The 69,086-nt window shown below is 45.0% G+C and overlaps 2 protein-coding genes, 1 non-coding gene and 1 pseudogene across 3 annotated transcripts; all 4 read left to right on the top strand.

Annotated features, from left to right (window-relative positions):
- The first annotated feature begins 2,619 nt into the window (after positions 1 to 2,619).
- TRNAG-UCC lies at positions 2,620 to 2,691 on the top strand. Its single transcript has one exon. It is a non-coding gene; the product is annotated as a tRNA-Gly (tRNA).
- Positions 2,692 to 6,461: 3,770 nt separating this feature from the next.
- On the top strand, positions 6,462 to 7,615 carry LOC119283551 (annotated as a pseudogene).
- Positions 7,616 to 17,303: 9,688 nt separating this feature from the next.
- LOC119310739 lies at positions 17,304 to 19,809 on the top strand. Its single transcript, XM_037586402.1, has 2 exons — positions 17,304 to 17,700; positions 19,720 to 19,809. Exons 1-2 carry the CDS (start codon positions 17,379 to 17,381, stop codon positions 19,800 to 19,802), a joined length of 405 nt encoding a protein of 134 aa, XP_037442299.1. The 5' UTR covers positions 17,304 to 17,378; the 3' UTR covers positions 19,803 to 19,809.
- Positions 19,810 to 20,508: 699 nt separating this feature from the next.
- On the top strand, positions 20,509 to 22,107 carry LOC119310632. The gene is made up of 2 exons (XM_037586332.1): positions 20,509 to 20,622; positions 21,291 to 22,107. Exon 2 carries the CDS (start codon positions 21,348 to 21,350, stop codon positions 21,948 to 21,950), a length of 603 nt encoding a protein of 200 aa, XP_037442229.1. The 5' UTR covers positions 20,509 to 20,622; positions 21,291 to 21,347; the 3' UTR covers positions 21,951 to 22,107.
- The last annotated feature ends 46,979 nt before the right edge of the window (positions 22,108 to 69,086 follow it).

Genomic DNA, 69,086 nt, shown 5'->3' with positions numbered 1-69,086 from the left:
AGATGTGGGTCATGACACTACACATAGGTTTGATTGATGCGGCCAGAGCACTTTGACGTCTACTCTGGCTACATTGGATCATGTCGACAAATCCAAACATGGTAAAACATTATCACGTTAGACCGCATAGTCCATTACTTCGGGGCCCATATTACGCCGAGGGGCAGCCAATCAATCGGCAACAGCTCGTGCTAAGACGAGGTCAGTCTCAACAGAAACACAGCAGTAGACATGCATTGCACAGGCACATTTCTTTGGTACTCCACACCACACTAGACACGTTGAGCCTAGCGCTAGGACTTCCGATTTACCTCTACATGCATGCATGTCAGATAGCTAGTTACGCGCGTGCCTGTGCCATTGGCCGGAGCGCATGCACGCTGTACGTGATGGGTCATGCATGCCTCCTGGCTCCTTGGTCCTTTGGAGAGCAAGCAGATCATTGCATTCCTGGCTCAGCCAGCGTCGTCGGCCCGCCCGACCAAGTTTCAGCGGCGTTCCACGATCAACAGGCATGCATGCATGCACTGCCTGTGCCTGCAAAATGTTTGAACGTACGTGAACCATGCACGCGGTCCATGGGTGTACGTACTAGGGTCCAGTTTCTCTCTCCTTGATGTCTACGCGCGTACGTACCAGTTCCATGTCCAGTTCTCCACCAATCGATCATCCATGGCTGTATCCTGCCGTCATTATGGATTTATGGGCCACAAGCACGCCGGCCTGAATGATTAATTGGAAGTACTGGTAATCATGATCAACACAGTGCACTTCATGAGTCTATGTACGTTCGTGCCGTGCCGTGCCGGCAATGCTTGTTCCATCATACTGATGTACTGATAGGTACTAGTACTGCACAGTAATATTGCTAGCTAGCTTAGCTAATGAGAGCCCCAATCATTAATCAACCCGTTCCGCCCGGAGCTTTTGCTCTGTCGATCGGGGGCATCATGGATGATGCGTACGTACGTACGCGCATGCATGCCGGACACGCGCGCGCGCCGACGGGTCGAGACTCGAGCGCACGTCGGCGAAGCGAGCACCCGCACGGAACCGGCCGTCCGGCCGGCCGGCGGAAAGCAGGCGAGCCGGCCGAGGTGGATGTACGTACGCGACAGTGCCATCAGGTGATCTGACTTCGTGGCTCTCACATCACAGGCAATTGCCGCGCATGCGTCCCGGCCGTCGTACACTCTTGGACGTGGAGCTTTGTGCGCGGTGGTGTCTGTACTCTCGGAAGCATATGGCAGATTAGTTCGTAGTTACAAACGTTGCTCAAATTAGTCCCGTAAAGATTAATCACCACTTCACCACACACTGACACACCACCCTTTTAGACGACTGGTGTGGCTTGGCGTGTGGGTTTCTCCCAAGTCACATCACTCAACATGATAACAACCCCTAGGAGGAACAAGATATGATGTGTCGATCTGTTGATGGGATATCCTTTGGCACTCACAGTCTGCTAAAACCAAAGCCTGTTTCAAACTTTCAATCCTCTAGATAGCTGCTGATCCATCCAGCTTCCAGTCAAAACGCCTTTAATAACCATTGTAAAATAAACAACTAATTAAACTCCACTCGTAATCCTCCTGTCGATTACAATTGCACCACCCGTGCCGCTCAGTGCTCGTGTGCAAGTAACTAACTAAAGATATTGGAGGCAACAAAATCTTCATATGGATCCTCTCTTTAAAAACCTTGACTGGATCTGTACATATCGATCGAGGTTCGAGGTATATATTCAGAGTCGTAGACAGCCCATATATATTGATTATTGGGGTATATATATTCAGTGTTCTACTTCTACACCGCCCATGGTTTTAGCTTCTAATGGAAACTTTCTGGTGATTTGTCGTCTCAGCTCTCACTCAACTTCTTGACAGAGGCAGGCACTGTTGCCAGGTGATGCTAGTGGAGTGGACTATATAATTGGCGTATCTCACGGACTCACACTACAGTAGCCTGGCTCCTGACCCGGAGAGGGGGCGCGTATATACGCTACAGTATAATATCAGGCGGCCAGGCCCCATTGGCTGATGATTCGGAGGCAGATCAAAGATGGCGATGGCGTAAACGGCAACAGTGATCGAGTACGTGCGTGCGGTATCAGTTTGCATCCACTCGATCTATATCCTATCGGGTAGTAGAAGCTGAAGGGAAAGTTGGAGGAGAGCAGGGGGAGGGACGGGGAATTTTAGGGGTTTCTTTCAGAACAGTGAAAGGCTACATATTCCAAAGCTGCGCGCTTTGGCTCTGTTGCTGCCCCCGCTTTTGGCATCTGGGGGAAAGGAAAGGAAGGGAGAGATCGTAACGGCGAGATGCTTCGCCGGATGGATGGATGGCAGGCAGGAGTAGCCCCGTTTCTACTGTGGGAGAGATCGATATGGCGATTCATGCTACCTTTTGCTGTACGTAGTTGCCTCTGCTGCATGCCCTCGCTCACTGCTTGCGGCCTTGCAGTCGCAGAAGGCGTGTCTGGAGACTCTGGACTCGAAGTCGTTGAAATGTCACTGTGGGAAAGCGTAGTTCATAGAGTTCAAAGGCATCGCAATTCGGCGTACGTTGTTACCGCATATTTAGAGGTGTAAAATGTTATTAACCAGTACTAACCAAATAGCGTCTGTAGTCCAACGGTTAGGATAATTGCCTTCCAAGCAATAGACCCGGGTTCGACTCCCGGCAGACGCATATTTTTTTTGGTTTATGTCTCGCTTCATTCGAGTGATCCAGTTCTCAGTTATTTTTTTTCCGGAACTGGCGAGCTCACTCCTGTTCTACCGTCTTTTTTTCTTTTCACATCACCTGTTCTACCGTCTTCCTTTTTTATGGACGATGACACATTGACCATGCAATGCCTAAACAGAAAACTGTTTGCCGCTCCTACTGCCAATCTGCAAAGAGAAAGCTCTAAATCCTTGTTAAAGGACGTATCTGTAAAGTAGCTCCCTGTAAAAGAAAAACACTGTAATCTACCTCCGCATGAATTCTACTACGAGTACTACTTGTAAAAGTATGAGTTCGATGAACTTAAATGAACCCAACCGTTTAACTGTCTATATTCAATGTTCCACGTCGCTCTAATGATGTGTCCACCGTTAATCTAGAACCATTATTGATTTCTACAAATATTCTTCATAATGAAATGGATTGCTCTCTCTCCCCCCTCAAACATATCAGCATAGTTTCAAAAACCGAACCGGAAATCGAACCGGAAAGGTTGTCGGTTCAGATTCGTACCGGTTGGACCGCCGGTTCATCGGTTCGATTGTCAGTTTTTAAGCAATAAAATAATATATGTTGAGTAATATATGTGCTAATATAGTGTGAAACAATGGTCACAGAAAACTATTTATATGTAGTGGACCACAAAGTAGCACAACCGAATTGGTTATTGGGCTGTGGGCAGGCCCCCCGTACTGCTCAGACATCCCGGGATCGAATTCCACTTCTCCTAATTTTCTATTTAAAATTTTTCCTAGTTTTATCCGGTTCAATGGCGTGGTTTTCCAAAAAATCGGCCGGTTCGACTGGTTTTCTCTGGTCTGATTGCAGAACGGTTTTATTATCTTAAAAAGCCGCTGAGGTCGCCGGTTTCGGGTTTCTCCGGTTCAAGCGGCGGTCCAGTCTGGTTTTTGAAACTATGCATATCAAGCCACGGCAAATTGTTTGAATAAGAAAGCTGGGTAAAAACGTGCTCCTGCACCGATGAGGACGCAGTCTATGTTATGGACTGCATGATTGTGAAGCCTCCCCCGATCAAGCCGCAGCGTCCGGCCGAGCCACCCAATTAATGGCGCATGTGGATGAAAAATACTTAGAGCATCTCCAACCGGCGCATAAAAGTTCCGCGTGCTAAAATAGTTTTAGCGTATCACTGTAGCACTTTTAGTGCGCTGGACCCAATGTTGGTTTAATAGATGCCCAAAAACGCGCGCCAAAAAAAACACGCAGTGCAAATTGTAAAGCACGCGCAATCCGGCGCCCGAAAATTGCAGCTTCTGATAGCGTTTTTAGCGTGTGCCCAATTCTTTTTTACGCGTGCACTATTTTACAGATTCTGCTGGAGCTGTCCGACGTCCAAAAAACTCAAATTTTAGCGCGCAGAGTAGTTTTTGTGCACCTGTTGAAGATGTTTTAGAGCTCGATCAAAGTACTGTAGTTGGGATGCAACCTCGCCCTAAACGGCGACCCCTATGTGTGAACCAGGACCAAGCCGTGCTAAGAAGCTGAGGTCCTTTGAATGGAATAGGAAATGCGCATATGCAACCTATATTAATATTTAGGTAATATATTAATTGTACGTGGATATTAGGTATGCTATTATTTTTGTTTCTATGCTTAGTGCAATATTTGGTATGATATTAATTACATGTTAAACATGTTTAACATTCGCCATTGGAGTAGTCTAGATCGTTAGATTGGCTTAGTTTGATGGTCAAGATTAGTTGAATCTACTCCTTTGAGCTTTTTTATATTGATATATGGATAAATGATGATGCTACTACAGGTATACGTGCATCCGATGCAAAGTGATCATGATGGTATCGGCGCACAACACAACTTAGATTCCCGAACGGCAAAATCTTACGCGACATTTCTGTAATAACAGGGAAGAGTCATGTGGTTCGAGAAGATGAGGTAAAACTCTTCAAGATAGGTTCAGAATGATATTTTGTAATAGCAACACGAGATGACCCGTCCATGCCGCCGCTCGTGCGGCAGCCCCAGCCCCGTCCCAGTAGTCCACCGGCCCTTCCCGGCGGTCGCCACTCCGGCACCTCTGGCCACCCACCCTAGCTCTCCCCGGCGCCACCTTGTTGGCCTCGCCGCGCCCTCTTTGCTTTGGGCTTTCCCGTCTCCTGCGCCTGTGGGGAACAACGGTTGTTCTCCAACGGATCTGGATCTGGATCAGGCGTTTGCCACGCCACCTCCGCCGCCGGGCGGGCCGGCGCATGACCCGCGGGACATCTCCTGTGTGCCTGAGATCCCCCTGAGCCGCTCCTCACCGCGCCTCGCCAGGCTGCTTCTGGCCACGCGCTCGCCTTCAATGTTGTCGCGGCTGGGCAGGAGAGGCGCATTAACTTCGACAGCTGGGCTGACCGCGTCTGCGGCAACGGCGCTCGCGCCCTGGGTGCGCATTCATCGCGGGAGGCAACCGCGGGGCTCGAGGCGATGGACGGCTGGGTCACCGTCGCATCCCGTCGTCCGCGCCGGCCAGCTTTTCCTGCTGCTCCATTGAAGCCGCGCCAACCTGTCCCGGACTGGATTAAAGGGCTCTGCTTCCGCTGCCTCTTTCCTCGCCATCGGCAAGCCGACTGCCGCAACCCAATCACCCATCGCCGTTGCTTCCAACCCGGGCACAAAGCAAAGCACTGCTTCAACAAGCCTGCTCCACAGCTCCGCCCGGGCGCCTCTGTCGCGTGCCCCAGTCGCCCCTTCCTCGTGTGTGCGACGCCTGTGCTGACACCTCTAGCGGCTCCGCCTTGTCCCCAAGCCCTCCCCCGCGCCATGGCTTGGTCCGACGACCACTCGCAGAGGCCGGCCGAGGTGTTTACGGTGATCCACGCCACGCCGGCCATGCACCAGGAGGCGGCGCTCCTCGGCTCGAACGCCGTCGTCACTTGGCTCGACCGCGACCTCAGGGCCTCCACGCAAGACATCGCCAACGCCATCGTCCAGGAGATGGGCATGTTGTCGGACGACGTGTGCGTAGTCAAGCACTTCCCAGAGGCCTTTCTGATGCGGTTCTTCCACCAGCACCACTCCGCAGATGCAGCCGGGCGCCGCGACCTGAAGTTCAGAGACACCAGGTTGCAGATGTGTCCTTGGAGGTTTGAGGCCCATTCCGAGAACGTGGACCTCGTCCACCACGTCCGTCTCTGCTTGGACGGGCTCCCGCTACAGGCGTGGGACGACTACGCCGTCGCGCAGGCCATCGGGCCGGGATGCTCCATCGACTACATCGAGACCGCCTCCAAGCTCAAGACAGACACTGAGGTGTTGGGGGTGTGGGCGTGGACGGCGTCGCCGGCGAACGTGCCGCGCGTGAACTGGGTGACCCTGCCGGCGCGTGCGAGGGGGAGGGGGGCAGCCTATCATCGGGCATCGTGGCTTGGAGCGGCGGGTGATCATTCACCTGTCCATCCATCAAGACCCCACACAGGGTCCCAAGATCGTCTCCAAGGGGTTCACCTTCCAGAAGGGTGTCATCGATGGCGAGAGACATGCGCGTGATCCCCGCGAGCACATCTCTCGCCCTGTCGACCACCACAGGAGGGACCGTGACAACGACCACGACCACGGTCGAGATGACGACGGACGCCGCTGCCGCAACAGCTCACGGAGCCGCGAGGGGTGGGGTGACCGCATCAAGCATAGCCTCTCGCGCCAGCCGCGGGACGCCTCGCGTGACAGCCGTCGTGAAGAGGGGCGGGACGGCTGTCGGGATGGTGGTGGCCGTCGTCGCTCTGCTGAACCGAGCATGGGTTCGGGCAATGTTGCGGTGCTCCAAGGCTCTGGCTCCGCAAGTGGCAACGCAGCTCGCGTGCTGGAGTTGGTGCCTGTGCATGCCACTTCCCTGGCTGTGGCTGGACGAGGCCGAAGCCCGGCGCGCCAGCCCTCGCCGCGTGCGGCACGACGCCGCTCCCAGGAAGCGCTTACGCCGCCTGCCTCCCCACCTTTGTCGCCCACAACTATGCTTCCACCATCTCCGCGCTCCAGGAGAAGTGATGAGCGCCCCTCACCGCTCTCACAAGCTCGCCCTACCGCGGCGTTGCGCCTGCTCTGCTCGCCAGCCAGGCTCCAAGCACCGTTGCTCTCACCTGCGAGGCCACCAGGTTTCGAGGCCTCCCCAACGCCTCCTCTGATCACAAACGGTCCTTTGCAGCGCATGCCTTCGCCGGTGCGGCTGCGCAGGGGTGCTGTTGCTGTTGAGGGGGCGGTTGGGCTGCAATGCCTCGCGCCACTTTTCGAAGAACGTTAGGAGGCCATCCTGCCCCCCTGCTCTAACACCGGCTCGGGCGCCGTCAACTCGCCGGAAGACCATGGCTGGGCTTGTCATCTCCAAGGCTGGTGGAGGCTTCTCCATCACCAAGTCATGTGCGTCTGGACGTCCCAAGGCTGCTACAGCTGGACGTCCCAAGGCGACTCCGGCGGCCAGAGCGGCTGAACTGCTTGTGTGCCGCACCCTAGGCATCGTCAAAGATGGGCAAGATGTCACAGCTGCTGCCCTGGACGCTTTTGCTGAGCGCTTCAAGGAGCAGCTGCCGCCAGATGTGATCATTGCCATGAGAGGGTTGTTCAAGCTTGGCTGCAACAGCGCTACGGGCGTGGAGGAGGCCCTCATTGCGCATGGGGGAGATGGTGCTCTCGACCTGGACGGCGGCACCGCGGCTCAGCTAGCTGATGCTTGAGCGCTTGTTGTTGCTATCTACCTGGGGCCATAGTTTCTTAATGTTAGCACAAAAACATGTCATGTGGTGTGTTTGGCCCGTGTGTGGGGTGCCAAACGAGTTTCGAGCTAGAGTTGTGTTGGCCTTTGGCCATGTATCCATGCTGGGTTATGTTCCTATGACCATTAGAATGCAATGTGTTGTTGTGTCCGTTTGCGCTGCTTCTTGGAAGACAATCCTCAAGGCGCTCCCTGTCTTACATGATAGAACAACTGATTAACTTCCTCAGTTGGAACATAAGGGGTCTCAACTGCCTGGACCGACGATCTACGATGAATGCAACGATTGCCTCCTCGTCGTGCCATATTGTGTGCCTGCAAGAGACTAAGCTCGGCAACGTCGACCAATTCACAACATTTTTTTTGGGCGGGCACAGGCTGCGTAGCTTCGCGCAAAGACCTGCTTCGGGCACTAGGGGTGGCATCTTGATGCTCTGGGATGATCTCCTTGTGGATGTTTCTTGCATCAGCTTCACGACGTACTGCCTCTCCGCCATGGTCCGGGTGCGAGGGACTGACGTGCTTTTCAAAATCACGACCGTCTATGGCCCCACGGACTACTCTTGCAAAGATGCTTTCTTTGCCGAGTTGCTGGCGGAGAAGCCACCGCTAGGGATGGCCTGGCTTGCCACCGGTGATTTTAACCAAATCTACCGAGCGCGAGATAAAAACAAGAGAAATGTCAACCGAAGCAGGATAAACCGTTTCAGAGCAACACTCCAGAGCTGTGAGCTCAAAGAAATCCACCTCCAGAACCGGCGTTTCACTTGGAGCAATGAGAGGATGAACCCAACCTTGTGCAAGCTAGACACCTTTTTTTGCAACGCCGATTGGGACTCAACCTTCAACACCCATGTTCTCAATGCACTTTCTTCCTCCCTCTCTGATCACTGTCCGCTTTCTGCTTGCCGATGACAAGGGGCCAAGAAGACCTCGGGTCTTTAAGTTTGAAAACTTTTGGGCATCCATGCCCAGGTTTGAGGAGGTGGTCCAAAAGGCGTGGAACGAGAGGATTGACCACACCGAGCCATACCAAGCGCTTTACCTCAAACTCAAAAAGACTGCACTTCGACTCTCCGAGTGGAGTAGGGGCCTTTTCTCCAAGGCTAAAATTCACCACCAGGCCGCGCTTTTGGTGATCCTTCGCCTTGACATCGCTCAAGAGAATAGACTCCTCTCCACCGACGAACTTGAGCTCCGGGCTAGGCTCAAGAGAAGGGTCATTGCCTTGGCCGTGCTCGAAAGATCGTGTAAGAGGCAATGTGCAAGAATTTACAATCTTAAAGAAGGCGATGCAAATACCAAATTCTTTCACCGCAGGGTTAATGCAAGGAGGAGGAAAAATCATATTCATAGGATCCAGAATGAGCATGGGTGGGTCACCGAGCACAACGCCAAAGAAAAGCTAGTCCACGAGCACTTCTCCAAGGTCATGAAGAGAGGCCCCCGAAGTCGCAAAGATTTCAATTGGGAGGAGCTTAATTTGGAACCACTTGATTTGCATGACCATGGCGCTCCAATGGCCGAGTGTGAGGTTCTTGAAGCGATCAACGACATGCCTAGCGACAAGGCGCCGGGGCCGGATGGTTTCACGGGCCTCTTCTTCAAGAAATGTTGGGGCATTATCAAAACCGACATCATGAGGGTCATTTCACATTTTGACTCCCCGCACACGTCAAACCTCCAGTGGCTCAACTCCGCAAATGTGGTCCTCTTGCCTAAAAAGGATGGGGCGGAGGGAATCACCGACTATAGACCCATTAGCTTCATCCATGCGATCGCGAAGATTATTGCGAAAGTACTCTCCTTGAGACTTGGCCCTCATATGAAAAATCTCGTCTCCAATGCCCAAAGCGCCTTCATCAAAACAAGAAGCATCCACGACAATTTTTTGTATGTTCGCAATCTTGCTCGACGCCTCCATGTGAGAAAGACCCCCTCCCTCCTTTTCAAGCTTGATATTCGGAAGGCCTTCGACTGTGTTAAGTGGGAATACTTGCTTGATCTCCTCCAAAGGCGAGGATTTCCAAGAAAATTCAGGGATTGGATCGCAACCCTCCTTAGCACCTCTTCCTCGAGGATCATCCTCAATGGCATTGCCGGCAGCCCCATCAAGAATGGACAGGGCCTTCGGCAGGGAGACCCCGTATCCCCGCTCCTCTTCGTCATCGCCATCGATCCACTACAAAAAAATTAGATGTGGCAACACGGAGGGGTCTCCTCCATAAAATCCGGGGGCGGGGAGCCATGTTGAGGACCTCCCTCTATGCGGACGATGCGGCCGTCTTCTTGGCTCCGATCAAAAAGGATGTTGACAACCTTGCAAGCATTTTGAAGGGGTTCGGGGAGGTCACGGGCCTTTGTACCAATTTCCAGAAGAGCTCGGTGGTGCCCATTCGTTGCAACCACCTTGATTTGAGTCGATTAACTCAAAGTTTGCCGGCTGCACGGACCTCTTTCCCACTGCGATACTTGGGGCTCCCCCTCTCCGTTTGGAAGCTAAAGTTGGTGGATCTCCAATTTCTCGTGGACAAAGTTGCAAGCAAGTTATCAACGTATGATGGCCAGAACATCACCACCATTGGACGTACGGCCCTTGTCAAGTCCGTGATCACTTCCCAACTGGTCTACCCCGCCACCCTGTTGGTCATCCCACCAACCATCCTTCACAGCGTCAACAAGCTCGAGAGAGCTTTCCTTTGGTCCGGTTCGGACAAGACAACGGGGGCCAAATGCAAGGTGAATTGGGAGAATGTTTGCCGGCCCCTTGAGTACGGAGGCCTCGGGGTCCTCAACACTGACAAGTTTACGAGGGCTCTCCATTTGCGATGGCCGTGGTATGAATGGAAGGAGCCCACTGTAACACCCCGGATGTAACTTTCCCAATTTATATTCCAACTCTTGCCGTCTCCGGTGTTAAGCTATATTTATTTTCTCGGGTTTGGGTTTTGTCTCCGTGTGTTGTTGTCGTTGTCATGCATCTCATATCTTGTCATCATGTGCATTGCATCTGCATACGTGTTCATCTCTTGCATTCGAGCTTTTTCCCCGTTGTCCGTTTTGCATTCCGGCGCTTCGTTCTCCTCCGGTGGTCATTTCTAGCTTTCTTTCATGTGTGGGGATTAAACATTTCCGGATTGGACCGAGACTTGCCAAGCGGCCTTGGTTTACTACCGATAGAACGCCTGTCAAGTTTTGTACCATTTGGACTTCGTTTGATACTCCAACGGTTAACCGAGGGACCGATAAGGCCTCGTGTGTGTTGCAGCCCAACACGCCTCCAATTTGGCCCAAAACCCACCTAACTCTGCTCCATCATCTAGAGCGTTAGATCACGATCGCGTGGCCAAAAACCGCACCTCTTTTGGACTCTCCTAGCTTCCTCTACGGCTATAAATAGACCCCCTCCGTTTTCGGATCTCCTTCCTCCTCGAAACCCTAAAAATCGCTCCCGCCGTCTTCGGAAATGTCTGCCGTCCGCCGGACGTCTTTGCGCCTCCTCCCGCAGCCAATGGGCGCGTGACACGTCACCACCGCCGCCGCCACTCCCGCCAGCCCGCCCAGGCCCGAGGCGGGCCCTCTCCCGCGCCATCCGGGCCGCCTTGCCCGCCCCGCTGCGCCGCCTCGCCCGCCCGGCCGCTCGCCCGCTCCGCCGCCACCGCGCCGCTCCGCCGCCGCCGCGCCGCCGCGGGCCCCTGCGCCGCCGCCCCCGGCCACCGGCGACCTCGCGCCGTTGCCGGCCGTCGTCCTCGTCCCCGCCGTGCTACAGTAATCCGCCGCCGCCTCGGGTTCCGTGAAACCCTAGATCTGAAAGAGGTTGAAATTTCGTCTAAGTCCCAGAATTCCAGATCCAAGTTGCCATGTTCGTGGCCTCATAACTTTGCAACCGTAGCTCCGATTCATGCATATAGCATATCAGAATGTTCATCTCAGAGAGTACATCATTTCATTCCATTGCTTCATTTTCATTTGAGTTCATCTTGATGCCCGAAATACTGTTAGAAGAGGGCTACTTGAGTTAATCGTCAGATCTGTTACTCCGTTTAGTACTTTTGTCATTTTTGCCATGATTATTGTGTGCATGATATGCCCGTGAGTTCTACATATGTTTTGTTAAGGGCTTTGTCATCTCTTCAGAGGTGCAACCCATGTATTTTTTAGGATGTGTGTGGTGACTTGTGCAAGCTTGCAAAGTGGTGCACTTGCTAAGTCTGTTTTCAGGGACTTAGTAATTTCACTAAGTCCTAGAACTGTTTATCTCATGATGCCATATGTTCATGTTGTTTCCTAGTGATCCGTGCGTCTTTTGAGGATGATCAGTAAGGGAATTTTGTTAATATTGTAGTGCTCTATTCATCCATGTCTTTGTTTGCAATTATGGAGCACCCTAGCTTGAGTCAATCGAGCTCTACTTTTGCTACTTTGCAAATCTGGGCAGATTGTCAACTTGTTTGCAATTTTGCCGGTGATGTTGTAGTTGATCCGTGCATGCTATGCTATTGTTCTTGCCATGTCTAGCTTACATTTTGTGCCTTCTTGATAGATGTATGATTGCCTTGCCATGACTTGCACCGTAGTGAGTGCATCAAGCTCGTAAACATGCCTACTTGAGCTATATTTCCGCTTGCTCCAGTTTTCACTAAGTCTGAAAACTGATTATGTTTTTGCTATGTTCACGTGCTTGCAATTGTATTTTCTGATCCCTTTTGGCTCAAGGTCAATAAGCGACTTTTGTTAAGCTCTTTGAGTATCTCCATGCCATGCTTTACTTTGACATGTTCAGATCCTGTAGCATGTAGTTTTGTGGCTCCGAAGAGGGCTACCTGATCTGAAATTCCAGACAAGTGTTAATTTCACTAAGTCTGAGATCTGTTTGTCATATGCATTTTTGCCATGCTTATTTGAACCTGTTAATGGATGAATTGGCCATAGCTCAGTGCTAGACTTTTGTTAAGCATCTTGTGTGCATCCCTGCCATGTATTTTGTTGTCATGTTTGGGTGCTGTAGCATGTTCATCTCATTGCATTTAGATGCCTACTTGCTGTAAATCGCAGATCGGTGTCATATTTGAATCGCTTGCCATTTCCAAACCGTAACTCTAATTCCGGTGTTCTTTATATTGTTTTCAAGCGATTTCATCTCATCTTTCCAGTGGCACACTTGGTTTTCCAAGTTGAGGCCAGATTCATGCATTTTCTGTTATATCTTGCATTTTGCATCCCGCATCGCATCCCGCATAGCATATCGTCTTTGCATCGTGTTGTTTGAGTTTGCACGTGGTTGATTGTATCCTTGTTGCTTGTTTGTCTTGTTTGGGTAGAGCCGGGAGACGAGTTTGCTAACGAGGAGCCCGTTGAGTTTGCTTTTGAGGATCCAGTCAACTCTGACAACTGTGCAGGCAAGATGATCATACCCTCGAAATCACTACTATCTTTGCTATGCTAGTTTGCTCGCTATTTTGCTATGCCATTGCTACGATGACTACCACTTGCTTGCAAGCCTCCCAAATTGCCATGTCAAACCTCTAACCCACCTTGTCCTAGCAAACCGTTAATTGGCTATGTTACCGCTTTGCTCAGCCCCTCTTATAGCGTTGCTAGTTGCAGGTGAAGATTGGAGGCCGTTCCTTGTTGGAACATCTTTTACTTACTTGTTGGGATATCATTATATTGCTATGTTATCTTAATGCATCTATATACTTGGTAAAGGGTGGAAGTCTCGGCATCTCGCCTAGTGTTTTGTTCCACTCTTGCCACCCTAGTTTCCGTCATATCGGTGTTATGTTCCCGGATTTTGCGTTCCTTACGCGGTTGGGTTATAATGGGAACCCCTTGATAGTTCGCCTTGATTAAAACTTTTCCAGCAATGCCCAACATTGGTCTTACCATTCGCCACCTAGCCTTTTCTTTTCCTTGGGTTCTGCAGACTCAAGGGTCATCTTATTTTACCCCTCTGGGCCAATGCTCCTCTGAGTGTTGGTCCAACCGAGCGATGTCCGGGGCTACCAGGGGCAACTCTGGGCTGGCCTACCCGACGTCTAGCTCATCTGAGTGTGCCCTGAGAACGAGATATGTGCAGCTCCTATCAGGATTTGTCGGCACATTCGGGCAGTGTTGCTGGTCTTGTTTTAACCTGTCGAAGTGTCTTGAATTACCGAGATACCGAGTCTGATCGGAACATCTTGGGAGAAGGTCTATTCCTTCGTTGACCGTGAGAGCTTGTCATGGGCTAAGTTGGGACTCCCCTGCAGGGATTTGAACTTTCGAAAGCCGTGCCCGCGGTTATGGGCAGATGGGAATTTGTTAATGTCCGGTTGTAGATAACTTGAACCTTAATTTAATTAAAATGAATCAACTGAGTGTGTTACCATGATGGCCTCTTCTCGGCGGAGTCCGGGAAGTGGACACGATGTTGGAGTAATGTTTGCGCATGTTGCTCTCTAGTTTCTCGCTCGCGCTTTGCCTCCTCTTCTCGCCCTCTTTTGCGAATAAGTTAGCCACCATACTTGCTAGTCGCTTGCTGCAGCTCCACTTATATTTACCTTGCCATACCTATAATCTTAAATAGTCTTGATCGCGAGGGTGCGAGATTGCTGAGTCCCTGTGGCTCACATATTACTATTACACCAGATGCAGGGCCTGATGATTCCGCTCCAGGAGACGCGTATGAGCTCAAGTGGGAGTTCGACGAAGACTCTCAATGTTACTATGTTTCCTTTCCCGATGATCAGTAGTGGTGCCCAGTTGGGGGTGAACGGGACCGTGTCGCATGTTGGGTTCTCTTTTATTTTGGCGCCGTAGTCGGGCCATGAGTGTTTGGATGATGTAATGTTATTTATGTACTTGATTGACGTGGCGAGTGTAAGCCAACTATGTTATCTCCCCTTTTATTATTATATTACATGGGATATTTGTGAAGATTGCCTAACTTGCGACATATGCCTTCAATGCGATTATGTCTCTAAGTCATGCCTCGACACGTAGGAGCTATAGTCGCATCGAGGGTGTTACACCCACCAAAATGTGGGTGGGAATGGGAAACCCATGTAATGAGGAGGACCTCAATTTTTTCTATGCTCCCACCACCATCACCGTTGGTAACGGTGAGAGGACCCCCTTTTGGGACTCTCCTTGGCTCCTTGGGAGAATGCCTAAAGATATTGCCCCGCTCATCTATGAAGCCTCCAAGACAAAGAATTGAAAGGTGAGGGAGGCCATGAAGCACAACACTTGGATTCTCAAGATCAACCCCCCACCAACGTCTCTGTTGAGCACATCACGCAATTCTTCGTTCTATGGATGATACTAAATGAGGTCCATCTTGACGAGCTCAACGAAGATGATATCCTTTGGAAACACACTACCTATGGGTAATACTCGGCGGCCTCCGCGTATAGGGCGCAGTTCCTAGGGACGGTCCTTTCTCCCATGGAAAAAATGGTTTGGGCACCCCCCAAAGTCAAATTTTTTGCTTGGTTGGCCCTTCAAGACAGAGTTTGGACGGCGGATAGATTGGTAAAGCGTGGGTGGCCAAATTGCGATCTCTGCCCTCTTTGCTGCACGGTGCAAGAGTGTGGACCTCACCTCTTCTACAAATGCCGCTACACCCAGCGTCTTTGGTCTTTGGTCACTGAGAAATTCCACATGCACGGGCTTGACACTTCCGCTTGGCCCCTGTTCGACTCGGTGGACGAGTGGTGGGATAGCACCTGCGCCGATGGTACGCCGAACCGCCAAGCCAAGGCCTCCCTCACTATGCTCGTCGCATGGACGATTTGGAACGAGCGTAACGCAAGAGTGTTTAAGCATAAGAGTGCTCCACCGCCATTCTTGCTCTCCTCCATCTGTACCGAGGCCAACCTTTGGGTCATCGCCGGCGCAAAGAAGCTAGGGTCCTTTATTTCACGTGAGTAATCCACATGCCGTGTTTGTTGGGTGTCTTGTAACAAACTCTTTTCTATCTTAATTAATGGATGAGGCAAAGCTTTTGCCTTCGTTTCAAAAAAAAAAGATACATTGTACGGGCGCACATGCCGGAAGTGCTCTTCTCAGCTTGAGCTCACATGAGCTCGGATAAATAGTAAAAGAAATTATTTAAAAAAAATCTGATATTTTTAGCAAACATTGACAAATGTTTTGATAGCTTGCAAAGTTTCATTAGGGGATGATACTCATGGAATACGTGACAAAAAAAACAAAATGAATGCATCAAAATGCTTTGAAAAAAACATTGTTGGAGCCTCAATTTTCTTTCGCCATGTTTTTCACAAATGTCAGATGATGAAACTTCGCAAGCAATCAGGGCCGGCCCTGGGCCAGGGCAGGAAGTGCGACGGCCTAGGGCCCAGACTGATAAGGGGCCCATACCCAGGTATGGCTTTTAGGTAAAACGTTCCACCGGCAAATAATCTACGAGTCTTCTTCTCAAAAAAAAAAATCTACGAGTCTTAAGGCCCAACTAGCCAGTCTAAGAAGCAATTAAAGGACCGACCAGCCAGCCATCCCTCGCACTGCTTCCCTCTTTTACCTTGGTAACAGCGCACACGGCGGCGGCTGCCGATTCCTCTTCAGCGATTACATCACCCAAAAACCAATGGATCTTTGCGAGAGGATGATTTCTTACATTTTCTCTCGATTTCTCCATCTCCCGGCGTGAAGCGGCAGTGACTCAGTTTGCAACAATCAAAACACAGCTACAGGCTGCTAGTTAAGGGATCAAATTCATGCAATTTCTTGAATCATTTACCTTTGAGGCTTTGATGTTAATCTTTCTAGTTTCTACGTTTTGTCCGTTTGTGGATTTATCATCTCTCTTCTGTACAGATTGCTGTTTTGAAGTAGATGAGGAACCGAGGACCGAGTGACTGAGTGAGAACCATAGCCAGATCGTAGATGGTCGGATAGTTGAATTTATGCCACTTCAGGTGCTCCCAATCCTTTCTCACAAAAATATTTCCTAAATGGCATTTGCCTAAATATCACCGTTGGAAATTTTGTTCATGCATTTCCATGGTGATTTCTTTAGAGAACCGTGGTGAAATTTTGTCATATGTATATATACAGGGTTTTTCTTTTACTCTACGGTAGTTTTGGGGGCCCGCTTTTTCAGTTCGCCCGGGGCCTCTCAAAAGTCAGGGCCGGCCCTGCAAGCAATCATAACATTTCTCAATGTTTGCAACAAAAAAATGAGTATATGTTCTCTTTTTTAAAATTTTACTGTTCACCCGAGCTCGCATGAGCTCGAGCTCAGATTTTTTCGCAACCCCATATCCTATTAAGTGAAAAATGGAAATACATCTGTGCACGACTACCTCGAGCTCATATTAACCGTGTCACGTACGTGCATGCTTTCTTCTTTTTAGTAGAGCATGCAGGATTACTTTTCTAAGCTACTCGTGCACGATTACTGTCTTTCTCTAGTGGAAATGCACGATTACCTTTCTTGTTAGATGCACGATTACCTTTTTTTAGGACATTGATGAACGATTACTTTTGTTTTTTAGGGCAGGATCCACGATTTACTGGCACGAGGAAATCAAGAGAGATCACCCTTTTTTTTGAGAATCTATTTTTTTTTGAGGATATTTTTTTTTAGAATCAAGAGAGATCACCTTGGCCGACCCGTTTTTCTGTTCTTTTTAGAATCATGTCGGCCCGTTTCATATTTATGGGCCGCTCATCAGGCTAAATGGACGAGCCTCTCAACTCCCAAATGCCCCTAAAAGAAGCTCCCAAATGCCGAACGTACCCAGAGTCTAGGTCAGGAGCATAGCGGCGACGGCGGCAGGACGATCAGCCGCGCCTGCTTGCCGAGATGGAGGCGGGTTCGGAGACGACGGGGGAAGCGGGAACCGAGAGGGCCGGGGGGAGTAGGAGAACGTTGAGGAAGACCACAAAGGCGGATTATCCATCGGTGCTGGACGTGATGGATGCCGCGATGAATCAGGTACTAGAGGAGCAAATGGAGTGGCTGGTGGCGAGGTGGAACGCCGAGAACCCCGACGCGACGCCGCTCGTGGTGGAAGCGCTCACGGAGGAGCAGCGAGAGTCGCTGGAGCGAGAGCATTTGGCCAGGGAGGTGTTGATTGGTCAGGCGTACGTGGATAAGATGGCGGCGGAAGACATGGCAAGACTGGAGTTGGAGAAAACAAATCCGAAGAAGGATCCCGACGAGCGGTCTTACCAATCTTACCGAGAGAACTGGGAGTGGAAATATGCTGAAGAGTTCGGCTCCTTCGAGGCCACGAGTAAGTCAATCTCCATTCCTTTCTCTTATTACTGTGTAGGAATTTCCCCAAAAGGGTCGTGACGGATCTCACTACCTTCAGTGTAACAGAGTTGTGATGCTTAGCATCATGTCAGATCTGTTTACGACGGTACATCCTGAGAAATCAAGCAAAAACAGCTGAAATTTAAAGAGGTTTAGCCAAGTATTGCAGGCAGTTATTTCTAGTATGAATGATAAAGCAGAAATATAGTTCTACTTATTACATGAAAATGCATGTGAATTAAGCTGCTGGCGTGGTCTTGACCTCCATTTTGTCTTCACTAAGCAGATGATATCTCCTCAATGAGCACGCCACTTGTGCCAGTGTATACTTGTATCTGCTGGTTGGTTTTCATCGCACTGAAACCTGTCAAATCCACATTGTTACTTATCACAGCTTTGAATTTCTCTTGTGTTGTTGTTGTTGTTGTGATGCTACTTTCTGTAAACCTTCAACACCCAGCATTGTAAATTCCCTGTCAGTTTGATTTTCAGCGGTAATTTTGCTTTCCAAATGTGATTAAACAGTCTGTTATTCTAGAACTGTGTTAGATAGTTATGCATTGATGGCGCTGATTGTTTTGCCTTACTCAAGCCCCAAATAGGTTTATCTTCATTTGATCCCACTGTTGTATGCCTCAGGCTCTTTACCCTGGTGGTTTGACAGTTTAAATGGTTGTGGAAGCTTTGCTCGATCAGTCCAAAAATCAGTATTTTTCCATCCCCTGTAGCTATTCTTCTATCATCTATATATATATAAGACCTCTCCTTTCCATTAGGCTTGCATATTTTAACCTTTCTAGTGTTTTGCATTTTTCAATTAAATCGCTCTAATGTTCAATCAGTAGCCCCGCCCTGGTACACCTAACTACATTATTGGCCATGAACCAACCTGACTGACTAAAAGTTAATTTGGAGGCCTTGTATTCCTTCAAACATAAATAGTAATAGTTTCATATTTTTGGCCACATATGAATCATCCTGCATAAGGTTGATAGTATATTCCGCGTATTGTAGGATAGATACCCCCTTCTTCAACCAAATATGGTACGAGTCCGATTATTGCATCACTCAATTGTGCCATATTTTGCCAAGCAATTTTGACATTCAAAGTACCCCCTGTTATAACACTTTTGAGCCATTTCAGCCACATTTCACTAAATCCTTGATTCTCCATGAAATGAAAAAGAAAATTCTGTCGTGCATTTTTTCAAAGTTCAATGTCTATAGTATTCCTTACTGTTTTTACAAAATGGATCAGTATAAAAGCATATGACTAAATTCAGCAAATTGGGCAAACCTTCAATCCACACATCATCCTTCGTCACTGAATAAATAGTATGTTTCCGTTGCCACTCATTTGCTACCCTGTAAAAGCACGCTGTTTTGTTATCGCCCTCCAATAGCCACTTCTTGCTACACCGTTGAAATCAATAGTATTCATTATCCTCATAAAGCTTAGACAATCCAGTTTGTATTTCCCCCTACGTGCAAGTTGCTCTCTGCAAATTACTCTCGTCTCCTCTAGATTTTATAATTTATTCTGCAACTTCTTGTTCAGAACTGTAGAATTTCTCCTCTTCTGTTTGTCCCCTATAAATGTAGACATTTTGGGGCTTCCTATAATTTGAAAATAAATCTATCAACGGGCTTACATTTCTGATAGTCTCATTACAAAGTGTTTCTACTATATCAGACACTCAGGCTTGCCTAAAAAAAAAATCAGAAACTCAGGCTGCTTTGTCGAACTTTTATCATGTCGAAATTCGTTTGATCTTTCGTTCTTTCATCAGCGACTAAACAGTATATTTCCAATCAATTGATGATTCCATTGCGTCTCTTCTTGCTGTATATTCAATCAATTGATGTTCCTATATTTAATTTCACCATTGATCTGGATAGATAGAGGTAGGACATTACTGAATCACAATTTACTGTCACCACATGCATAGGTTAATATCTCTTTAACTGAAGTGAAATTTCCTGCCACTACATGCAGCTCTGATCCCAGCCATGTGTTTCACGGACAAGCCGACGAAGCCTGGTGTTACTAACCCCAAGCGTAGTATGCAGATCTTTTGAGTTAGAGAGAAGTGCATATTACACCCCCCAACTCTAGCCCTAGTCTAATATACACCCCTTAACTCCAATACTGTCTAAAATACACCCCCCAACTCTCAAAACCGGCTAGAATTCAACCCTCCCCTCCCTGTTGACCGGTTTTGACCCAGTTTGACCGGTTTTGACACCTGAGTAAATTTGAGATGTCCGTAAATTCAAAAAAAAATCAAAATTTTCAGCATTGTGAACAGTATTCGGGAAAAAATCCAAAAAAAATCACCACGCGCTCAAACATCATCCATGCAAAAAAGGGGTTTTTTAAAAAAATCGATTTTACTGTTCACCAAGCTGAAATTTTGAAAAAAAAAGTCGAATTTACTGACATCTCGAATTTACTCAGGTGTCCAAACATGCTGAAAAGGTGATTTTTTTAATTTACTGTTCACGCGGTGCAAAAAACTTGGAACATTTTTGAATTTTTTCAAAAAAAAGTATTTATGGTTTTTAAAATTTTATTTTTACTGTTCACTCAGTCAAAACCGGTCAAACTGGATCAAAACCGGTCAACAGGGAGGGGAGGGTTGAATTATGGCCAGTTTTGAGAGTTGGGGGGGGTGTATATTAGACGGTATTGGAGTTGGGGGGTGTATATTAGACTAGGGCTAGAGTTGGGGGGTGTAATATGCACTTCTCTCTTTCAGTTAAAGTTGAGGAAATATATGGGGATTTACATTGGCCGCTGGATGTGTTTGGTATCGTTGCTGTGAGGGATGACCTGGATCACCATCGCAATATTATCTTTGAGCGCAAAAGGGATAACTGCCAAACTCTCAATGAGGAGGTTCTTATCTCTCACATTCATTATGTTTTTTTTGTTTCTAGCTCTGCAACAAAGCCTTTTTTGATTACTGTCCTTGAGTGTTTCCGTATTGTATGTACCATGTGTCTGTTATGGTTTTTTACTTCACAACCTCTAGTATGTGTTTGATACTAGTATTCTCTTTTACTGTACTTCATGAGAAATGGTTGCAAGATGTTTTAGAAACGTTTCAAGGTATTGGAAAGCAAATGTTGCAGACATGACTTTCATTAATATGCTTTGAGCTATATGTGCAGACCTCAACCACTATAGTTCCTTCTTTTTTATGTTACGCTAACGCATTTAGGCTAATGTTTTCTGCCATCATTTGTTTGCACCTCACATTGTATTATGCTCTATGCATGGTAACGTTCTCTTGATTGTGCTGCTCAAATTTTACCTCTTATCCAACTTCACTTGTTAGTTCATATTTGCTCTGTTGGTTTGAAGGCTTCAGAAATATTTGAACATCCATTTTATTGGCATTGTGTTCACTATCCGTTTTTTGTTGTTGTGCCCACAGATTTCTAGTTTAGGCCAATATATTATCACTATAAATTAAGTTACAGTTGATGATCAGCTGTCCCTTTTCTTTTACCAATATTGGAGATATTCTCATTGTTTACTCAAATTGATGGTGTTGCATGCAGGATCCATATTTAGTATTAACAGGTCCTACCCGTGCTCCCGTGACTCTGTTTGGGCCTATGCATTTCGATATCACGCTGAAAGTGAAGCGCATTAATGAGTTAGAGGACAAAGATCTAAGCCTGCTAGGCTTTCGCTACGAGTGCTGCAAGTCAATCAATTATCAAGTGAGTAAGGGAGAGTGCGCCCTCAGATCATGCGTGAGCAGCCAAAAACGTAGAAGCAAGATGAGCACATTGGAGCTGACATGTGGCATTGTAGCCTCATCCATTGAGGCCACAATCAGTGTGCGTATTGTTGGTGGGTCCTGGCCAGATGGATTCAGCGGGCGGTTCATTGCCTCGACTGCAAGCGTCAGTCACATGAGGGTGTTACTGCTTAATATTGGAGATAAGGATACGCCTGTTGTTGCTGCTGATGGCACCATTGAGCTGTCACGACGCGTGGTTTCTGTTGAAAGCTTTGGGGAGCTGAGAGTGCATGCAGCAGGTTGGCTAGGCAGCCAGCAGATTGACAGTGAGGTGTTCTTTAAACCATTAGAATCTGGTAGAAGCTCTCGTTCGCTTAAGGTTGGCTCGTGTGAAATGGAAGTTACCGTTGGCTGGTCCCTTTTTCCGTTATGTTATCCCATTGACCGTATTCCTTCACCCAAGAATGGGTGAGGCGGATAGTAGCTGCTGTCTAACTATAATAACTTGGCCACAGTTCTTTAATGAACTTTTGTGTGAGGCTGGTGCTAGCAGGAACTTGTCTGACCTATGCGATATGTTTTATGTAGTGCGATATATTATGTACTATATATGGTTGTTGCTTCTGAAATGGCATGTTATGAGTCGTGGTGGTTGCTTCTGAAATGGCATTTTATGAGTCATGTTTTGTGCTAATTAATGATGAAAATCGAATATCTTTGAATGTTGTTGCATGTGAGGATAAGTTAGATCTGCTGGTTTAATTAACTGTTTAGACATTATACTTGCACATTCTCAGGGCGGCATTTACAGGTTAGAAATACAAAATTTCCTGTACTATAAAATACAGTATGTGTTAATTGTGCTGGATTAATGTGAGGGCATGCAAATGAACCATAATTTTGCTGGTCATGCACTTCCTTATCTTGAAGACAATCAATGCTTGTAAATGGAAAAGGGAAAAAGAAATCAATGAAAGAAGATAAATGCCATGATAATCAAGGGGTCATGAGCTGGGTGGCAATTTTGTGAAGACAATCTTGAAAGTGGCACGAATTCAAAGTGGCAAATATCCAATTTTCTCACAACCACAACTACGGGAGGGCTATTATTGGTGGCGCAAAAAATACCCCTGCGTCACCTAGCTCTGGTGGCTCGGGGGAAACCTAACCTCCTGTAGCTGGCCCTCCCCATCGACTCTTGCTGTCATCGCTGTTGCTGGCTCCTGCCACCGTGGCAGCGGGCCCCACCCTCGAAAGAGGGTGGGAATCTTTGGTCGTCCGTGGGGGAAGGAGCGCGTGCGCTTGGGCGCAACTTGGTGCTGTGGGGCGGCGGCCTTGGCCCGGGCTCTCGGCGCGACCTGGGTGTGGACCTCATGTGCAGCGGCGCTCGACGCAGGATGCGCGCGCGGGGGGCGGATCGACAGCTGAGTGTGGTGGCGGCTCGTGCAGGTTGGGCGCGACGACTCGCAGGTGTGGCAGACGGCTTCTGAAAATAAAGTTTCTATGATCTGATCATGGAGGAGAATATTTGAGTTACGAGTTTGGTCTTCATTTGAAACAATGCGGAATAGTTTCGCAACTCATGCATAGACCCGATGCCACTGTTGGGAAACGTGGCATGTAATTTCAAAAAAATTCCTACGCTCACTCAAGATCTATATAGGATATGCATAGCAATGAGGGGGGAGTGTGTCTACATACCCTCGTAGACCGTAAGCAGAAGCGTTTGACAACGCGGTTGATGTAGTCGAACTTCTTCTAGCTCCGACCGATCAAGCACAAAACGTACGACACCTCTGAGTTCTGCACACTTCAGCTCGGTGACATCCCTCATCTTCTTGATCCAGCAAGGTATCGAGGTAGTAGATGAGTTCCATCATCATGATGGCATGGTGACGGTGATGGTGAAGTCATCTGTATAGGGCTTCGTCTAAGCACCGTGAGAATATGACTGAGGGTGCAATCTGTGGAGGGGGGCGCCGCACACAGCTAACAATTGATGTTGTGTGTTCTAGGCACCCCTCCTCATATATATAGGTGGGAGGGAGAGGGGAGAGGCCAAGGGGCGCCCCAAGTGGTGTTGTATGATCATAGACCCTTCGAGAAACTATGTGCGATGTCATAATCGCAAACGATGCTGTATGAAAACCGTCAGAAATGTGTAAAACATATGCGATGACGCATGCATCAATCACGGTTCAGGTTTTAGTTACGTGTGCGATGAAGGGCATACGGTTTAGTTTAATGAACTGTTTGTGATGAGGAGGAACAAAAGAAACAGGCAACCAGATGGAGGCGTGTGCGATACACAGCATACGGTTCACTCGGATGAACTGTTTGTGATTGGGCAACACAAAAGAAACGGTCAGCCAAATCAAAGGTGTGTGCGATATACGGCATGCGGTTCACTCGGATGAACTGTTTGCGTTGAGACATGAGAACAGAAATGGTTCAAATGAACAAGATGTGTGTGATACCAGGCAAACAGGTCTGTAATCGGAGACATGTGCGAAGACCGATAACAACACAGACGATTACTGCTAACAAGCCGTGTGTGTATGAGCAAACGATTGCTGGTATACAATTGTGAGTAATTGATGAAAACATCACCGACCGGTTCCATTGTTTAGTCCGTGTGCGATGTGATTTTCTTTGTCCGCAGAACATCTGCGCTCTGTCTACAACATCAACATATATACTTAAAAATACAACATTGCATAACCAAATTAGCATACAATTACACAAGTGACTACACACATAATATTTCCACACACCAAAGAAAGCAATTACATGCATACTAAAGTAGGAGAAGCGAGGATCTAATCATCTATTTATTGTTGCGACGATGCTAGTTGATACGCCCATTTTGCATCATGCTTTTATATCGATATTTATTGCATTATTGGCTGTTATTACACATTATGTCACAATACTTATGCTGGGATTCTAGGATGGAAAAGGAGCAAATATTAAAGACCTATTCTGCACAGCTCCAAAAGTCCTGAAATTCCACAGGAATTATTTCCAGAATATATAAAAAATTGGGTGAAAGAAGTACCAGAGGGGGGCCACCCACCATCCACGAGGGTGGGGGGCGCGCCCTACTGTTAGGAAACGTAGTAATTTCAAAAATTTCCTACGCACACGCAAGATCATGGTGATGCATAGCAACGAGAGAGGAGAGTGTGTCCACATACCCTCGTAGACCGAAAGCGGAAGCGTTAGCACAACGCGGTTGATGTAGTCGTACGTCTTCACGATCCGACCGATCAAGTACCGAACGCACGGCACCTCCGAGTTCTGCACACGTTCAACTCGATGACGTCCCTCGAACTCCGATCCAGCCGAGCTTTGAGGGAGAGTTCCATCAGCACGACGGCGTGGTGACGATGATGATGTTCTACCGACGCAGGGCTTTGCCTAAGCACCGCTACGATATGACCGAGGTGGATTATGGTGGAGGGGAGCACCACACACGGCTAAGAGATCCAAGGGATCAATTGTTGTGTCTATGGGGTGCCCCCTAGCCACGTATATAAAGGAGTGGAGGAGGGGAGGGGCCGGCCCTCTCTATGGCGCGCCCTAGGGGAGTCCTACTCCCACCTGAAGTAGGATCCCCCCTTTCCTACTAGAACTAGGAGCCCTTCCAAGTAGTAGGAGTAGGAGGGAAGGAAAGGGAAGGGAAAAGGAGAAGGAAGGAAGGGGGCGCCCCCCCTCCCTAGTCCAATTCGGACCAGCCCATGGGGAGGGGTGCGGCCACCCTTTGAGGCCTTTCTCTCCTTTCCCGTATGGCCCATTAAGGCCCAATACGAATTCCCGTAACTCTCCGGTACTCCCGAAAATACCTGAATCACTCGGAACCTTTCTGATGTCCGAATATAGTCGTCCAATATATCGATCTTTACGTCTCGACCATTTCGAGACTCCTCATCATGTCCCCGATATCATCTAGGACTCTGAACTCCTTCGGTACATCAAAACACATAAACTCATAATATAACCGTCATCGAACTTTAAGCGTGCGGACCCTACGGGTTCGAGAACTATGTAGACATGACCGAGACACGTCTCTGGTCAATAACCAATAGCGGAACCTGGATGCTCATATTGGCGCCTACATATTCTACGAAGATCTTTATCGGTCAAACCGCATAACGACATACGTTGTTCCCTTTGTCATCGGTATGTTACTTGCCCGAGATTCGATCGTCGGTATCTCAATACCTAGTTCAATCTCGTTACCGGAAAGTCTCTTTACTCATTCCGTAATACATCATCCCGCAACTAACTCATTAGTTGCAATGCTTGCAAGGCTTATAGTGATGTGCATTACCGAGTGGGCCCAAAGATACCTCTCCGACAATCGGAGTGACAAATCCTAATCTCGAAATACGCCAACCCAACAAGTACCTTTGGAGACACCTGTAGAGCACCTTTATAATCACCTAGTTACATTGTGACGTTTGGTAGCACACAAAGTGTTCCTCCGGTAAACGGGAGTTGCATAATCTCATAGTCATAGGAACATGTATAAGTCATGAAGAAAGCAATAGCAACAAACTAAACGATCAAGTGCTAAGCTAACGGAATGGGTCAAGTCAATCACATCATTTTCCTAATGATGTGATCCCATTAATCAAATGACAACTCATGTCTATGGTTAGGAAACATAACCATCTTTGATCAATGAGCTATTCAAGTAGAGGCATACTAGTGACACTATGTTTGTCTTTGTATTCACACATGTATTACGTTTCCGGTTAATACAATTCTAGCATGAATAATAAACATTTATCATGATATAAGGAAATAAATAATAACTTCATTATTGCCTCTAGGGCATATTTCCTTCACCTACCCCCCTGGGCGGCCCCCCTGCCTCGTGGGCCCCCTGGTGGCCCTCCGATGCCCATCTTTGGCTATATGGAGTCTTTCGTCGAGGAAAAAATCATAAGAAAGCTTTTGGGAAGAAACTCCGCCGCCACGAGGCGTAACCTTGGCGAAACCAATCTAGGGCTCCGGCAGAGCTGTTCTGCCAGGGAAACTTCCCTCCGGGAGGGGGAAATCATCACCATCGTCATCACCAATGATCCTCTCATCGGGAGGGGGGCAATCTCCATCAACATCTTCACCAGCACCATCTCATCTCGAACCCTAGTTCATCTCTTGTATCCAATCCTTGCATCGAAACCTCAGATTGGTACCTGTGGGTTGCTAGTTGTGTTGATTACTCCTTGTAGTTGATGCTAGTTGGTTTACTTGGTGGAAGATCATATGTTCAGATCCATTATGCATATTAATACCCCTCTGATTATGAACATGAATATGCTTTGTGAGTAGTTATGTTTGTTCCTGAGGACATGGGAGAAGTCTTGCTATAAGTAGTCATGTGAATTTGGTATTTGTTCAATATTTTGATGAGATGTATGTTGTCATCCATCTAGTGGTGTCATGTGAATGTCGACTACATGACACTTCACCATTGTTTGGGACTAGAGGGAGGCATTGAGAAGTAATAAGTAGATTATGGGTTGCTAGAGTGACAGAAGCTTAAACCCTAGTTTATGCGTTGCTTCGTAAGGGGATGATTTGGATCCATATGTTTCATGCTATGGTTAGGTTTACCTTAATACTTCTGTTGTAGTTGAGGATGCTTGCAATGGGGGTTAATCATAAGTGGGATGCTTCTCCAAGTAAGGACAGTACCCAAGCACCGGTCCACCCACATATCAAATTATCAAAGTACCGAACGCGAATCATATGAACGTGATAAAAATTAGCTTGACGATAATTCCCATGTGTCCTCGGGAGCGCTTTCCTTCATATAAGAGTTTGTCCAGGCTTGTCCTTTGCTACAAAAAGGATTGGGCCATCCTGCTGCACCTTATTTAATTTTATTACTTGCTACTCATTACAAATTACCTTATCACAAAACTATCTGTTACCGATAATTTCAGTGCTTGCAGAGAATACCTTACTGAAAACTGCTTATCATTTCCTTCTGCTCCTCGTTGGGTTCGACACTCTTACTTATCGAAAAGGCTAAGATAAATCCCCTACACTTGTGGGTCATCAAGACTCTTTTCTGGCGCCGTTGCCGGGGAGTGAAGCGCCTTTGGTAGGTGGAATTTAGTAAGGAAAAATTTATATAGTGTGCTGAAATTTACTGTCACTTGTTACTATGGAACATAATCCTTTGAGGGGCTTGTTCGGGGTATCTTCACCCCAACCAGTAGAGCAAAGAGTTGCTCCTCAACCTACTGAACCTACTGAAAATGTTTACTTTGAAATTCCTTCGGGCATGATAGAGAAACTGCTAGCTAATCCTTTTGCAGGAGATGGAACATTGCATCCCGATTTACACTTAATCTATGTGGATGAAGTTTGTGGATTATTTAAGCTTGCAGGTATGCCCGATGATGTTATCAAGAAGAAGGTCTTCCCTTTATCTTTGAAGGGAGAGGCATTGACATGGTATAGGCTATGTGATGATATTGGATCATGGAACTACCAACGATTGAAATTGGAATTTCATCAGAAGTTTTATCCTATGAATCTTGTTCATCGTGATCGTAATTATATATATAATTTTTGGCCTCGCGAAGGAGAAAGCATCGCTCAAGCTTGGGGGAGGCTTAAGTCAATGTTATATTCATGCCCCAATCATGAGCTCTTAAGAGAAATGATTATTCAAAAATTTTATGCTCGACTTTCTCTCAGTAATCGCTTCATGCTCGATACTTCTTGTACTGGATCTTTTATGATGAAGACTATTGAATTCAAATGGGATTTATTGGAAAGAATTAAACGCAACTCTGAAGATTGGGACCTCGACGAAGGTAAGGAGTCAGGTATAACACCTAAGTTTGATTGTGTTAAATCTTTTATGGATACCGATGATTTCCGTGAATTTAGCACTAAATATGGACTTGACTCTGAGATAGTAGCTTCTTTCTGTGAATCCTTTGCTACTCATGTTGATCTCCCTAAGGAGAAGTGGTTTAAATATAATCCTCCCATTGAAGTAAAAGTAGTTGCACCTATTATAGTTGAATAAAAGACTATCACTTATGATGATCCTGTTGTTCCCGCTGCTTATATTGAGAAGCCCCCTTTCCCTGTTAGAATAAAGGATCATGCTAAAGCTTCAACTGTAGTCAACAAAAGTAATATTCGGACACACAAACCCCCCGAGCAAGTTAAAGTTGAACCTAAATTTGCTATGGTTAAAGATCTCTTGGCCGATAATATTGATGGGCATGTTATTTACTTCTGCAATGAAGCTGCTAGAATTGCTAGACCTGATGCTAAAAAAAAAACATAGACCTATTGTAGGCATGCCTGTTATTTCTGTTAAAATAGGAGATCATTGTTATCATGGCTTATGTGATATGGGTGCTAGTGCAAGTGCAATACCTCATTCCTTATACAAAGAAATTATGCATGATATTGCACTTCCTGAGATAGAAGATATCGATGTTACCATTAAACTTGCCAATAGAGATACTATTTCACTGGTTGGGATTGTTAGAGATGTTGAAGTCTTGTATGGGAAGGTTAAATATCCTGCAGATTTTCTTGTTCTTGGTTCCCCACAAGATAGCTTTTGTCCCATTATATTTGGTAGACCCTTCTTGAACACTGTTAATGCTAGGATAGACTGCGAAAAGGATGTTGTTACTATTGGTTTGGGTGATATGTCTCATGAGTTTAATTTTGCTAAATTTAGTAGACAACCCCGTGATGAGGAATTGCTAGTAAAGATGAAATTATTGATCTTGCTTCTATTGCCGTGCCTCCTAGTGATCCTTTAGAACAATATTTGCTAGACCATGAAAATGATATGTATATGAATGGAAGAAGGGAAATGGATGAAGTATTCTTTAAACAAGGGCCTATTCTGAAACACAACTTGCTTGTTGAAATCCTAGGGGATCCTCCTCCACCCAAGGTTGATCCCGTGTTTGAGCTTAAACCATTGCCTGATACTCTTAAATATTCTTATCTTGATGAAAAGAAGACATATCATGTTTTTATTAGTGCTAACCTTTCAGAGCATGAAGAAGAGAAATTATTGAAAACTCTGAAGAAGCACCATGCTGATATTGGATATACTCTTGATGATCTTAAGGGCATTAGTCCCACTCTATGTCAACACAAAATAAATTTGGAGAAAGACGCCAAACCAGTTATTGATCACCAACGACGGCTAAATCCTAAGATGAAAGAAGTGGTAAGAAAGGAAATATTAAAGCTCCTTAAAGGAGGTATAATTTATCCCGTTGCTGATAGTCAGTGGGTAAGCCCTGTCCATTGTGTCCCTAAGAAGGGAGGTATTACTGTCGTTCCTAATAATAAAGATGAATTGATTCCGCAAAAAATTATTACAGGTTAGAGGATGGTGGTTGATTTCCGCAAATTAAATAAAGCTACTAAAAAAGATCATTACCCTTTGCCTTTCATTGATCAAATGCTAGAAAGATTATCCAAACATACACATTTTTGCTTTCTAGATGGTTACTCTGATTTCTCTCAAATACCTATGCCAGCTGATGATCAAGAAAAGACTACTTTTACTTGCCCTTTTGGTACCTTTGCTTATAGACGTATGCCTTTTGGTTTATGTAATGCACCTGCTACCTTTCAAAGATGCATGATGGCTATATTCTCTGACTTTTGTGAAAAGATTTGTGAAGTTTTCATGGATGATTTCTCTATTTATGGATCCTCTTTTGATGATTGCTTGAGCAACCTTGATTGAGTTTTGCAGAGATGTGAAGAAACTAAGCTTGTCTTGAATTGGGAGAAGTGCCACTTTATGGTTAATGAAGGTATTGTCTTGGGGCATAAAATTTCTGAAAGAGGTATTGAAGTTGACAAAGCTAAAGTTGATGCTATTGAAAAGATGCCATGTCCCAAGGACATCAAAGGTATAAGAAGTTTCCTTGGTCATGCCAGTTTTTATAGGAGGTTCATTAAGGACTTCTCAAAAATTTCTCGGCCTTTGACTAATTTATTACAAAAAGATATACCATTCGTCTTTGATGATAATTGTGTAGAAGCATTTGAAATACTTAAAGAAAGCATTGATCTCTGCACCTATTGTTCAGCCACCTAATTGGAATTTACCTTTTGAAATTATGTGTGATGCTAGTGATTATGCTATGGGTGTTGTTCTAGGGCAAAGAGTTGATAAGAAATTAAATGTTATTAAATATGCTAGTAAAACTCTAGACAATGCCCAGAGAAATTATGCTACTACCGAAAAAGAATTCTTAGCAGTTGTATTTGCTTGTGATAAGTTCAGACCTTATATTGTTGATTCTAAAGTAACTATTCACACGGATCATGCTGCTATTAAATATCTTATGGAAAAGAAAGATGCTAAACCTAGACTTATTAGATTTGATTTGCATATTATTGATAGAAAGGGAGATGAGAACCCCGTTGCAGATAACTTGTCTAGGTTGGAAAATGTTCTTGATGACCCACTACCTATTGATGATAGCTTTCCTGATGAACAATTAGCTGTCATAAATGCTTTTCGCACTGCTCCATGGTATGTGCTACCTCTTGAGCACTGCGTTGGATTTCCTTGAAGAGGAAAGGATGATGCAACAAAGTAGTGTAAGTATTTCCCTCAGTTTTTGAGAACCAAGGTATCAATCCAGTAGGAGGCTACGCGCAAGTCCCTCATACCTGCACAAAACAAATAACTCCTCGCAACCAACGCGATAAGGGGTTGTCAATCCCTTCACGGTCACTTACGAGAGTTAGATCTGATAAGATAATATTTTTGGTATTTTTATGATAAAGATGCAAAGTAAAATAAAAGCAAAGGAAATAACTAAGTATTGGAAGACTAATATGATGAAGATAAACCCGGGGGACATAAGTTTCACTAGTGGCTTCTCTCAAGAGCATAAGTATTTTATGGTGGGTGAACGAATTACTGTTGAGCAATTGACAGAATTGAGCATCGTTATGAGAATATCTAGGTATGATCATGTATATTGGCATCACATCCGAGACAAGTAGACTGACTCCTGCCTGCATCTACTACTATTACTCCACTCATCGACCGCTATCCAGCATGCATCTAGAGTATTAAGTTCATCAAAACAGAGTAACACCTTAAGCAAGATGACATGATGTAGAGGGATAAATTCATGCAATATGATAAAAACGCCATCTTGTTCTCCTCGATGGAAACAATACAATATGTGCCTTGCTGCCCCTACTATCACTGGGAAAGGACACCGCAAGATTGAACCCAAAGCTAAACACTTCTCCCATTGCAAGAAAGATCAATCTAGTAGGCCAAACCAAACTGATAATTCGAAGAGACTTGCAAAGATAACCAATCATACATAAAAGAATTCAGAGAAGATTCAAATATTGCTCATAGATAATCTTGATCATAAACCCACAATTCATCGGTCTCAACAAACACACCGCAAAAAGAAGATTACATCGAATAGATCTCCACAAGAGAGGGAGAGAACTTTGTATTGAGATCCAAAAAGAGAGAAGAAGCCATCTATCTAATAACTATGGACCCGAAGGTCTGAGGTAAACTACTCACACTTCATCGGAGAGGCTATGGTGTTGATGTAGAAGCCCTCCGTGATGGATGCCCCCTCCGGCGGAGCTCCGGAACAGGCCCCAAGATGGGATCTCGTGGATACAGAAAGTTACGGCGGTGGAATTAGGGTTTTGGCGCCGTCTCTGATCGTTTGGGGGTACGTAGGTATATATAGGAGGAAGGAGTACGTCGGTGGAGCAACAGGGGGCCCACGAGGGTGGAGGGCGCGCCTGGGGGGGGGGGGCGGTAGGCGCGCCCCTACCTTGTGGCTTCCTCCTTTGTTTCTTGAAGCAGGGCCCAAGGCTCCTGGGTCTTGTTCATTCCAAAAATCACGTTCCCGTAGGTTTCATTCCGTTTGGACTCTGTTTGATATTCCTTTTGTTCGAAACCCTAAAATAGGCAAAAAACAACAATTCTGGGCTGGGTCTCCGGTTAATAGGTTAGTCCCAAAAATAATATAAAAGTGGATAATAATGCCCAATAATGTCCAAAACAGTAGATAATATAGCATGGAGCAATAAAAAATTATAGATACGTTGGAGACGTATCAGTATGTTGATTATGCTAATTACATTGCTGCTAAATTTATACCACCTTGTTTCACATACCAGCAAAAGAAAAAGTTCTCTATGATTTAAGACATTAATTCTGGGATGACCCACACGTTTATAAAGGAGGAGTAGATGGTGTTATTAGACGTTGTATACCTGAGCATGAACAGGAACAGATCCTATGCAAGTGTCACTCCGAAGCTTATGGAGGACATTGTGCTGGAGATAGAACTATACATAAGGTATTGCAATCCGGTTTTTATTGTCCTATTCTCTTCAAGGATGCCCGTAAGTTTGTCTTATATTGTGATGAATGTCAAAGAATTGGTAATATTAGTAGACATCAAGAAATGCCTATGAATTATTCACTCGTTATTGAACCATTTGATGTTTGGGGCTTCGATCATATGGGACCGTTTCCTTCATCTAATTGGTATAGACATATTTTAGTTGCTGTTGATTACGTTACTAAGTGGGTAGAAGCTATTCCAACTAGTACTTCTGATCATAACACCTCTATTAAGATGCTTAAAGAAGTTATTTTTCTGAGGTTTGGAGTCCCTAGATATTTAATGACTGATGGTGGTTCACATTTTATTCATGGCTCCTTTCGTAAAATGCTCGCTAAGTATGATGTTAATCATAGAATTGCATCTCCATATCACCCACAATCTAGTGGTCAAGTAGAATTGAGTAATAGAGAGCTCAAATTAATTTTGCAAAAGACTGTTAATAGATCTAGAAAGAATTGGTCCAAGAAACTTGATGATGCATTATGGGCTTATAGAACTGCATATAAAAATCCTATGGGTATGTCTCCGTATAAAATGGTTTGTGGAAAAGCATGCCACTTACCTCTCGAATTAGAACATAAGGCATATTGGGCCATCAAAGAGCTCAATTATGATTTCAAACTTGCCGGTGAGAAGAGGTTATTTGACATTACCTCACTTGATGAATGGAGAACCCAGGCCTATGAGAATGCCAAACTGTTTAAAGAAAAAGTTAAAAGATGGCATGACAAAAGGATACAAAAGCATGAGTTTAATGTAGGTGATTATGTGTTGCTATTCAAATCTTGTTTAAGATTTGCAGACAAACTTCTCTCTAAATGGGAAGGTCCTTACATTATCGAGGAGGTCTATCGTTCCGGTGCCATAAAAATCAACAACTTCGAAGGCACAAATCCAAAGGTGGTGAACGGTCAAAGAATCAAACATTATATCTCAGGTAATCCCATAAATGTTGAAACTAATATTATTGAAACTGTAACCCTGGAGGAATACATAAGAGACACTTTCCAGAATGTTTTAGACCCTGAAAAGGAATAGGTATGTGGTACGGTAAGTAAACCGACTCCAAAACAGTTCTAATGGCATTTTTTCTCCGTTTTGGAATATTTAAGAAAATAGGAAAAATAAGAAGTAGTCCGGGAAGGACACGAGGCGTCCACGGGGGTGGAGGGCGCGCCCTACCCCCTGGGCGCGCCCCCTGCCTCGTGGGCACCTCGTGCGCTCTCCGGACTCTGTTTTCTTGCACGATACTTCTTTTAGTCGGTAAGAATTCATTATATAATCTCCCGAAGGTTTTGACCACCGTATCACGCAAATATCCTCTATCTTTGTTTCGAGCTGTTTCTGCTGCAGATTTAGAACAAGATGTCTTCTCAAGAGTCAGTCGGGGAGAGTCGGGTGTCTCATCCGACACCGGGGCCAAGAGCAAACAGCAATGCTGACCACTTTGGGCCATCAAGTGAGGAAGAGATGGAGGCCGATTTGAAAAGGATAGATGCCATGGAGGAGGATGAAGAAGTTACTTCTCGTTTCCGAGCAAGATTTACTATGGGGGAATTACAGAGCTCGGCTATTCCAAACTCGGTCATGCCTTCCAATGTTAGATTTCTTTCTTATGAAAATATGAAAAAGAGTGTTACTTGTTCTCTCGTAGCTATGCAACATCCTTGGGTGAAGGGAGCTTTAGCCGTCACGGGCAAGCTCCGTAAGGAAATAATGGATCTCAAGCAGCAAGTCAATAAGCTCGAAGTAGAGAATCGTATCCTGAGGGGCATCATCGCCAAGAATATCACATCACCACCCCCAAGAAGGAGACATAAACACATGGGTATGGGCACTCCCCTTGGCAACTGCCAAGCTTGGGGGTGTGCCCCGGTATCGTATCACCATCACTTTTATCTTTACCATTTTTATTAGTTCGATCCTTTTGATAATATCTTGATCTAGTAGAATAAAGTTTTAGTATGATCTAGTTGTGAGTTTTGCTTTATGATCCTTCTTTGTAATCGAGTCCGTGAGCTATATATAATAAAGATTAGTGTTGAGTCAAGGGCTTGATTATTTTGCTATGATCTTGAGGGAATAAAATAAAAGAGAAGAAATAAGAAGAAATAAAGGGATCATATGGATCTTATGGAGAGTAATGACTTCACATATAAAGAGTATGATGAATAAAAGTTGTTGATAGTTGACAAACTTAGTTTTGGTCATCGTTGCAATTAATAGGAAGTAATAAAGAAAGAGAGGTTTTCGCATATAAATATACTATCTTGGACATCTTTTATAATTGTGAGCACTCATTAAAGTATGATAGGCTAAAGAGTTGACGTTGGAAAAGGAAGACAACGTAATGGGTTATGTTTTCTTACATCTGAGATAAATTATATTGTCATGGATCATCCAACATGTTGAGCTTTCCTTTCCCTCTCTTGCTAGCCAATTTCTTTGCACCAAGTAGAGATACTACTCGTGCTTCCAAATATCCCTAAACCTAGTTTTGCCATGAGAGTCCACCATATCTACCTATGGATTGAGTAAGATCCATCAAGTAAGTTGTCATCGTTGCAAGCAATAAGAATTGCCCTCTAAATATGTATGATCTATTAGTGTGGAGAAAATAAACTTTACACGATCTTGTGATATGGAAGCAATAAAAGCGACAGACTGCATAATAAAGGTTCATATCACAAGTGGCAATATAAAGTGACGTTCTTTTGCATTAAGATTTCGTGCATCCAACCATAAAAGCACATGACAACATCTGCTTCCCTCTGCGAAGGGCCTATCTTTTATTCTTGTCTTATACTTCATGCAAAGAGTCATGGTGATATTCACCTTTCCTTTTTACATTTTATCCTTTGGCAAGCACAATGTATTGGAAGGATCCTGATATATATGGCTAATTGGATGTGGGTTTTCATGAACTATTATTGTTGACATTACCCTTGAGGTAAAACGTTGGGAGGCAAAACTATAAGCCCCTGTCTTTCTCTGAGTCCGATTAAAACTTCATAACCATAAATATCGCTTGAGTGTTAGCAATTATGAAAGGCTAAAATATGGTTGAGTATGTGGACTTTCTGAAAAGCTCTTATATTGACTCTTTCCTATGTTATGATAAATTGCAATTGCCTCAATGACTAAGATTAGAGTTTGTTGGTTCTCAATGAAGTTTATGATTCATATTTGAAATTGTGATTGAATTGTTACTTTAGCATAAGAGATCATATGACAATATATATATATATATATATATATATATATATATATACATATATTGCTGTTCTAAGAATGATCATGATGCCCTAATGTACATATTTTGTTTTATCGACACCTTTATCTCTAAACATGTGGACATATTTTTCGATTTTGGCTTTCGCTTGAGGACAAGCGAGGTATAAGCTTGGGGGAGTTGATACGTCCATTTTGCATCATGCTTTTATATCGATATTTATTGCATTATGGGCTGTTATTACACATTATGTCACAATACTTATGTCTATTCTTTCTTATTTTACAAGGCTTACATGAAGAGGGAGAATGCCGTCAGCTGGAATTCTGGGCTGGAAAATGAGCAAATATTAGAGACCTATTCTGCACAGCTCCAAAAGACCCGAAACTCCACGGGAATTATTTTCAGAATATATAACAAAAATTGGGCGAAAGAAGTACTAGAGGGGGGCCACCCACTGTCCATGAGGGTGGGGGACCCTGCCTCGTGGGCCCCCTGGTGGCCCTCCGATGCCCATATTTGGATATATGGAGTCTTTCATTGACGAAAAAAATCATAAACAAGCTTTCGGGAAAAACTCCGCCGCCACGAGGCGGAACCTTGGCGGAACTATAGGGCTCCGGCAGAGCTATTCTGCCGGGGAAACTTCCCTCCGGGAGGGGGAAAGCATCACCATCGTCATCACCAACGATCTCTCATCGGGAGGGGGTCAATCTCCATCAACATCTTCACCAGCACCATCTCATCTCAAACCCTAGTTCATCTTATGTATCCAATCCTCGGGAGCGCTTTCCTTCATATAAGAGTTTGTCCGGGCTTGTCCTGTGCTAAAAAAAGGATTGGGCCATCTTGCTGCACCTTATTTACTTTTATTACTTGCTACTTGTTACAAATTTCCTTATCACAAAACTATCTGTTACCGATAACTCCAGTGCTTGCAGAGAATACCTTACTGAAAACTGCTTATCATTTCCTTCTCTCATCGTTGGGTTCGACACTCTTACTTATTGAAAAGGCTACGATAGATCCCCTACACTTGTGGGTCATCACTTGCCATTGCTCTGCTTCCGGCTGGATACCTGGCCATTTTGGGGAAGGAGGGACTTCCTCATGTCAACGATCCGCTTGTACATGTCGTAGCTCATGTATGCCTCCTTGGCCGCATACACGACGTGAGCTTTGTCGAGTTTCTCCATCCAGGCCGAGTGCCAGGGGCACTTGTCCTTGTTGCACGAATCCTTCATGTCTCTGTAGTAGGGGTCGATGATGGCCTCGGTGAGGTGAATCAGTGAGTCCTTCTCATGCTCCTTGCTACCCCTGATCTTGTATTGGCCCTGGATGTCGACAAGATTCTGGCAGGCGATGCCCGAATTCTCGAGCGCCTTTACATCGTTGGTAATGTCCACCGTGGCAAACATGTAGTGGGGGTTGTTGACAAACCTGGCGAAATGCTCGCAAGGCCTTGTGTCCAGGCAGTAGTGGTAGACGAGGACGTGGTGGCGCACGCACATCTGGGCGACGACGACCTTGGGACGAGACCCGGCACGAGCGCGGGTGTACTTGAGGTCGAACCCGACCATCTTGTACTTCTCCTCGGCAAGCAACAGCTCCATGATGTGGATGGAGTGCTCCGCCCAGATCGGGTCGTTGGTCTACACCACCGAGAGGTCCATGAACCTTCTGTGGGTATCCACCATGGCACGCATGGTGAACTACTGCTCGTCGTCGGCAGCTGCTCGGAGCGCCATTGGAGCCGCGCAGGATACCCTCTAAGAATTTCTTGTGGTGGGTGTGCTTCTTGCAATGGTGGGGCACGGTCGAAAGGTTGAAGAGACACACGGGTAGGTTAAATGGCCGTTGTAATAAATGGGGGCCGCCCGACCTGTAATCGTCACGTCTTGTCACGGCGTTCATAGCGGAGGATTCCAGAATCCAGAGCACGCTTGACAACACCGCACCCCAAGCGTGGGCTCAAAGAGCCTGTTCCCGTGCTACCGCGCTGTTTACCGCGCAAGCTTCCTACCCGGCTAGTTTGGCCACACATTGGCTAGAAGAGGGACAAATCGTGGACGTTTATTGGCAAAAAGCTTTGTAAAAACAAAGTGTGTGGAATGACTTCGGTCATAAGTTTACCCTTGGGTGATGAGGTCAAAGTTACACAGAAGGGTGATGATGGACACTCGAGTGTGATAATTAATACTGCGCTCTACAGTGCACATGGTGGAAGAAACTAACTGTGTGCAATATTGTCGAAGATCGCAGTCAAGTTAGCTATACAAATCATGTGCTGTGAGATCGACAAGGTAAACTGATTCGAGAATGGTTAATAAAATCTAAGACCATTGCATATTGAGGTCAAAATAGTGCTAAGAATATATGAGTCTCATACGATGCCATTTCAACGATTGTACCACAAAAGCTCGAAATGTTACAAAGTTCAAATTCCAGAGTTATATGGCTCAAATTCGAAGATTACAAGGTTCAAACTAATATTAGAAATGAAATTCAGCTCATCAGCTGCAAACGCTCGTGCTGATGTGCTGAACATGGATATCAGAGAGGTTCAAACTAATATCACCGATTCTAAGTCTGGCTTCGAAACCTCACAATTTTTGCAAAGGGGTCAGCCACTGAGAAGTCATGTATGGGGTTGACCCAATGACTTCCGATTACTCTGTCATCTGAAGTTCCAAAATGAAATTCAGCATTTTTGGAGCCTACTCCATTCTGCCGCAAGCACCGGTGCTGATCAACAGACCATTCATTTTTGCGACATAAATGTAGGGAAAACCTCATTTCCTTCAACACCCTTGCTCTGAGAACAAAGAACCTAGAGAATATAATCTCCGGTAAGATCCCTCGGTAGGAGTTCAAAGTAATTTCCGAGAGATGCAGATCTAGGCATTTGACGTGATTGTTATATTGTATCACATTATCCACCACTGGGCCTAATCTTATCTCCAAAAGAAGAAAATGTGTTAGTGCCTACATGCAGTTTTGAACATTACTACATGCCTAGCTATCTGGTTTGCAGGATTTGTAAAATGCACTAACATGCCATCTTCGATCTGACATGATTAACATGGGCATTTGATTACATTCTAGAAAAATGTAGCCTTCTTCACAAGAGGTTGGAGTGGATGAAAAGTTCCCTAAGAAAACTAGTATAGATTAATCCAAAGGAGAAATGCTTATTGAATGTAACCATATGGATCAAGCAACCAATATGGGGGGGGGGCATGTATGTACTGAAATCATCCAAAAGAACCTTCATAAATTGTATTACATTGTCATTGTAAACTTGGAAAAAGGTGTCACAAATTGAACTCCCTTATGGTTAACATTTAACAGGAAAGGAACATCACCTCGATATATAGCTTCTCCAGGCACGGAAAGCATCTCAGGAAACTGACAACTTGCTCCAGGTCGGGCCCGATAAATTCTAGTGCCAAGACCTTCACTGTGCGCAGTTTTGGGGTCAAGCTTGTCGAAATCATTTTCTGAATGACAGACGAACAAACATCTTCAAAATTAGAAATAATGTTAGTTTGTAGAAGGAGAGGTAGAAGGCAGCTGTTGTACCCGTACGGGTGTGGATCCAATAATAAGTTCGAAGTATTTGTCAGACGAGTAGCCCACCATTGTCAATTTCGGCGCAGAAATGACATTGATTCTTGTTGGACCTTCTTGATCAACTACAAGTAATCTCTCAAGTGCAGGTGTGTCCTGGATGACCATACCGTGGTTCACCTTTTGTGATGTCTTCCTGCCGCACCAGCAACACACATAAATAGTCCGGAGAGTCATGGAGGTGATGTGGAAGGTACTCAACCCATTGATCGCCTGAAGACGAAGGTAATCGAGTGCAGTACAGCCACGGAGCAGGTGCTCTATGTCACCCTTTGAGAGGCAGACAGCGACGAGCTCGAGGTGCTTCAGTCGTGGTAGAATAAGAGCGGGCACGTCATTAAGGGGCAGGAAATGGCAGTTCCTGAACTTGGCGACGCGTAGCGTGGGCGCGAGGCAGAGTGAGAACGTTGGAAGCGCCCACATATGCCCATCATCAAAAGTGAGCTCCTCGAGCTGATCTAGGGCGGGGGATCGGAATCAGTCGTCAAGCTTGTCTCGGTCCTTGCCGTTTGAACAGAACTTGCCCATTCTAAGGCCTTTGGTTGGGCCAAGGTGACTACCGAGGATCTTGGAGAACGCATCCAAGCTTTTGTGATAGCCATAGCAGAGCTCATGGGTGTCGATGAGGTCAAGAGGGCTGGAGTTCCATAGGGGGCGCCACCGCCGGGAAAGGAGGGTTGTCCGCGCCCCATATTTGATTGGGAGGAGGGAGATGATGAGTCTCAACATATCATCGGGGAGGCTGCTAATTAAGTCTAGGCCTACTGGAGTCACTTGCGGTTCTAGCTCGCCCCGCCTCTGCTTGTTAGCAGCCCCGTTCTCCACCTCTGGAGTCTCCTTGTCAGCGGCGCTTTCTGATAGAAATGGGAGTATAGGGAATATTTAGTTAAAACAAGGCAATAGAAAAGTGTATTGGTAACTTGAAGTTATTAGGTAGGACTATAGTAAGATAAGGGAATAACAATTGGTTGCTTAAATACTACACAATTCATTTGACATTGCTGGGTAAGTCAACATATGCAAATAGTTGAAAAGAAAAGTTACTTCGAACAAAGTATGGATGGAGGATTTTGTTGGGGAAGTTAGCATATATCTCATGACCAGGCCCTTCTATGTGCAGTGCAATTTTAGTGCCAGCTTTCAGTACATAAAACTTTGCAATTTCATTCCAAAAGCCAGTGCCAAAATAGGAGTCACCACATTCATCAAGTCTTACAGTAGCAACGATTGTAAATCCATGGTTTGTGCGCAGTATGACATTCGTGGAGCCTTGATGTATGTAAAGGGAAAAATTGTGCACTACATAATCTGTTGCATAGTGAGGGATGTCCTGCAGAAAATGGTAGGGTTGTTAAAGAAAATATGGTAACATGCAAATATGGGCCCAAATTGAAAGAACTGTACAACAGTTGAAATCAAAGGACAAAAGTCTATAATTAAACAAATAGGGTAAACATGATGTCATGGAAATATGAGTTATTGAAAGAACAATACATCATTAATTTGCCTAATATAGAAAGAAGAGGGGGGAAAATCCCCTTTGACGTATATGGTGCATGTGGCAACTTTTATCCAAATGCAGCAATATTTAGAATATGTTCAGGAAAGTAGGCCATGCCAACCGATTTAGGGTGAGATTGAACATACTACGCGCGTCCTCAAGTTATCTGGTACAATGAGATGGAATCTCTGGCGGTGGTCGCCAAGTCCTGAAGTATCGGCGCACTGTACATTCTATGAATGAAAGAAAACGCTCAAATCAGCTCGGATAAAAATGAATTCACGGCGATTTCTGCCGGGTGATTAAAGGAGGCAGATGAACTGGGATAAGAGATGAGATAATATCTCGTTAAATTAGTTACCTTGTCGTCCATGAGAAAGAACCCTCAGTACGACAGATTCCCCAACCGAGCGGAGCTGGGTCGACCGCGAGCAGCTTCGAGAAAGTCGATGGCGATAGGCGGCGCCAAGCGGAAGTGGCGAAATGTGGTGGGCTTTGCCGGCAGCCTGGCGGCGGCGGTAGGCGTCGAGCTAAGTGTTACTGATAACCCACAAGTATAGGGGATCGCAAAAGCTTTCGAGGGTAGAGTATTCAACCCAAATTTATTGATTCGACACAAGGGGAGCCAAAGAATATTCTCAAGTATTAGCAGCTGAGTTGTCAATTCAACCACACTTGGAAACTTAGTATCTGCAGCAAAGTGTTTAGTAGCAAAGTAATATGATAGTGGTGGTAGCAGCAGCAAAAGTAAAGACAACAAAAGTAATGTTTTTGGTATTTTGTAGTGATTGTAACAGTAGCAGCGGGAAAGTAAATAAGCGAGAACCAGTATATGGAAAACTCGTAGGCATCGGATCAGTGATGGATAATTATGACGGATGCGGTTCATCATGTAACAGTCATAACATAGGGTGACACAGAACTAGCTCCAATTCATCAATGTAATGTAGGCATGTATTCCGTATATAGTCATACGTGCTTATGGAAAAGAACTTGCATGACATCTTTTGTTCTACCTTCCCGTGGCAGCGGGGTCCTATTGGAAACTAAGGGATATTAAGGCCTCCTTTTAATAGAGAACCGGAACAAAGCATTAGCACATAGTGAATACATGAACTCCTCAAACTATGGTCATCATCGGGAGTGGGCCCGATTATTGTCACTTCGGGGTTGCCGGATCATAACACATAGTAGGTGACTATAGACTTGCATGATAGGATCAAGAACTCACATATATTCATGAAAACATAATAGGTTCAGATCTGAAATCGTGGCACTCAGGCCCTAGTGAAAAGCATTAAGCATAGCAAAGTCATAGCAACATCAATCTCAGAACATAATGGATACTAGGGATCAAACACTAACAATACTAACTTGATTACATGATAAATCTCATCCAACCCATCACCGTCCAGCAAGCCTACGATGGAATTACTCACGCACGGCGGTGAGCATCATGAAATTGGTGATGAAGGATGGTTGATGATGACGACGGCGACGAATCCCCCTCTCCGGAGCACCGAACGGACTCCAGATCAGCCCTCCCAAGAGGTTTTAGGGCTTGGCGGTGGCTCCATATCGTAAAACGCGATGATTTCTTCTCTCTAATTTTTCTCTCCGAAAGCAAACATATAGAGTTGGAGTTGGCGTCGGAGGGTTTCCAGGGGGCCCATGAGGTAGGGGGGCGCGCCCTAGGGGGAGGGGGGCGCCCCCACCCTCGTGAGAAGGGTGTGGCCCCCCTGGTCTTCATCTTTGGCGAGGATTTTTTATTGTTTTTTCTAAGACGTTCCGTGGAGTTTCAGGTCATTCCGAGAATATATTTTTTCTGCACATAAAACAACACCATGGCAATTCTGCTGAAAACAGCGTCAGTCCGGGTTAGTTCCATTCAAATCATACAAGTTAGAGTCCAAAACAAGGGTAAAAGTGTTTGGAAAAGTAGATACGACGGAGACGTATCAACTCCCCCAAGCTTAAACCCTTGCTTGTCCTCAAGCAATTCAGTTGAAAAACTGAAATAAAGAAAGAAAAACTTTTACAAACTCTGTTTGCTCTTGTTGTTGTAACTATGTTAAGCCAGCATTCAAGTTTTCAGCATAGATCATAACTAACCACATTTGCAATAATTCTCAGGTCTCACAATTACTCATATCAATAGCATAATCAACTAGCAAGTCATAATAATGAATCTCGGATGACAACACTTTCTCAAAACAATCATAATATGATATAACAAGATGGTATCTCGCTAGCCCTTTCTGAGACCGCAAAACATAAATGCAGAGCACCTTTAAAGATCAAGTACTGACTAGAAATTGTAATTCATGGTAAAAGAGATCCAATCATAGTCATGCCCAATATAAATTAACAGTGATGAATGCAAATGACGGCTGTGCTCTCCAGCCAGTGCTTTTTAATAAGAGGGTGATGACTCAACATAAAAGTAAATGGATAGGCCCTTCGCAGAGGGAAGCAGGGATTTGTACAGGTGCCAGAGCTCGGTTTTGCAATAGAGGTAAATTGTATTTTGAGCGGTATACTTTCATTGTCAACGTAACAACTAAGAGATGGCGATATCTTCCATGCTAAACACATTATAGGCGGTTCCCAAACAGAATGGTAAAGTTTATACTCCCCCTCCACCAACAAGCATCAATCCATGGCTTGCTCGAAACAACGAGTGCGTCCAACATACATCAGGTCCCAGGGGGAGTTTTGTTTGTAATTAATTTTGATTTAGTTTGCATAAAGCATGAGACTGGGCATCCCAGTGACCAGCCATTTTCTCGTGAGTGAGCAGCGGAGTCCACTCCTCTTGAGAATAACCCGCCTAACACAGAAGATAAGGACAACCTTTGTTGATACATGAGCTATTCGAGCATACAAAACAGAATGTTTAGAGTTTGGCACATACAAATTTACTTGGAACGGCAGGTAGATACCGCATATAGGAAGGTATGGTGGAATCATCTGGAATAACTTTGGGGTTTAAGGGATTGGATGCACAAGCAGTATTCCCGCTTAGTACAGGTGAAGGCTAGCAAAAGACTGGGAAGCGACCAACTAGAGAGCGACAACAACCATGTACATGCATTAAAATTAATAAACATTGGATGCAAGCATGAGTAGGATATAATCCACCATGAACATAAATATCGTGAAAGCTATGTTGATTTTGTTTCAACTACATGCGTGAACATGTGCCAAGTCAAGTCACTTAAATCACTCAAAAGAGGATACCACCCTATCATACCACATCATAATCATCTCAATAGCATGTTGGCATACAAGGTAAATCATTATAACTCATAGCTAATCAAGCATGGCACAAGCAACTATGATCTCTAATTGTCATTGCAAACATGTTTATTCATAATAAGCTGAATCAAGAACGAGGGACTCATCATATTTACAAAAACAAAAGAGGTCGAGTTCATACCATCTTTTCTCATCTCAGTCAGTCCATCATATATCATCATAATTGCCTTTCACTTGCACGACCGAATGGTGTGAATAATAATAAGAGTGCACGTGCATTGGACTAAGCTGGAATCTGCGAGCATTCAATAAATAGGAGAAGACAAGGCAATATGGGCTCTTGGTTAAATCAACAATAATGCATATAAGAGCCACCTCAACAATTTAATTATGGTCTTCTCCTACTGACCCCAAAGAAAATAAAAGAAATAAAACTATTTACACGGGAAAGCTCCCAACAAGCAAAAGAAGAACGAGAAATATTTTTGGGTTTTCTTTTTAATTATTACTACTACAGCAGAAAATAAACTACTACTAATTTTTTGTTTTTCTTAAGGTTTAACAAACACACAAGAAGAAAGCAGGAAAAAGAAAATAAAATAGCATGGATATTACAGTGAAAAAGTATGAGCACTGACATCTAGCAATGAGTGTGTGTGAACATAAATGTAATGTCGGTGAGAAATACGTACTCCCCCAAGCTTAGGCTTTTGGCCCAAGTTGGTCTATGGCCACGGCTGGCCTGGCGGATATCCATAACAATAGTTGCTGGGGTCGTACTGTGATGAGGAGGAATAGTTGGGATCATACTGATGCACATCAGTTATAGCCTGCTGAGCTGCAGCGTGGAGTCGAGATGCCTTCGCTCTCCTCTCGTACTCTTCTGCCTCCTCTCTGGTAATAACACATCTTCCTTTTTTCTGTGAATCAAAGAAGGTAGGAGTAGGGAGAGTAATACGGAAAACACGTCGTTTATCAAAAATTAAACGATATAAGAGAGGTGATTTAGGCCTCTCAACAAATTGGTGCGAAGCCATAGAGTCATAATCTAAATATGCAGGAGGCAACTCCATATCACCCTCACGAATGTCTATCTCAAGAAAATGAGCTAAGCGGGTTGCATAAATTCCTCCAAATAAATCTCCATTATGTCTATTATGATGCAACCTACGAGCTACAATGGCTCCCATATGATAAGATTGGTCTCCTAACACAACACTCCTAAGAATGCTAAGATCAGGGACACACATGTGACATGCTTCATCCTTAGCATTTATGCATCTACCGATGAAGAGAGCAAAATAATGTATAGTAGGAAAGTGAATGCTCCCTATGGTAGCCTGCATTATATCTCTAGATTCCCCCACAGTTATACTAGCAAGAAAGTTTCTAAATTCAGATTTAGGGGGATCCCTAACACTACCCCATGATGGAAGTTTGCAAACAGAAGTGAAATCCTCTAAGTCCATGGTATAAGATCTGTCATAGAGATCAAACATGACTGAAGGAGAATTACGCGAAGATGAATACTCAAACCTCCTCACAAATGAACTTATGAGATCATGATACTGGGGCATTTGTTAGCCTCAAAATCCTCAAGACCAATTCTTTAATTCCCGTACGGTCCATAAAATTTTCCGACGGCCATTCGCAAGGCCGTACTGGAGCGTCTCTTGGTGGATCCTCATCAGCGTCGCGCATAGCAATCCTGGGTCCTTGCTTCTTAGAGGAACCACCTTGGAACATCTTCCTAAGCATATTGTTTTTCTCTGAAAAATTCTGAAATTTTTAGTAACTTCAAAATAAAAGTAAACCAAACTCAATAATATTGATAGTAACTGCTCCTACAAGTGCCTAGAGCCTAAATCAAGCATTAGAACTACTTGGAACCATATAAATTTGACATGCAAGCTCAAGAACATGGTCACCTATGCAGCACAAATTTGCAAAGAATAAAGCACTAGAACAAAAACTAATTGGACCAATGGAGGAGTCACATACCAAGGAACAATCTCCCGAAGCAGTTTTGCGAGAGGTGCTTTAAGCAAGGAGATCGAAAATCATAGCAAAAGTGGTTGGAACTCGTGCTTGAGTTGGTTTTTCGGGTTTGTGTGAGACAGAGGAAGAAGATGGGTGCTGGGATAAGTGGAGGAGGGCCACCATGGGCCCACGAGGCAAGGGGGCGCGCCCTAGGGGGGGCGCCCACCACCCTCGTGGCCAGGTGCTAGCTCCTCCCGCGGTAATTTTTGCACAGTAAATCCTCAAATATTCCTGAAAAAATCATATTAAATTGGCATGTCATTCTGAGGACTTTTGTTTTCAGGATATTTTTATATTGCACGGATAAGTCAGGAAACAAATAGAAAAAAATACTATTTTTACTTTATTTAATATAAATAACAGACAGTAAAAGTGGGGTACAGAAGTTTGTGCTTCTAGTTTCATCCATCTCATGCTCATGAAAAAGAATCCACTAACAAGGTTGATCAAGTCTTGTTAACAAACTCATTCCGATAATCATGAAACCGGAGAAATTTCGAATAACACTAAGTTACCTCAACGGGGATATGCACATCCCCTATAATAAGTATATCATATTTCTTCTTGACAATAGGAAGAGGAAATTCAAAACCTCCAAATATAATCGATGGAATTTTTCCAATAGAGTTGATACTATGAACTTGAGGTTGTTTCCTCGGAAAGTGTACCGTATGCTCATTACCATTAACATGAAAAGTGACATTGCCTTTGTTGCAATCAATAACAGCCCCTGCAGTATTAAGAAAAGGTCTTCCAAGAATAATAGACATACTATCATCCTCGGGAATATCAAGAATAACAAAGTCCGTTAAAATAATAACGTTTGCAACCACAACAGGCACATCCTCACAAATACCGACAGGTATAGCAGTTGATTTATCAGCCATTTGCAAAGATATTTCAGTAGGTCTCAGCTTATTCAAGTCAAGTCTACGATATAAAGAGAGAGAGGCATAACACTAACACCGGATCCAAGATCACATAAAGCAGTTTTAATATAATTTGTTTTAATGGAGCAAGGTATAGTAGGTACTCCGGGGTCTCCAAGTTTCTTTGGTATTCCACCCTTAAAAGTATAATTAGCAAGCATGGTGGAAATCTCAGCTTCCAGTATCTTTATTTTATTAGTAATGATATCCTTCATATATTTAGCATAAGGATTTGTTTTGAGCACATCAGTTAATCTCATACGCAAAAAGATAGGCCTAATCATTTCAGCAAAGCGCTCAAAATCCTCATCATCCTTTTTCTTGGATGGTTTCGGAGGAAAAGGCATGGGTTTCTGAACCCATGGTTCCCTTTCTTTACCATGTTTCCTAGCAACAAAGTCTCTTTTATCATAGCGTTGATTCTTTGATTGTGGGTTATCAAGATCAACATCAGGTTCAATTTCTACGTCATTGTCATTACTAGGTTGAGCATCATCATGAACATCATCATTAATATTTTTACTAGGTTCATGTTCATTACCAGATTGTGTTTCAGCATCAGACATAGATATATCATTTGGATTATCAGGTGGTTCAGCAATAGGTTCACTAGAAGTTTGCACAATTCTATCATTTTTCTTCTTCTTCTTTTTAGAAGAACTAGGAACATCAATATTATTTCTCTGAGAATCTTGCTCGATTCTCTTAGGGTGGCCTTCAGGATACAAAGGTTCCTGAGTCATTCTACCAGTTCTAGTAGCCACTCTAACAACATAATCATTTTTCTTACTATTCATTTCATCAAGCACTTCTTTTTGGGCCTTAAGTACTTGTTCTACTTGAATGGTAACCATAGAAGCATGTTTACTAACAAGTTTAAGTTCACCTTTAATATTAGCCATATAATCACCCAAGCATCTAATCATATAAGCATTTTCTTTTATTTATCTACCAAAATAAGCATTGAAATCGTCTTGCTTAAACATAAAGTTATCAAGCTCATCCAAGCACTGACTAGGAATTTTAGTAGGAGGGACTTCAGCTTTATCATATCTGTTGGAAATATGCCCTAGAGGCAATAATAAAAGTATTATTATTATATTTCCTTGTTCATGATAATTGTCTTTTATTCATGCTATAACTGTATTATCCGGAAATCGTAATACACGTGTGAATACATAGACCACAATATGTCCCTAGTGAGCCTCTAGTTGACTAGCTCGTTGTGATCAACAGATAGTCATGGTTTCCTGGCTATGGACATTGGATGTCGTTGATAACGGGATCACATCATTAGGAGAATGATGTGATGGACAAGACCCAATCCTAAGACTAGCACAAAAGATCGTGTAGTTCGTTTGCTAGAGCTTTGCCAATGTCAAGTATCTCTTCCTTTGACCATGAGATCGTGTAACTCCTGGATACCGTAGGAGTGCTTTGGGTGTATCAAACGTCACAACGTAACTGGGTGACTATAAAGGTGCACTACAGGTATCTCCGAAAGTATCTATTGTTTTATGCGGATCGAGACTGGGATTTGTCACTCCGTGTAAACGGAGAGGTATCTCTGGGCCCACTCGGTAGGACATCATCATATGCACAATGTGACCAAGGAGTTGATCACGGGATGATGTGTTATGGAACGAGTAAAGTGACTTGCCGGTAACGAGATTGAACAAGGTATTGGATACCGACGATCGAATCTCGGGCAAGTAAAATACCGCTAGACAAAGGGAATTGTATACGGGATCGATTGAGTCCTTGACATCGTGGTTCATCCGATGAGATCATCGTGGAACATGTGGGAGCCAACATGGGTATCCAGATCCCGCTGTTGGTTATTGACCGGAGAACGTCTCGGTCATGTCTGCATGTCTCCAGAACCCGTAGGGTCTACACACTTAAGGTTCGATGACGCTAGGGTTATAAAGGAAGCTTGTATGTGGTTACCGAACGTTGTTCGGAGTCTCGGATGAGATCCCGGACGTCACGAGGAGTTCCGGAATGGTCCGGAGGTAAAGATTTATATATAGGAAGTCCTGTTTCGGCCATCGGGACAAGTTTCGGGGTCATCGGTATTGTACCGGGACCACCGGAAGGGTCCCGGGGGCCCACCGGGTGGGCCACCTGCCCCGGGGGGCCACATGGGCTGTAGGGGGTGCGCCTTGGCCTACATGGGCCAAGGGGACCAGCCCACAGGGGCCCATGCGCCTAGGGAACCCTAGAGGGAAGAGTCCTCAAGGGGGAAGGCACCTCCGAGGTGCCTTGGGGAGGATGGACTCCTCCCCCCCTCTTGGCCGCCGCACCAGATGCCATCTGGAGGCTGGCCGCCGCCCCTTTGGGGTGGGAAACCCTAAAGGGGGCGCAGCCCTCCCCTTCCCCTATATATATGAGGCCTAGGGGCTGCCCATAACACGCGATTTGATCTCTCGTTGGTGCAGCCCTGCCCCTCTCCCTCCTCCTCTTCTCCCATGGTGCTTGGCGAAGCCCTGCGGGATTGCCACGCTCCTCCACCACCACCACGCCGTTGTGCTGCTGTTGGATGGAGTCTTCCTCAACCTCTCCCTCTCTCCTTGCTGGATCAAGGCATGGGAGACGTCACCGGGCTGTACGTGTGTTGAACGCGGAGGTGCCGTCCGTTCGGCACTTGATCATCGGTGATTTGAATCACGACGAGTACGACTCCATCAACCCCGTTCACTTGAACGCTTCCGCTTAGCGATCTACAAGGGTATGTAGATGCACTCTCCTTTCTACTCGTTGCTGGTCTCTCCATAGATAGATCTTGGTGTTACGTAGGAAATTTTTTGAATTTCTGCTACGTTCCCCAACAGTGGCATCATGAGCTAGGTCTATTGCGTAGATTCTTTGCACGAGTAGAACACAAAGTAGTTGTGGGCGTTGATGTTGTTCAATATGCTTACCGTTACTAGTCCAATCTTGTTTCGACGGTATTGTGGGATGAAGCGGACCGGACCGACCTTACACGTACTCTTACGTGAGACAGGTTCCACCGATTGACATGCACTTGGTGCATAAGGTGGCTAGCGGGTGCCAGTCTCTCCCACTTTAGTCGGAACAGATTCGATGAAAAGGGTCCTTATGAAGGGTAAATAGCAATTGGCATATCACGTTGTGGTCTCGCGTAGGTAAGATACGTTCTTGCTAGAAACCCATAGCAGCCACGTAAAACATGCAACAACAATTAGAGGACGTCTAACTTGTTTTTGCAGGGTATGCTATGTGATGTGATATGGCCAAAAGGATGTGATGAATGATATATGTGATGTATGAGATTGATCATGTTCTTGTAATAGGATTCACGACTTGCATGTCGATGAGTATGACAACCGGCAGGAGCCATAGGAGTTGTCTTTATTTTTTGTATGACCTGCGTGTCATTGAAGAACGCCATGTAAACTACTTTACTTTATTGCTAAATGCGTTAGTCATAGAAGTAGAAGTAGTCGTTGGCGTGACAACTTCATGAAGACACGATGATGGAGATCATGGTGTCAAGCCGGTGACAAGATGATCATGGAGCCCCGAAGATGAAGATCAAAGGAGCTATATGATATTGGCCATATCATGTCACTACTCTATTTGATTGCATGTGATGTTTATCATGTTTATTCTTCTTGTTTGCTTAGGACGACGGTAGTAAATAAGATGATCCCTTACAAAATTTCAAGAAGTGTTCTCCCCTAACTGTGCACCGTTGCTACAGTTCGTCGCTTCTAAGCACCACGTGATGATCGGGTGTGATGGGTTCTTACGTTCACATACAACGGGTGTAAGACAGTTTTACACAGCGAAAATACTTAGGGTTAACTTGACGAGCCTAGCATGTGCAGACATGGCCTCGGAACACGGAGACCGAAAGGTCGAGCATGAGTCGTATGGTAGATACGATCAACATGAAGATGTTCACCGATGATGACTAGTCCGTCTCACGTGATGATCGGACACGACCTAGTTGACTCGGATCATGTGATCACTTAGATGACCAGAGGGATGTCTACCTAAGTGGGAGTTCATAAGATGAACTTAATTATCCTGAAGATAGTCAAAAGACCTTTTGCAAATTATGTCGTAAGCTCACGCTTTAGTTCCACTGTTTAGATATGTTCCTAGAGAAAATATAGTTGAAAGTTGATAGTAGCGATTATGCGATCAGTAGAAAGCTTATGTCCTTAATGCACCGCTCAGTGTGCTGAACCCCAACGTCGTTTGTCGATGTTGCGAACATCGAACATACACGTTTTGATATCTACGTGATAGTTCAATTAAATGGTTTAAGTAGAGGCACCAAAGACGTTTTCGAAACGTCGCGGAACATATGAGATGTTTCGAGGGCTGAAATTGGGATTTCAGGCTCGTGCCCACGTCAAGAGGTATAAGACCTCCGACGATTTTCTTAGCCTGCAAACTAAGGGAGAAAAGCTCAATCGTTGAGCTTGTGCTCAGATTGTCTGAGCACAACAATCACTTGAATCGAGTGGGAGTTGATCCTCCAGATGAGATAGTGATGTTTCCCCAAAGTCATTGCCACCAAGCTGCTAGAGCTTCGTGATTAACTATAACATATCAGGGATAGATATGATGATCCTTGAAATATTCATGATGTTTGACACCGCGAAAGTAGAAATCAAGAAGGAGCATCAATTGTTGATGGTTGGTGAAACCACTAGTTTCAAGAAGGGCAAGGGAACAAAGGGATACTTCATGAAACGGCAATTCAGCTGCTGCTCTAGTGAAGAAACCCAAGGTTGAACCCAAACCCGAGACTAAGTGCTTCTGTAATAAGGGGAACAACCACTGGAGCAGAATTGCCCTAGATACTTGGTAGATGAGAAGGCTGGCAAGGTCGATAGAAGTATATTGGATATACATTATGTTAATGTGTACTTTACTAGTACTCCTAGTAGCACCAGGGTATTGGATACCGGTTCGGTTGCTAAGTGTTAGTAACTCGAAATAAAAGCTACGGAATAAACGGAGACTAGCTAAAGGTGAGCTGACGATATATCTTGGAAGTGTTTCCAAGGTTGATATGATCAAGCATCGCACGCTCCCTCTACCACCGAGATTGGTGTTTGCGTTGAGCATAGACATGATTGGATTATGTCTATCGCAATACGGTTATTCATTTAAGGAGAATAATGGTTACTCTATTTTTGAATAATACCTTCAATGGTCTTGCACCTAAAGGAATGGTTTATTGAATCTCGGTCGTAGTGATACACATTTTCATACCAAAAGATATAAGATAGTAATGATAGTACCACTTACTTGTGGCACTGCCATGTAAGTCATAATGGTATAAAACGCATGAAGAAGCTCCATGTTGATGGATCTTTGGACTCACTCGTTTTTGAAAAGTTTGAGACATGCGAACCATGTCTATTGGTGTATATGCATGAAGAAACTCCATGCAAATGGATCGTTCGGACTCACTTGATTTTGAATCACTTGAGATATGCAAATCATACCACATGGGCAAGATGACTGAAAAGCCTCATTTTCAGTAAGATGGAACAAGATAGCAACTTGTTGGAAGTAACACATTTTGATGTGTGCAGTCGAATGAGCGTTGAGGCATGCAGTGAATATCATTATGTTCTTACTTCACAGATGATTCGAGTAAATGTTGAGTATATTTACTTGATGAAACACAAGTCTGAATTATTGAATGGTTCAAGTAATTTCAGAGTGAAGTAGCAGATCATTGTGACAAGAGGATAAAATGTCTATGATATGATCATAGAGATGAATATCTGAGTTACGAGTTTTGGCACACAATTAAGACATTGTGGAAATTGTTTCGCAATTAATACCGCCTGGAACACCATAATGTGATGGTGTGTCCGAACATCATAGTTGCACCCTATTGGATATGGTGCGTACCATGATGTCTCTTATCGAATTACCACTATCGTTCATGGGTTAGGCATTAGAGACAACCACATTCACTTTAAATACGGCACCACGTAATTCCGATGAGATGACACCGTATGAATTATGGTTTAGAGAAACCTAAGTTGTCGTTTCTTAAAAGTTTGGGGCTGCGACGCTTATATGAAAAAGTTTCAGGTTGATAAGCTCGAACCCAAAGCGGATAAAATTCATCTTCATAGGAAACCCAAAACAGTTGGGTATACCTCCTAATTCAGATCCGAAAGCAATATGGATTGTTTCTAGAATCGGGTCCTTTCTCGAGGAAAAGTTTCTCTCGAAAGAATTGAGTGGGAGGATGGTGGAGACTTGATGAGGTTATTGAACCATCTCTTCAACTAGTGTGTGACAGGGCACAGGGAGTTGTTCCTGTGGCACCTACACCAATTGAAGTGGAAGCTTATGATATTGATCATGAAACTTCGGATCAAGTCACTCCCAAACCTCGTAGGATGACAAGGATGCGTACTACTTCAGAGTGGTACGTAATCCTGTCTTGAAGGTCATGTTGCTAGACAACAATGAACCCACGAGCTATGGAGAAGCGATGGTGGGCCCGGATTCCGATAAATGGCTTGAAGCCATAAAATCCGAGAGAGGATCCATGTATGAAAACAAAGTGTAGACTTTGGCAGAATGGCTCGATGGTCGTAAGGCTAATGAGTACATATGGATTTCAAAAGGAAGACGGACAATGATGGTAAATGTCACCATTAAGAAAGCTCGACTTGTCGTTAAGATGTTTTCCGACAAGTTCAAGGAGTTGACTACGATGAGATTTTCTCACTCGTAGCGATGCTAAGAGTCTGTTGGAATTATATTAGCGATTACTGCATTATTTATGAAATCTTGCAGATAGGATGTCAAAACATTGTTTCCTCGACGATTTTAATGAGGAAAGGTTGTATGTGATACAACCGGAAGGTTTTGTCAATCCCGAAAGATGCTAATAAGTATGCAAAGCTCCAGCAATCCTTCTAAGGACTGGAGTGAGCATCTCGGAGTTGGAATGTATGCTTTGATGATGATCAAAAAATTTGGGTTTGTACAAAGTTTATGAGAAACTTGTATTTCCAAAGAAGTGAGTGGGAGCACTATAGAATTTCTGATGAGTATATGTTGTTGACATATTGTTGATCAGAAATGACGTAGAATTTTTGGAAAGCATATAGGGTTATTTTGAAAGTGTTTTTCAATGGAAAGCCTGGATTAAGCTACTTGAACATTGAGCATCAAGATCTATAAGGATAGATCAAAATGCTTAATAATACTTTCAAATGAGCACATACCTTGACATGATCTTGAAGGTGTTCAAGATGGACCAGTCAAAGAAGGAGTTCTTGCCTGAGTTGTAAGGTACGAAGTTAAGACTTAAAGCTCGACCACGGCAGAATTGAGAGAAAGGACGAAGGTCGTCCCCTATGCTTAAGACGTAGGCTCTTCAGTATGCTATGCTGTGTACCGCACCTGAAGTGTGCCTTGCCATGAGTCAGTCAAGGGGTACAAGAGTGATCCAAGAATGGCTCACAGGACAGCGGTCAAAGTTATCCTTAGTAACTAGTGGACTAAGGAATTTTCTCGATTATGGAGGTGGTAAAAGAGTTCGTCGTAAAGGTTACGACGATGCAAGCTTGACACCTATCCGGATAGCTCTGAGTAGAGAGACCAGATACATATAATGGAGCAATAATTTAGAATAGCTCCAAGTAGAACAGTTGTTTGGAATAGCTCCAAATAGAGCGTGGTAGCTGCATCTAGGAGATGACATAGAGATTTGTAAAGCACACACAGATCTGAAAGGTTCAGACGCGTTGACTAAAACCTCTCTCACAAGCAACATGATCAAACATAAAACTCATTGAGTGTTAATCACATAGTGATGTGAACTAGACTACTGACTCTAGTAAACTCTTGGGTATTAGTCACATGACGATGTGACCTGTGAGTGTTAATCACATGGCGATGTGAACTAGATTATTGACTCTAGTGCAAGTGGGAGACTGTTGGAAATATGCCCTAGAGGCAATAATAAAAGTATTATTATTATATTTCCTTGTTCATGATAATTGTCTTTTATTCATGCTATAACTGTATTATCCGGAAATCGTAATACACGTGTGAATACATAGACCACAATATGTCCCTAGTGAGCCTCTAGTTGACTAGCTCGTTGTGATCAACAGATAGTCATGGTTTCCTGGCTATGGACATTGGATGTCGTTGATAACGGGATCACATCATTAGGAGAATGATGTGATGGACAAGACCCAATCCTAAGCATAGCACAAAGATCGTGTAGTTCGTTTGCTAGAGCTTTGCCAATGTCAAGTATCTCTTCCTTTGACCATGAGATCGTGTAACTCCTGGATACCGTAGGAGTGCTTTGGGTGTATCAAACGTCACAACGTAACTGGGTGACTATAAAGGTGCACTACATGTATCTCCGAAAGTATCTATTGTTTTATGCGGATCGAGACTGGGATTTGTCACTCCGTGTAAACGGAGAGGTATCTCTGGGCCCACTCGGTAGGACATCATCATATGCGCAATGTGACCAAGGAGTTGATCACGGGATGATGTGTTACGGAACGAGTAAAGTGACTTGCCGGTAACGAGATTGAACAAGGTATTGGATACCGACGATCGAATCTCGGGCAAGTAAAATACCGCTAGACAAAGGGAATTGTATACGGGATCGATTGAGTCCTTGACATCGTGGTTCATCCGATGAGATCATCGTGGAACATGTGGGAGCCAACATGGGTATCCAGATCCCGCTGTTGGTTATTGACCGGAGAACGTCTCGGTCATGTCTGCATGTCTCCAGAACCCGTAGGGTCTACACACTTAAGGTTCGATGACGCTAGGGTTATAAAGGAAGCTTGTATGTGGTTACCGAATGTTGTTCGGAGTCTCGGATGAGATCCCGGACGTCACGAGGAGTTCCGGAATGGTCCGGAGGTAAAGATTTATATATAGGAAGTCCTGTTTCGGCCATCGGGACAAGTTTCGGGGTCATCGGTATTGTACCGGGACCACCGGAAGGGTCCCGGGGGCCCACCGGGTGGGGCCACCTGCCCCGGGGGGCCACATGGGCTGTAGGGGGTGCGCCTTGGCCTACATGGGCCAAGGGCACCAGCCCCAAGAGGCCCATGCGCCTAGGGAACCCTAGAGGGAAGAGTCCTCAAGGGGGAAGGCACCTCCGAGGTGCCTTGGGGAGGATGGACTCCTCCCCCCCTCTTGGCCGCCGCACCAGATGCCATCTGGAGGCTGGCCGCCGCCCCTTTGGGGTGGGAAACCCTAAAGGGGGCGCAGCCCTCCCCTTCCCCTATATATATGAGGCCTAGGGGCTGCCCATAACACGCGATTTGATCTCTCGTTGGTGCAGCCCTGCCCCTCTCCCTCCTCCTCTTCTCCCATGGTGCTTGGCGAAGCCCTGCGGGATTGCCACGCTCCTCCACCACCACCACGCTGTTGTTCTGCTGTTGGATGGAGTCTTCCTCAACCTCTCCCTCTCTCCTTGCTGGATCAAGGCATGGGAGACGTCACCGGGCTGTACGTGTGTTGAACGCGGAGGTGCCGTCCGTTCGGCACTTGATCATCGGTGATTTGAATCACGACGAGTACGACTCCATCAACCCCGTTCACTTGAACGCTTCCGCTTAGCGATCTACAAGGGTATGTAGATGCACTCTCCTTTCTACTCGTTGCTGGTCTCTCCATAGATAGATCTTGGTGTTACGTAGGAAAATTTTTGAATTTCTACTACGTTCCCCAACAATATCTATAGAGAGAATTTACCTTTACTACCTGTGTCGGGATATCGGCATCAGGAGGTTCTTCAGTAAATAAAGAATTAAGATCATATGTTTCTTCAACAGGCGGTGAATTAAGACCATGTATTTCTTCAATAGGAGGTAAATTCTTAATGTCTTCAGCTTTAATACCTTTTTCTTTCATAGATTTCTTTGCCTCTTGCATATCTTCGGGACTGAGAAATAAAACACCTCTCTTCTTCGGAGTTGTATTAGGAATAGGTTCAGTAATTGGAGCAGGAGATGGCTCCTACTCTCTTCAAGGATGCCCGTAAGTTTGTCTTATCTTGTGATGAATGTCAAAGAATTGGTAATATTAGTAGACATCAAGAAATGCCTATGAATTATTCACTTGTTATTGAACCATTTGATGTTTGGGGCTTTGATTATATGGGATCTTTTCCTTCCTCTAATGGTTATACCCATATTTTAGTTGCTGTTGATTATGTTACTAAGTGGGTAGAAGCTATTCCAACTAGTAGTGCTGATCATAACAGCTCTATTAAAATGCTTAAAGAAGTTATCTTTCCAAGGTTTGGAGTCCCTAGATATTTAATGACTGATGGTGGTTCACATTTTATTCATGGTGCTTTCCGTAAAATGCTTGCTAAATATGATGTTAATCATAGAATTGCATCTCCTTATCACCCTCGGTCTAGTAGTCAAGTAGAATTGAGCAATAGAGAACTCAAATTAATTTTGCAAAAGACTGTTAATAGGTCCAGAAAGAATTGGTCCAAGAAACTTGATGATGCATTATGGGCCTATAGAACTGCATATAAAAATCCTATGGGTATGTCTCCGTATAAAATGGTCTATGGAAAAGCATGTCACTTACCTCTCGAACTAGAACACAAGGCTTATTGGGCTATTAAAGAACTAAATTATGATTTTAAACTTGCCGGTGAGAAGAGGTTATTTGATATTAACTCACTTGATGAATGGAGAACCCAAGCCTATGAAATGCGAAGTTGTTTAAAGAAAAGGTTAAAAGGTGGCATGATAAAAGGATACAAAAGCGTGAGTTTAATGTAGGTGATTATGTATTGCTATACAACTCTCGTTTAATATTTTTTGCAGGAAAACTTCTCTCTAAATGGGAAGGTCCCTACGTTATCGAGGAGGTCTACCGTTTCGATGCCATAAAAATCAACAACTTCGAAGGCACAAATCCGAAGGTGGTAACTGGTCAAAGAATAAAACATTATATCTCAGGTAATCCCATAAATGTTGAAACCAATGTTATTGAAACCATAACCCTGGAGGAGTACATAAAGGACACTTTCTAGAACGTTTCAGACTCCGAAAAGGAATAGGTATGTGGTACGGTAAGTAAACCGATTCCAAAACAGTTTTTAAGGCAATATTTCTCCGTTTTGGAATATTTAGAAAAATAGAAAAATAAGCAGCAGTCCGAAAAGGACACGAGGGCTCCACGAGGGTGGAGGGCGCGCCCCCTACCTCGTGGGCACCTCGTGTGCTCTCCAGACTCCGTTTTCTTACAGAACACGTATTTGGTTGGTAAAAATTCATTATATAACCTCCTAGGGGTTTTGACTCCCGTATCACGCAGAATCCTCTTGTTTTTGTTTCGGGCTATTTTATGTCAGGGTTGTCAAGGCCAGGCACTATGTCGTCTCCCTCCTCCTCCAACCATGAGGGCAACGATGCTTGGGTAATGAAGATAGAGCTGAAGAGAGAAGAACCTATGGAGGTCAACAAGGATGAAGGGATCAAGAAGGCTATGGAGGACCAAGTTCCAGCAACAGAAGACACCCTTCAACTGGATCACGATCTTCTTACCCCAACAGAAATTGAAGCCTTCATGATGATTGAGTTGGCTCGTATACAAAATAAGTATCTCACACATGAAAATATTTTGTTGAAGGAGCATATCATCGCACTCAAGGGCATTATCCGCAAGCTAGAAGATCTCCTACGCTCGATGTGCGACTATCCATCATCAACAACTCCACCTTCTTCACCAACAAAGGAGACATAATCATCTGGTATGGGCACTCCACATGGCAACTGCCAAGCTTGGGGGAGTGCCCCGGTATCGTATCACCATCACTTTTATCTTTACCGTTTTTCTTAGTTCGATCCTTTTGGTAATATTTTGATCTAGTAGAATAAAAGTTCTTAGTATGATATAGTCATGAGTTTTGCTTTATTATCCTTCTATGTAATCGAGTCCTTGAGCTATATAATAAAGATTAGTGTTGAGTCAAGAGCTTGCTTATTTTTGCCATGATCCCAAATAAAAGAAAAGAAAAGGGAAAGAAATAAAAAGAATCAAAGAGATCATGTGACTCTTATGGAGAGTAATGAGCTCACATAGAAAGAGTATGATGAATAAAAGTTATTGAGGGTTGACAAACATAGTTTTGGTCATCGTTGCAATTAATAGGAAGTAATAAAGAAAGAGAGGTCTTCACATATAAATATACTATCTTGGACATCTTTTATGATTGTGAGCACTCATTAAAATATGACATGCTAAAGAGTTGACATTGGACAAGGAAGACAACATAATGGGTTATGTTTTCTTACATCTGAGATAAATTATATTGTCTTGGATCCTCCAACATGTTGAGCTTGCCTTTCTCCCTCATGCTAGGCAAATTCATTGCACCAAGTAGAGATACTACTTGTGCTTCCAAATACCCTTAAACCAGTTTTGCCATGAGAGTCCACTTTACCTACCTTTGGATTGAGTAAGATCCATCAAGTAAGTTTTCATCGGTGAAAGCAATAAAAATATTGCTCTCTAAATATGTATGATTGATTGGTGTGGTAGAAATAAGCTTTATACAATCGTGTGATATGGATGTAATAAAAGCGACAGACTGCATAATAAAGGTCCATATCACAAGTGGCAATATAAAGTGATGTTCTTTCACATTAGGATTTTGTGCATCCAACCATAAAAGCGCATGGCAACCTCTGCTTCCCTCTGCGAAGGTCCTATCTTTTACTTTTATCTCTTACATTGCATAAGAGTCATGGTGATCTTCACCCTTACTTTTTACATTTTATCCTTTGGCAAGCACAATATGTTGGAAAGATCCCGGTATATATGGCTAATTGGATGTGAGTTTTCATGAACTATTACTGTTGACATTACCCTTGAGGTAAAACGTTGGAAGGCAAAACTATAAGCCCCTATCTTTCTCTGTGTCCGATTAAAACTCCATACCCATAAGTATCGCGTGAGTGTCAGCAATTGTGAAAGACTATATCATAGTTGAGTATGTGGACTTGCTGGGAAGCTCTTATACATTGACTCTTTCCTATGTTATGATAAATTGCAATTGCTTCAATGACTAAGATTATAGTTTGTCAGTTTTCAATGAAGTTTACGATTCATACTTGATATTGTGATTAAATTATTACTCTAGCATAAGATATCATATGACAAGAATTATATAAGTTGCTGTTCTAGGAATGATCATGATGCCCTCATGTCCGTATTTTATTTTTATCGACACCTTCATCTCTAAACATGTGGACATATTTTTCGATTTCGGCTTTTCGCTTGAGGACAAGCGAGGTCTAAGCTTGGGGGAGTTCATACGTCCATTTTGCATCATGCTTTTATATCAATATTTATTGCATTATGGGCTGTTATTACACATTATGTCACAATACTTATGCCTATTTTCTCTTATTTTACAAGGTTTACATAAAGAGGGAGAATGCCGACAGCTGGGATTCTGGCTGGAAAAGGAGAAAATATTAGAGACCTATTCTGCACAGCGCCAAAAGTCCTGAAACTTCACGGATGATGTTTTCCCAATATATAGAAAATACTGATCCCAAGAACTTCACCAGGGGGGCCACACCCTGCCCACGAGGGTGGGGGCCGCGCCCTACCCCCTAGGCGTGCCCCCCTACCTCGTGGCCCCCTGGTGGATCTCCGGTGACCATCTTCTGCTATATGGACTCTTTCGATGGGAAAAAATCAGAAGCCATCTACTCGGACGAAACTCCGCCGCCACGAGGCGGAACCTTGCCGGAGCCAATCTAGGGTTCTGGCGGGGCTGTTCTGCCGGGGAAACTTCCCTCCCGGAGGGGGAAATCATCGCCATCGTCATCACCAACGCTCCTGTCATCAGGAGAGGGCAATCTCCATCAACATCTTCATCAGCACCATCTCATCTCAAAACCCTAGTCCATCTCTTGTATCCAATTCTTGTCTCCAAGTCCGGGATTGGTGCTAGTAGGTTGCTAGTAGTGTTAATTACTCCTTGTAGTTGATGCTAGTTGGTTTAATTGGTGGAAGATCATATCTTCAGATCCTATATGCATATTAATACCCCTCTGATTATGATCATGTTTATGCTTTGTGGGTAGTTACTTTTGTTCCTGAGGACACGGGAGAAGTCTCGCTATTAGTAGTCATGTAAATTTGGTATTCGTTCGATATTTTGATGAGATGTATGTTGTCTCTCTTCTAGTGGTGTTATGTGAACGTCGACTACATGACACTTCACCATTATTTGGGCCTAGAGGAAGGCATTGGGAAGTAATAAGTAGATGATGGGTTGCTAGAGTGACAGAAGCTTAAACCCTAGTTTATGCATTGCTTCGTAAGGGGCTGATTTGGATCCATATGTTTCATGCTATGGTTAGGTTTACCTTAATACTTTTGTTGTATTTGCGGATGCTTGCAATAGAGGTTAATCATAAGTGGGATGTTTGTCCAAGTAAGGACAGCACCCAAGCACTGGTCCACCCACATACCAAATTATCAAAGTACCGAACGCGGATCATATGAGCGTGATGAAAACTAGCTTGATGATATTCCCATGTGTCCTCGGGAGCGCTTTACATCATATAAGAGTTTGTCTAGGCTTGTCCTTTGCTACAAAAAGGATTGGGACACCTTGCTGCACCTTGTTCACTTTTGTTACTTGTTGCTCGTTACAATTATCTTATCACAGAACTATCTGTTACCACTTATTTCAGTACTTGCAGAGAATACCTTGCTAGAATTCGCTTATCATTTCCTTCTGCTCCTCGTTGGGTTCGATGCTCTTACTTATCGAAAGGACTTCGATAGATCCCCTATACTTGTGGGTCATCAACGTGTACATGCTACATGCGCGCCTCTACTACGACACGTGCGCGCCTCTACATCCACCAGTATATATGTACGTACACGTTCGCGACCAGAATGACAATGCTACGTATGCTTCGACCAGGTGGGTCCTGACTGTCAGGCACTTCCTTGCGTGCGAAGATGTAGCTGGTGGGTCCCAGCAGTCAGGGGGGTGAATCGTTTTGTTTTTTGCCCTGACGCATTTCCTTGCGTGCGAAGGTGTAGCTGGTGGGTCCCAGCAGTCAGGGGGAAACGTTTTTTTCACGAAATACGGTGGCCCGTCCGGTGGGTCCCCGCTGTCAGGTGGAGGAATAATTATTTTGCGCGTAATAAGGAGGCACTTCCTTGCTGCGGCCGTGGACCCAGCTGTCAGCGTCTCCATGCACACTACTCTTCCGATGGAAGTCGGTCATTGACCACATTGACCACGCCGCGCCGAGTGCACCACGGCGGTGGACGAGGGCGAGGCTTAAGAAGGGGACGACACGGAGGCAAGGAAGACTCGACAGTTGTTTCCCACACGGAGGGGAGTATGACTATAGAGGGTTTACTGGTTCGTCTGCCGTCGCTGGATAATAACATGAGGTGTGGGTGAGTAGAGGGATGGCTAGGCCAGCGATGGGAGTACGGTGGGGCGGTGAGGCCTGCGCGGTAGCACAGCCGACCGCGGGGAGGAGGGAGCAGGCAGTCCTGCCGGCGCTTGTTTGAGCGGCTGGAGCAGGAAGAGCAAAGATTGAAGAAGCATGACGGTCGTTGGATGGACATCCAACAGTCAGTGCTTGTGCGTCAACCGTTTTTTAGGAAAGCCTCAAATCTGTGGAAAACAGCATACAACCCATCTGCCATTATTTCTAATAATTTACAGCCCATTTGCTAATTCTTAAGGTTTTTTTGCAGCCCATATTCTTTTTGTTAGCATTACAGCCCATATTGTGGCCACGGTTAAAAAATTATACGAAATTTTGCATATTTCGGTGCGGTCCGAACTGTTTTTAATCCCGAAATTTTGACTCACATTCAAACTGATTTTAAAAATAAATGTATATCAATATAAAATCCAAAAAATTCTCCAAGCATAAAAATAAATGTAATTTAAAATCTTGAAATGAAAAAAAGATATTTGAAACTAATTGCCGGTTTGATGTGTTTTAAAAATGTACAGCCCATTTCTCATTACTGATGGGCCATTTTCTCGGCCAGTCGAATGAAAGCTCTCCTCGTCTTGAAAGATTTGCAGCCCAACAGGCCTGACAAAGAGACTTACTTGGCAAATCACAAAAAAACTGGGCTGTTGCCGTGGACCCAGCTGTCAGCCTCTCCATGTACAGTACTCTTCCGATGGAAGTCGTTCCTTTACCACGTTGACCACGCCACACAGAGAGCACCCCGGCGGTGGACGAGGGTGAGGCCTAGGAAGGGGACGACGCGGAGCCGGGGAAGACGCGACAGTGGAAGCCCGCGCGGAGAGGAGTACGAGGGTTCACTGGTTCGGCTGCGGTGTGAGGCTGCCGTCGCTGCAGGGCCAAGCCAGCGGTGGGAATAGTAGGGGCGGTGAGGCCTCTACGGCAGCACAGCCGGCCACGGGAGGCAGGAGCATGCGGCAGGACCGGCGCTGCCTTGGGCGGCTGGAGCAAGAAGACCAGAGGTTGAAGAAGCACTACGGCCGTTGGATAGACATTGTACGGTCACTGGAGCTAGAATCGTTCATATTGACTAAGTTGACAAAGCCCCTCGTCCCCGTCAACTTAGTAGGCCCGCAAGTCAGCCTCCCACCAAGGTGGGTCCCAGCTAGCCGGGGAGTATTCATTTTTTGTGCGTAATAAGGAGGCACTTCCGGTGGGTCCAAGCTGACAGCAGGGGGAACGTTTTTTTCGCGAAATACGGTGGCCCGTCCGGTGGGACCCAGCAGTCAGGGGGAAACGATTTTTTTCACAAAATACTGGTGGCCCGTCCGGTGGGTCCCCGCTGTCAGGTGGAGGAATAATTATTTTCCGCGTAATAAGGAGGCACTTCCTTGCGGCTGCCGTGGACCCAGCTATCAGCCTCTCCATGTACAGTACTCTTCCGATGGAAGTCGGTCGTTGACCACATTGACCACGCCGCACTGAGAGCATCACGGCGGTGGACGACGGCGAGGCCTAGGAAGGGGACAACGCGGAGCCGGGCAAGATGCGGCAGTGGATGCCCACGCGGACAGGAGTACGAGCATTCACTAGTTCGGCTGTGGTGTGAGGCTGCCGTCGCCAAAGAATAACAGGGGGTGTGGGTGAGTGGAGGGATGGCCTGGCCAGTGGTGGGAGTTGTATGGGTGCGGTGAGGCCTCCGCGATAGCACAGCCGGCGGCACGACCGACGCTGCTTTGGGCGGCTGTAGCAAGAAGACCAGAGGTTGAAGAAGCACTATGGCCGTTGGATGGACATCATACGGTCACTGGAGTATTGACTAAGTTGACAAAGCCCTCCGTCCCCGTCAACTTAGTAGGCCCACAAGTCAGCCCAACAATATGGTGGGTCCCAGCTAGCAGGGGGTATTCATTTTTTGGGTGTAATAAGGAGGCACTTCCTTGCGTGCGAAGATATAGCTGGTGAGTCCGACCTGTCAGTGGGGGGAACGTTTTTTTCGCGAAATACAGAGGCCCTTCCTGTGGGTCCAAGCTGTCAGGTGGAGGAATCATTATTTTGCTGTAATAAGGAGGCATTTCCTTGCGTGCGGCCGTGGACCCAGCTGTCAGCCTCTCCACATATAGTCCACTTCCGATGGATGTCATTCATTGACCACGTTGACCAGGCTGCGCCGAGAGCACCAGGGCGGTGGACGACGGCGAGGCCTAGGAAGGGAACCACATGGAGCCAGGGAATACTCGGCAGTTGTTTCCCACGTGGAGGAGTACGAGGGTTTACTGGTTCGTCTGCCATCGCCGGAGAATAACAACATGTGTGGGTGAGTAGAGGGATGGCTAGGCCAACGATGGGAGTACGGTGGGGCCGTGAGGCCTCCGCGGCAGAATAGGCGGCCGTGGGAGGAGGGAGCAGGCAGTCCCGCCGGCGCTTGTTTGAGCGGCTGGAGCATGAAGAGCAGAGATTGAAGAAGCACGATAGCCGTTGGATGGACATCCAACAGTCACTGCTCTCGTGTGTTGACTAAGTTGACAGGGCGTTGCGTGTGCGTCAACCTTTTTTTATGAAAGCATACACGTCAACCTGTAGTAGGCTGACAAGTCAGCCTCAAATCTGTGGAAAACATCATACAACCCATCTACCATTATTTCTAATAATGTACAACCCATTTGCTAATTCTTAAGAATTTTTTGGAGCCCATCTTATTTTTGTTAGCATTACACCCCATATTGTGGCCACGGTTAAAAAGTATATGAAATTTTGCATATTTCGGTGCGGTCAACTGTTTTTAATCCAGAAATATCGATTCACATTCAAACTATTTTGAAAAATAATTTATATAAATATAAAATCCAAATAATTGTCCACGCATAAAAATCAATGGAATTTAAGATCTTGTAATGAAAAAAATTGAAACTAATTCCCGGTTTGATGTGTTTAAAAAATGTACATCCCATTTCTGGGCAAACCGAATGAAACTCTCCTCGTCTTGTAAGATTTACAGCCCAGCAGGGCCGATAAAGCAAGTAGGCCTTTTTTGGGTATTTCTTTAAAAAAATAGAACTGGGCTAGCCATTTTCAGCAAGAAAAAAACACAACTGGGCTCATGATGTGGTAAACATAAATAAAACCCTGGCTAGACGGGCCATAGCACCCGCACAGCCCCGTTGTTACCCTGATCCGTCGCTAAAACTAGTATAAATAACAACTGCTTGTTCCTCAAAAAAAACTGCGCGACTTGCTGGGTCCCTGGTGTCAGCCGCTCGTAGTGTAATTCTCTCGTTTATTGACTACGTTGACAATGGCGTGAGCCCCAGATGTCCAACCATTAGGAGGAACCATATATTTTGGGCTTGTACTATAGAGGCACTTGCTTGCGTACTGCCATGACGCTGGTGGGTCCGTACTGTCATCCTCTCCACGTACAGTCATATCCTTGTTCCTCTCGGTTGTTGACGACGTTGACAACGCAAGAGGGCGGCGCACCGCGCACGGCGAGCGAACCAAGGCCGCAAGGTGGAGGATGACGGCGAGGCCTCGGACGGAATGAACATGAGCTGTTGAAGATGCGCCGGTCTAGTCGCATGCGGAGGGGAGTACGAGGGTTGACTGGTTCGGGCGCGGGTGCGTGTTGGGGCTGACGTCACCGGAGAATAACATGACGTGTGGGGGAATAGAGGGAGGGACTGGCCAACCTTGGAGGGTACATACGGTAGGGCGGCGGAGGCGTAGCCATCCATGGGAGGCGGGAGCAGGCGGAGCCGATGGGGTGGTTTGGTTTGGGCGGCTGGAGGAAGAAGAAGACAAGAGATAGAAGATACACGACAGATGTTGGATGTCAATCCAACGGGTGGTAGGCAGAATCGTTTGTTGACTGGCTAGTAAGTCGACACCACCTTGGATAGGCTATTTCCTCACGGGTCCCAAATGTCAGAATCCAAATCTGTCACGGTCATGCAGCCTTTCCTATGAAAATTTATAGCCCTTTTGATGTGCTAGTTCGAAATAAGTTTGTGGGTGCTGGTGGGGTCTAATCACTTGGCTTCTGTAATGCATAGTGAGCTCAAGCAGCAGGCGAGAGTGATGTTATTTCCCTTGGTTGGGATTTGTTACAATATTTCACTCTGAATTAAACGAATGGCAAGCCATTTGCCTTGTTTCAAAGAAAATATGACAGTCACAGCCGAGTTGAAAAGGGCAGGAACATCTAACTCCAGCTTACAAACTGTACAAAAGCACGAGGGTTAATTGTTCATCAGGTTTACAAAAAAAAACAAATTGAAAAGGGCAACAACATCTAACTCCAGCACTGTTTTCAGCAGTCACAGTCAAATGGACCGGTCAGGTCCATAGAATGAACATCCTGGGTCGTAAAATTTACTGGATTCTGACCACAATATGTTGTAAATAGAAGCCCGGCATGTTCAGAAGCTCTTTTGCCCACCTGAAACTCCTTTTTTTTGCTCTTCGACATACCCATCCGTCAAAACCATGATGCTGATAAACTTAAGCCCGATTGGTTATAACTTTCTTACCACGTCCTGTTGCCTAAATAGACATGAAGATTGAAAGCAGTTAAGGTCTAAAAGAAGAGTGTCGAAAGAGCAATAGCTGAACGGTTAATTCTAGTACACTATATGCGGGCTTCCAATGTGCGTGAAATTATCACCTTTATATACAACTTCTCCAGACATGGAAAGCATTGCAGAAAGCCAATAATCTTGTTCAGGTCAAAACTATTCATTTGGATATATAAGATCTTGACAGAATCCAGCACCATTGATAGGCCATCCATGGAGAAACTCTTCATTGAGCATAGTACATAATATTAGTACAAAATGTGTACTCCAAGATGATATATAAATTATGCGCAGAAATTTAAAATGCAGCTTATGGTTACAAGTGTAGATGATAATATAAAGTACCTGAAGAACTATGGAGCCAAACACCATATTGAAATGAGCACAGAGATCATGTATTACGCCCAAGGTCTCCAGTTTAGGTGCAGAGAGGACGATTATTTGCAACGGTGAATAACTAGAATCAAGGACCAACCTTTGAAGTGAAGGGGCATCTTGGATGATGAGCTGCCTTCCGTCAAAAGAAATTCCAATTCTTACAAGGTTAGGCGACTTTATTTGGAGACAACCGATTCTAACTGTGAAAACAAGCACCAAGCACTCCAGCGCAGGGCAACTGGAGTGGATGATGCTGTGCAATGAGGCCTCCGATATACGAACCTGCACAAGTGAAAGTTTCTTGAGAAATGGGAGTTGAAGGTTTAGTACCAGATTGTCTGGTAGGTAGCACAACGCAAAGGTGGCGATGTGGAGAGAGGACGAAAATCGCGAGATGGACATAGGTGCTGAGGGCACAAGTTCATGGAGTTCGGTATGTGGTATGTGATTTCCAGGGGAATAGTAGAACTCAAGCAGCTGTAGTTCTATGAATTCAGGGGATTTCAGCCGGGCGTCCACCGTGCAGGGCATGGTATGCTTGCTCAGGTAGCATGACGGGATGGAGAGGCTTTGAACGGAGCCCTGGTGGGGGAAGATGATGGCTCTGGGGATTTCAAAATCATTGAAGAGAGATAGCTGACGATAGTCGAGATTAAGGGGCACGGCGCGCCATAGAGGGCTCCATCGAATTGAGAGGACTTGGGTGCGGCAGCAATCCTTGGTGGGGAGAACCGAGATGATCTCCCCAAGACGGCGTCCGGGAGATCGCTGATGCGGTCCACCCGAGATTCTACGGGTTCCTGGCATCCGGTGGGGGCGGGGTCGCCGCTTCTCCCTGGACTGCCGGGTGCGGGATCTACAACAGGCGTTGCCGCTGGCGGGAGCCTCATCTTCTTGGCGTTGGGGTCAGCCGACTCCATTTTCCTCGAGGGCGTCGCGTCGCGCTCACGGATTTGAGCAGAGTAACGAATGACGAGCCTAGTTGTAGTGTGAGCGAAGAAGAAGGGGAGCTGGGGGTTTTATGTAGGAGTGAGGAAGAAGGGGAGTTGGGGTTTTCTGTAGGAGTGAGGTGAGGAATTTGGGGGTACGAGTGGAGCGAGCTGACGTGAGGGGGGTGGGAGCGAGGAGGAAGAAGAGCAC

Source organism: Triticum dicoccoides, chromosome 1A (assembly GCF_002162155.2).
Source record: "Triticum dicoccoides isolate Atlit2015 ecotype Zavitan chromosome 1A, WEW_v2.0, whole genome shotgun sequence".
Taxonomy (NCBI): domain Eukaryota; kingdom Viridiplantae; phylum Streptophyta; class Magnoliopsida; order Poales; family Poaceae; genus Triticum; species Triticum dicoccoides.
This window is presented reverse-complemented; position numbering and strand designations above follow the sequence as displayed.

What these genes read in the sequence shown, in the direction of transcription:
- LOC119310632 (XM_037586332.1), top strand. Translation starts at nt 21,348, where the DNA reads ATGCATTTCGATATCACGCTGAAAGTGAAGCGCATTAATGAGTTAGAG.
- LOC119310739 (XM_037586402.1), top strand. Translation starts at nt 17,379, where the DNA reads ATGGATGCCGCGATGAATCAGGTACTAGAGGAGCAAATGGAGTGGCTG. An exon ending in CGGCTCCTTCGAGGCCACGA is followed by an intron (nt 17,701 to 19,719) that starts GTAAGTCAATCT and finishes CACTACATGCAG; the next exon opens with CTCTGATCCCAGCCATGTGT.